General features: G+C 35.0%; 1 protein-coding gene across 1 annotated transcript; it reads right to left on the bottom strand.

Annotated features, from left to right (window-relative positions):
* Positions 1-8,967: 8,967 nt before the first annotated feature.
* On the bottom strand, positions 8,968-36,768 carry LOC121409933 (tripartite motif-containing protein 2-like). The gene is made up of 4 exons (XM_041601724.1): positions 36,728-36,768; positions 18,868-20,958; positions 17,906-18,061; positions 8,968-9,008 (listed from the first exon to the last, which is right to left on the bottom strand). Exons 2-3 carry the CDS (start codon positions 20,905-20,907, stop codon positions 17,909-17,911), a joined length of 2,193 nt encoding a protein of 730 aa, XP_041457658.1. The 5' UTR covers positions 20,908-20,958; positions 36,728-36,768; the 3' UTR covers positions 8,968-9,008; positions 17,906-17,908.
* Positions 36,769-68,417: the final 31,649 nt, after the last annotated feature.

Raw genomic sequence — 68,417 nt, 5'->3', positions numbered from 1 at the left:
TTATTCTAATTTTCATCTTCCGTAGTAGGCCTATTGTGTGTCTAGCCCAAGAAAGGGGAGGAGCTTCTTCCTGGAAGGAATGACGTGCACAATAAATCGAGAATATAAACACTCAAATGAAGCACTTTCATCGACACGTTTTTTTTAATGCTAAAAAAATACATGTGGCCAGGGCCAGCTCCCCCACCTCCTTTGCCCTTCAACTTGCTTGTCACATATCCTATAACATGTCTTGTCTAGTGGTTCTGGCTATATATATAAATATATATATATATATATATACTCTTTCAAACAGAGGATCATAGGTTTGCATCCCAGCATGATTCTTCTCGGTTAGAAAATTCACATTGGATTAGACCAAGGCAGATTGAATGGGAGCAGGATTACGGGGTGAGGAGAGCGTTCGGTATTGAAAAAGAGATCCATTTCCATAAAAAACAGCTCTATTGTTCCAGCTCATTACATTATTTTGCATTCCCGAATTATTTTCTTTCAGGATTCTATTTTTTATTTCATCTCTCAATTCTCTTCCTTCCATCCTTTCTTTCAACTCGGAAGCAGAATACTGAAATTGTGCTCGTGTATTTAATAAGTGCGCAACAAGCGTTGTTTATCAAACTTTGTAAATTTTTTAAATTGGGAGATATTATGAACTTAATTAGTTGTCTTTGAATTATTATTATCTACTCAGCTTAATGTTTGACCATAATTATAATAGGCCTATATATGTTGTTACAAACGATAAAGAAAATATCCATGGTATGTTATTTCTATTTTGACCAAAATGATCTTCTTTGTTCTTTTCAACACAATTGGTAGCACAATGGTGTTTGGTAGGATGTCAAAATGCCCCGGAATAGGTGCATCATTTCAACTCAAGATACAAAACTACCAAACATACTTTTCTTTCTTCCCTTTCCTTTTATACTAATGCAAAAAGACTTTTAATATTAAATAAAGAATTGCAGCTTTTGATGCTCCTTTACATTTCAAATAAATCTTGTTTTCATGGTAGATAAAGTCTCTCCATTTAAGTGGAATGTTTCTCATGTTCTTATCTGGCCTGTATCAATTAGAAGTCACCCGAAACCCATAATTGTATCTTACCTTTTCAAGAAAAGTGTTAGCTGGATTGAGATGCTGATCATTCTCATTATACATCTCAATCTGTCACTTATTATTGATCGTGAAACCTACCATAATTAGGATCGATAATTGACAAAGGAAAATCATATAATCAGTGTATTCAATTATACCATTTACTTTTAACCCTCATTTTAATTTATTTTAACTGAATAACAACATACTTGTAATTTTCCCTCCCTGATCTGGTGAAAGCACTTTCTACATACCACATTCTCTTTCTCCCAATCCACTGACTCTCTCTCATCAATCTACATTCCCTTCCTCATTATTTCCTTCTTCCTCTCAATATTTTGGAATCAATCTCATACTCAATCAATAAAACATTAAGATTGGAATAAGCTTTGAACATGAAATTGAAGCCGTTTATTTTCAGGCACCACATTTACACACAGAACAGGGACAAATACAGATGACGTGAAACAAAACCCAAAATCCTTTCTTCCAAGGAAGGTGACAAATGCTCGCAGAGGATAGTTGGAACTATAACAGTCCCTTAACTGAAACAAACACTCAGAAGTTTTTTTCATCCACCCAAAAGTTGATTAAAATATGAACTGACTAACTCTTGGTTAAAATGAAGAAAAAAATTGCATGCAAGTTTGTTTAACCAACAGTTGTTCAGTTTACATTTAAACCAACTCATACATTGGTTAAAACATTCTGAGTGTATGAACATCCTCTGGTTCTAGTAACTTCCATACCCATCTTATAACATGCTCATGATTTATTATTGTTATAGGCTACAGAGCGCTTTAAATATCCTTACACTCTTAATACAAAACTAGTTAGAATGACTATTAAAGGGTCAGCTGATTGAAACCATTAATTTAGTCATATTTGACTATTGTCTTGTCAATGTGCGTGTGAATAGGCCCAAAAGCATTACCGCATTAATGAGAATGATTCCTAAACTCTTTCCACAATGCACCCCAGACATATTAGTTGTAGTTTGTAGGCCATCTAAACTTGTTTGTGTTTACATCGAGAATAATTCAGAACTCTCAAAATACTCCAAACATATCTCTAATGCCATCAGCGCATGAATCTATATTCCGTACTTAATGCAATTTAAGCATGAAATAGCAAATCAATAGGGAAGGGAGGGAGAAATGAATTTAATAAAAATTTAATAGATATATCCCAGCTTAGCTTTAACACAAGCTGCTAGGAGCATTATTTTTAAACAAGGACTACAATAATTATTGTTTGATACTTTATGAACTTTAAATCACTTTAAATATAACTAGCATTTAAATGAAATTAATGGAAGAAATATATGATTTATAACGGTTACCTTATTTCACTACAATATAAAAATGCCTGTAAATCTGCAAATTAACCCATGAGTATTTGATATCAATATAGTCCTGTAAATACTAGCGTTTGAGATGCCAGTTATCTTCATTCTTTGTTTATGCTCAAAAACATGATTGAAAACACATTTGAAAATCAACAGAAGTCAATTTCAATAATCTATTATGCAATATGCATTAAAATTGCAAATATCACATTATGTGACTTGATTTTCAAATACCCTCATTCATCATTTACTTGGTCCAATAAATATTCACCTTCAGATCATAACATTACAATTAACATTCTGTAAAATACATGATTAATAAACACTAAAATCTGCAATGACATGGCAAGTTTAATCAAACATAGATCAAGTGAGTAGAATAAGTTACATTAAATGAGATGGAATTTCACATAACAATTCATACCATTAACCATAGTTATCAATCATATTCTTAGTTTATACATGCATATTTAATTAAATAGAGCAAAATAATTACCTCAAAATGTCTGTATTTGTTATTGCAGCAAGGTTTATACTGCTATAACGCATCTCAAATGCTACGATAAAAAAATCTTTGAAAAGTTAATAAGCAGCAACAAGTACAAAGTATCTCCTCATCTCAATCAAATACATCCATAGTTTATACCAATTAAAAATCCATTATCAATGCAATGGATTTTAACACTATGTGTTCATTGAAACCAATGGTGAAATCGAGGCAAACATTTTTGGAGGGGCACAAGTGTTGTGAGCAAGCAAGTAAAAACATTTTTTTTTAATGAAGTCAAAAATTTGTTATAGCTTTTCATATTATATTCAACAAATTATATCATATTTTACCCTTTACTTATTCTATTCTTTAGATTTTTTCCTTCATTTCCTTTTCTCCTTTGTCTTGGAACTTTTCCATGGATGCCATGCATGGACCCCCCCCATTTTAATAGAAACTAACGATTTTACCACAACAAAATAAATATTACAGATTTTGCACCCCCCCCCCGTACTGGATATGGCAAATGTAGATACCTAATGATGTTGACACATGACCTGTAATCAAATTTCCATGTTAACTCTCACCCTCTTCCTTTTATCATACAATTTCCCATGCAGACAGACATTCATGCCATGATATACAAGGAGACACAAAATAAGGAATGAATAAATGATTTAGTGGAATATTTATCAATGAAGTCATTAAGAAAAGGACTCATGAAGTGTCTTGTCATCGGTTGCCAAATTTACTCTCAACCATATTATTTTTCGCAAGGATTTCATTACCATATAACAATTGACAGTGTTCATTCCCCGATACTCATGGATTGTAAGGTATCCACAAACATTCCATCAAAGTGTCAGGAGTCACTCACAGGAGAGCATATTTACTGGTTGAAGATGATTTATGATAGAGCCACACTGGATTTTGATTGCAATTTCCTCAGCAGTCACCTATCCAACTCAGCCCATCTATTCTGACACTTAATAATGAGAAATCTAAGGACTGTTCACATCCAAACAAATTATAAAAGAAATCTTGATACATGATGAAGAACACTTCATTTCAGAACATGATATTAAATAAAGATGGCAATCACATATACTTAAATTTGTATTCACTGCATTTTGTTTCTTCCTTCTTCGACTGAGCAATATTGCAATTTGAGTTAATGTAATGTATGCAGAAGTTACATTTTACCTCATTTTTTTAATCAAGATCATTTATTCAATGGTACCTAGGGGGTGTTTCAAAAAAGCTGTTCGTAAATTAAGAGTGACTGGTGAACCTTTCTTATGTTCTAAATAATCACCAATGAACATTTAATGGTGTGTATAATTCTTAAAGGAGAATGAAACCTTTGGAACAAGATACCTTGTGTGAAAACAGAAAAATCAAAGAAACAGATCAACAAAAGTTTGAGAAAAAAATCAGACAAATAATGAGAAAGTTATGAGCATTTGAATATTGCGATCACTAATGCTATGGAGATCCTCAGATTGGGAATGCGACAAAAATGTGTGATGTCACTTGTGAACAACTCTCCCCATTACTTTAGTATATATTTCACTAAAATGACCTCTTTTATCACATCTATCAGTAGATCATGTGTTCTTTCTATAGGAGGGCATGTAATACAGATTTTTAAAGAATACATCAGGGATAAAGAGTTTGTATCACCACAAGAAAAAGCAGAAAGAGACATTTTGAGGGTATTTCATAGTCCATCAAAGGGAAAGTTATTCACATGTGACATCACACATCCTTGTCGCATTGCCAATTGGAGGATCTCCATAGCATTAGTGATTGCAATACTCATAACTTTCTCATTATTTGTCTGATTTTTCTCAAACTTTCTTTGTTCTTATTCTTTGATTTTTCTGTTCCGACACAAGCCTACTTATTCCAAAGGTTTCATTCCCCTTTAACTTGTGAACAGCTCTATGAAACGACCCCAGGTCGCTTTGACAAAAAGCAAGGTAACAAATCTGTAATTATTTCCCTGTAAAACAGAAAAATGAGTCTTTAACATACACAGACGCACTGCCAATGCATTAGCATGATATTTAACTTTTTATCAGAGTATTCATACTTATTGTCCAATACAATGAAAAATGATATGGACCAAAATTTGTTCTTGAATTGAAGTTCAGAGTAACAATCATATCTCAATGTTACAATGAAATATTTCATTACAATAAAAGAAATGGGTTACACTGTTACATTTTGGTATGTATTCACACACACACAAATCAATGTATAGTTATTACTGTTGTATGAACATAGGGCAAGACAATTACTCAATAACACATTAGAAGCAATGAAAAAATAACTTTGGAAAGGTGAATAACATTAAACACCATTTTCAGTAATGATGAATCTACAATAATGTTTTTTTTTCTTTATTCCAAAGGAAAAAGTCAAATATTAACAATATTTATTTTTATATTTACATTGTTTAAAATTTGCCTCAGGACTTTCAAAAGTATATTTTTGTTAATATAATACAAATGTTGCTGATAAAAATCCTTTTCTTTCCCCTTCATTTAAAAATTCAAAAAGATGGAATAACAAATGGTTCTTGAAGAAGCCATCATAAAAATTTCTACTCAAACCCTTTTCTTTAGCTCTTGTTAAAAAAAGAATGATTTGGGTATTAGAAGATAGCAAAGTAAGAATGCATTATTGTGATTAAACATGGCTGGAGATAGGTGAATGACTAATCCCCCAAAACAAAACAAAACAAAGTCCAATCCCCAAAATATGCAGACATTACGAATGGGGCTCCAATGACCAATTCTTACAATTCCCTTGGAACATGAAAAGTCATCATTAATCATAGCTTGCATATTGTTACGCAGGAAGTCATCAAAATATCACAGAAATCTTACTTGTAGAAGCATGGTTTCTCTTACTGCTGTGACGAAATCTTCTGATGTAACAAAAGATACATCAGTCATGGAACGCACATAGTTACAAGTAAAAAACAATAAAACGATACATCTTTTATAGAACATTCTCTATGAAATAAACACATAGTTTGAAAAAAAAATCTTTGCATACCAGTACTATGGTAATAATAAATAATATCTCAAATTGCAACAATCGTAGCATTTGTACAATTTCACATGGCAATAACATAATTATTGTATTTGGTACATCTTTTAACAGCTTGGATGCGAAGATCAAGGATTAGCATGATATTGAAGAAAGTGAAGTACACTATGTACAAATAGAAAAAAAAGTTGATGTATTGCTTAAAATGTACAGTCAGTATTTCAGCATGAGAGTTTCTTTTCCCGAACTCTTCTTCTGTTTTCTTAAAAGGAATCACTAACATAGGAAACATTACAGATAAATTGGGAAATAAAGACTAAACTTTTATTATCATTTGTAGGATTTTTTTTTATACTTTACCATCTTATTCATGTTCCTATAATTTGTGTTTTATCACATAGATAGAATTTGACATATTCATAAGTTTTAAGGAATCATAATCACAAGATTGTAATAATTTATTTAATCATCACTTTTTATATACTATCACTATTGCACAAAGCTGTTTATATCTGCAAGACAAATTGCTGTATGTAATATAGTTGTTAAGGGGGGTACAGTAATTATTCACTCATTATTCTCTTTTTTTCCCCCATGTGAGTTGCTTTGCCTCTGTTCCTTCTGCATTTGCCTATATTGCCTCTATATCCAAATCTAAAAGTATTGTTAAGAATTATTTGGACAATAATTATAGACAACCCTCAAATAATATGCTGTGTATTAGAATTTGGAAAGGAATTCAGTGAGAAAGGTTTACTTCAAAGTATGCAGATCAATTTTATGAGAGTTTTTTTTTTTTTTTTTGGGGGGGGGTGGGTCATTCAGGAAGGGGGGGAGGGGGGGGGGTGATCCAATCTCCATGGGTTGCTGTACATATTGCAAATTTCAGGGGGTGTTTGGTGTTATATTCAAATGCCAGGGAGGGAATCCAACACCCAAAGGTGTATTACTTTTACAACACAAATTACTAACAGTGCCATGTAATAAATTCAATATAACCCCTTCCAATAATGCAACAAGCTGCAGATAAATCATGCTTTTTCTGAAATACATGTCAAAAATAAAAAGTTTCAAATATGATACACTTTTTTTTCTTAATTTGCTGCAATCTCACATACTTTATCTGAATAATACTGATGCTCCAGACATTTACTGAAAATTTGATTACTAATTTACTGGCCAATTTAAAGATTAAAAATGCAGAGGTCAAAGAAACAGATCACTCAATCATAACAGCTGATTCAAACTGCATTACCATGATGTGAACCAAATCTCCAAATTTTCTAAAACATTTTTGGGAATAATCATGGTAAATGTATACCAGTAATGGAATGAAAAGGCTGGTTTTTATTTGGTAAAAACTTTTACCTAAATTTACAGAATCAAAGTTTATCATTATACAATAAAAATTGCACATTCAATAAGGAATCTTAACTGCAAATCTGTAGCATTCAGCACTAGACAATAATTAACAAATAAAGTAATTGAAACAAATCTGACAGGACCACTTCTCAGATTAAATTTTGCTCCTTTTTAACTATGGAAATATTATATTAATACATCATTTTTATTTAGTAATCTAAGGTTGTTACATTCTAGATATAGGGTTGCACAAAAAAAGAATAGGATTTTTTTCAAGTATTTTGCTAGTTTCACACACTACATGTATATTATAAGGATTTAGAATTAACCCTTGGCAGATTTTAATGACCAGCCAAACACTGGATTTAGAGTGAAATCTCTACAGATTTGAATAAATATGCTTGGATATTTGAATCTAAATCCTTGAAGTAAAGGTAAACCTTGGATACCTCTTCAACAGGGGAAGCAGAACGGATTTCAAAGGGGGAGGGTGACTGTGCATATTATACCACACTCAGATGGTCATTGATATGTTTTTGCACACAGTTTGGGAAAAAGTGGGGCAAAGCCCTCCCCCCCCGTGGCGGACCGTGACCCCGAGGAGACAAAGCATTGGGGGGGGGGGCACGGCATTGTTCACAAACAATGCAGTGCCCCCCATGCTTTGTCTCCTCCAGGTCACGGTCCGCTACTGCCCCCCCCCCCCCCCCCCCCCCGATCCATGGCCCCTGTCCAAAGGTGGGAGAGGGCCCATACAACCCTGACTGAGATATCCATTGATATTCAATCAACTTAAAACATCCGTGGAACTGTAGAATTGCCTTTCAGTGTTTCATGTTTGGATTTCAATATACACTTATTTGATAGAACACATCTGTGTTTAAATAAAATGTCTTGAAAACAAAGTTTCTCAGGAAAAAAATATCATTTACCTTTTTACATTAAGATCATTTCTTTACATCATTTTTATAAAATAACATTTCACAGCTCAATGAATATGAAATAAGAAAAAAAATCAGGCCATTCTATTGCAAGAAATTAATGGATTTGAGTTGGAAACAGAAAGTTGTATCCTGAAACTTAGTAGTTGTAGTTATATTCAGTAACACTGTATAAGAGGGTATAGTCAACCTACTATAGAAATTAATCCTGAGATTTAAGTTATAACATTGATACAAATTACAAAAGCAGCATAACATAAATACATTATACCATCATTGGTGTTTATGCAAAATAATCCAGACATTGATCAAAATTTGATTTCATCCATAATATGGAAATTATATCATTATTCATTCTCATTGTAATTCCTTAAATTCTTACATTTAAGTCATAAAGCACAAATATTTTGCTCTGATTTCCAATATTACTATGAACAATATTGTGAATTAGTTGTAGCTACAGCGCAGATGACATGATATATTGTTACCATAAAATAGAAAAACAATATACAAGTTACAAACAGTGGGTAGGTTTACAGATATGTCCCCATCTGGAGCTTGCTCAGTTCACTCGACCTGGTGTGACCTCTCACCCTTGACCTTCATCCCATAACCTTTGACCTTGCGACCTATCTATGCTGGGGCGCTGTCTCTTGGCTTGGATTGCCTTGGTAGGGATCATTTTGTCAGGGTCTCAGAACTTTTGTGCCTGTTTTGAGCAAAAAATATAAGAAATAAAGAATAAGATTGCAGTTAGGGTGTGTCTTATTAGCTTAGCTCTTGCTTCTAATCTGTAAAGGATCATTTTGTTTTGCATGCCATGCATGTTGCTTTCCCCTATGAGAAATACAACTAAAAAAGTGTCATGTTGATGGATGACAGGACTTTGCCATGACAGTTGTTAGTTGCAACCACTTAAAGAAATTTAGGACTGGTTGCTTACTATATAAGAATTCACAATTTGAAAATATCCAAACACAAAAAGGGAATTTCAGGGTTCTAGGAAAGTTAAAGTGTTAAAATCTGAAAATCTATAAGCAGGCATTTGCTAGATTTTGCATGTTAGCACATTTAATTCCCCAAACTGAACCCAACTAAATATTTGAATTGGATCTATTTCTAAATGGATGTTATAGAAAAAAAAACAGTTAGTTATATTACGATCGTGGAAAGTGGGGTTTTGGCAATTAATTCTGTGATGAGATGACAAAAAAAAAACCCACCAAGAGGCATAATTTCACCACATGCAAGTTATTAGTATTCCCATCACCAGCATTGCCAGGTCAAAGGTCAAAGGTTAGCATAAGCAATGCAAGAAGGAACTTATTAGTAAAAGCACCAATACCATTTAAGCCCTATAAAAGTATAGAAAATACCACCTTCACGATGATCCATTACAAATAACACTCTAAAAAATGAAATGTTGAATCAACATTTAAAAGGTTGGAGGAGTACCAACCCAATACATCCAACCTTGCATAAAGCTGAATCCAACCATTTTAAGAGTTTGGTCAAAACATTTTAAGTGGTAAATGCAACACTAAGAAAAGGTTATCAATCGAGCAACCTTTTAAATGTTGATTAAACATTTCAATTTTTCAAGTGAACTAGAATACAGTTTAATCACCTCTTGAAAATACAATTTAATCCTAAATCATGTTAGGAATAGAATTTGAATATTATATATGTTTGTGCTGAGAGGATATTTTATCATAGCCAACACTGAAAATTTACATTAAGGACCTTCTTGCTCCAATACTGCAATTTACGTTAAGTTGGCAAAAGTTTTGTAGTATATGAACAAGTCACAAATCATATTCTACATTACCTTCTTCACTTAACATAATGGCTTTACAGTAAATACAAAAAGTAAACAGCGAGAAATCACACCACCAATCCCATAATGCAACAGTCCGTACATTCAAGAGTGACAGAGTGAACCAGAGCGATAAAGCCCAGACGTGATTGGATGAATATAAAATAAACTGCAATATTCATGGCAAATATCTCATTTCCCCCCTGACGCCCTTCAGTTCTCCATATATGCACGATTTGGTTAGATATTCACTGAGCAAAATAGAGGCCCGTTCAAGGTCATTATTCAAGATTTAATAGAGCGCCTGCATGGCAATCACGATAAATTTATCATTTCAACCTATGTCTCAATCTAATGCTTAGTGCTCTAATCTGGGAGAGACCCATTAGGGACTGCAAACTTGATGATTTTTACTTCTTTTTTTTTTTGCTTGTCAAATCCCCCCCCCCCCCCCGCATGGTTTTCCAGGCACATCACTGAGGAACATTATTGTTGTCGGTTCCAAAAGGAGAGATTATTTTTGTTATAGATATCCTAAGCCTACAATGAATAATCATGGGTTCATCCGGAGATAATAAAGGAAGCAGTTTGTGCATCTCGATCAGAATAGTTTATTCCCTCTCAGAGATATCTATTCGCTCTCTCAATCCCTCTGGAGAAATGAACCAATTGATATTCTGTGCACTTCCTCCCTCTAAACATAGAATGCAATTACATGTACATCCAACCTATTCCATAGCCCCACATATAAATCCCCCTATCATTATTAAACTGTATGACCATTATAAATATTGGTGCCTTCATAACGTCCGGTATGTTCAGATATGACTTAAGGAGGGTACCTTTAGATATGAAAAATTTAGTGCCAATAGCAATGTTTGCATTGGACTCAGTAGCGAGTAGGGATGACTTTTATTTCCATATAAAAGAGATGGTTTAGATTCTTGAATTTTAAATCAACTAGTCTAACAATGCAGAAGAGCATGAACGATAGAGTTCTGTAAATGTATCATATATATTTTTTCATTTTGTTTTACTTTATGAAATTTTTAAATCAATCTAAATGTTTGTTTTCAGGATCATAATTCACTAGGAAAAGTGATTTAATGCTCTGTAAGGATTATCCTAAGGTGTTAAACATACACCACGGAGGTTGAACACAATATCATATAGTGTTACAAACAGAATGTGTCACAATTATAACACCTGCGTGTGTTAAACTTAACACCATGAATGAACACTGGTATAAATGCTTGGTGTCAGGCCTGCTTGGTGTATAAATCCTCTATCTCAAAACACCGTCTGGTACAGTGTTAACACCATTGTTTTTGTAGTAATGTAAACCATGTATCTAGGATGGGATAATAAAAGCCTCATTGACTTTGCACAGAATGGAAAACTTATTGGAAACACCAGGGGATGATGAGACATCTAACATGAATACTGCAGTTTATTTTCCAATCAAATGTTCATGAAATGGTGAACCCCTTGACGAAATGAAATGGCTATTATGGCATAATTGACTTGTCATGACCAAAATGAAAATGTTCTGAATGAGATTTCCTTACACCACTATGTGAAATATACTCTTTGTAATACATGAATTTTATAATTAATAATATTTCTGAATGATATGATATATATTTGTATTACAAGTACTAATCATATCATCTGATAAAATAAAATAATGTGAATTATAACAAAATGAAAGTGAATATGTAAAAAAAACTAAATATGATATATTGAATGAAATGCTTGTTGATATAATGTAAATGATGAATATGTGTAATGATAAATATTATGATATATCCATATTAAAAAATAATTAAGTCAATCACAGTATCAGAGAGACACAACTAGGAATCAAACATTGCAATTCCAAGTAATTAAAGGTAAACTTAACAACCTAAATTTCAAAAACAAGAAAAAATCACTCATAAAAGACAATATAATGTACCATAAAATTAGATAACACTCTCATTTTAAATTCCTGTACTTAATCTTTCTATCTTCACACACTAATATACTCTACATAGCAAAATAACATAAAATTTCTATAACATAAATTTATGTTTCAATATTAACACTTCGCACACACACAAAACACATATGTTCATTAAAGCATGGTGGTAATATATAATAGTACATATATGCAATGCAATAGGACTGACAATTTTGTATATTTGGTAAATAAATCACAGTACTGCTATAAAAAATAAATATTTGCCATGCGACAAACAAAAACCTATATAAATTTGTCAAATAATCATGAATTCCAAATATCAAGTATGTACTGAAAATTGAAATAAGAAACTGAAATGAAAACATTTTTTTTTAGAAATCAAAGCACTTTATAATAGAATGAAATTCATGATGAAAGAGATATTGAGACAAAGAACATAAAATACATGTAGATTGGCGTAAAATATTTGTAAATGGTGGTCGTAGAATTTGTGGAAGAAATTCTGATGGGATCCATTAAGCACCACAAATGCACAAACAGAAATTTTGACATTCCTGTCTACTTATTGATGCTAAAGAAATATGTCCTATCTCAATCTAATCAAATGAATCATTAAGTTATCTATGACTCAAACTTTAAAAAGGGTGGCAATTTGGATTAAATCTTTGATACTTTTTCAAACAATATTAAAATATTAAATGTTATCTTCATAAGATGCATACACATTGTATGCGGGGCAATTAATAATGACGAGAAATTCCAATCTGATAAGCATTATATTAAGGCAGGATGTTATAATTATCTAATATTGACTGGCCTTGAGGGGAACATCAAATATATTGCCAGCAAAAGAATCATATTGGCCCGAGTCTTTAGACGAGGGCAATATGGGTCTTTTAAGGGCAATATATTTGATGTTTCCCGAAAGAAGAGCCAGTCAATATTGTTATTATCATCAAAATCAGATATCTAGAGCAAAAATCATAATAATGAGGATATTTCTTTTAAAAATAGAGTTCTATTGTGTCATGTTAATATCGGTCTAGGCTCTGCACTTTACCATTATGACGTACTTGCAAGCGCTCGGATCCAGCGCTGTCTTTATTATGACGTATATTGTGTGCGCAGATCCTCATGAAGCGTATCTCTTTATACCCGGGCTTTATACGCATCCACAAATGCCTGGATGTGAGACCAGGGAAAATACAAAGGTATATTTTGCGTCGTCTCTACATGCAAAGTAAATACGCGCATTGAGACCGAGGAAAATACAAACAATATAACCCTTCCCGATATTCAGAAAAATGTAGGGCAATACGGTTTTGTAAATGACCAGCTCAGATGTCTGATACGGGTGATAATTTTTATTATTATTAAAGTTTTTTTCTGTCATACCCCAAAACCATTCATTATTCACAATATAACATCTATTTATAATTCAGAAAGGTTAAGAGAACTACTCCATCATTTATTTACTTGGTCTGTTGAAGTCAATTAATTTTGAATTTCTCCCCTCACAAGATTTGTTCCTTTCACTACCATCATACATTTCTGGGTAAGACAACTTTCATGTGCTATATTAAAAGCGTTTTTGTTTATCCTTGTAAATACTGAATGATAAAATGAATTATTTACAGAAATTCACGTTTTCCAAAATATATTCCGAGGTCACAGTAACAAATAAGCACCTTATTTCCATACTCTTTCCATAAAGATAGACATTTTCATGTGTCTCACAGAATAAGTTATTAATGAATAGGTTGTCCATAATTTCATTGACAGTGGAGTGTTACCGATTGGCTCTTTTTTTATATTCATTATTTCTTGGTGGTGAATCCTCTTTCAAATTCAAATAAGACATGAATACATTGCTGCGACAGTATCCTATAATAAATACAGATTGTTTTTCTCCCTAAGATAACCATTTTAAAGTTAGAAATGAAAAATAAATTTTATTTAAAAAGTAAACTATCTACAGCATTTAACTTTTTGAAGTCAATTTTTAGCATACGTACATATGATTCTGGACATAATGTACACAGCAAGTTTTAAAGAGTTATTGTTTTGATTTTTTGTTTATATTTACATGCAGAAATGGCCATAAAATATTTTGGCTGTATATAGCAAAAACAGACAAGCATAATTTTTTTAATGGTTTGTATTCAGTTGTGGGTTGAATGCCACTGTCTGATACTGAAGTAAACAGAATGGTGTATAATTCTGATTGTTCTTAAAAATTTGTATTTCATTTTATTTGTCGTTTCTAAAAACAAATATAAGACAAATATTGATTTTGTGTTGGTAATTTGGTAGAGTGCATCTAAAAGTAAGCTCATTCTGAGTCTAATATCATTGACAAAAGGCCTTCTTCATAATGATTAACGTGTAAAAAGGGTTGTTTTCTTTCTTTTCAATTAATACTTGAGTATAGGTAAAAAGATCTACAATAGATTAAAGTGAATACATGTATGTATGCTTACTTTAGAAGCTGGATTAAACTCTTACAACACATTAAGAAGTAGTATAACATGGTAGTTGTTTTGTTGTGGCATTTTTTTGGCAATAATAATTGGTACAAAGAATAAGAAAGTACTGAAAACCAGCATGAAAGTTATACAAACTAAAAACAAAAGCATTGATTATCCACAAGGAAATCTATAATGCACATATATTTCAGCTATTCACAGAGATACAATTAATACTATGCAGCCATACACATGTACAAATAGGCCTATAATGTTCATGAATTTGATATGACAGCATGAAATAGCAGGTCAATCACAAAGCTGCACTAATAATTGCACAATTTCACTACATATATATACTATATATAGGTAATTTGATAAACACAGGCAGTGCACTTTATAAAGACTATATAATTGATAAATTCAAGTCTCACAATAAATATAATAATCAGACCAGACATCCCCCCAGGCCATGTTGTCACGACTCACCATACACACAAGAGCAAGCTGAGCAACAAGATGGCAGTTTGTCAAATGGATTATTTAAACATTTTAGGAGTTTAAAGCATTTTAGGACAGATTAAAAAGAAGCTGTATTTTAGAATTATTGCCATGCTAACCAAACCAGATATTGTCTGAAAACCGTATGTGGAACACACTCTTTCTACGCAAAAGAAGGTTGCCACTGAATGTATGTCATCATAACATTAAAACAGAATTTTTTATGAACTGTACTAAAAACTGTGAGAGTTGAGATACAAGATTCTTAATTATTTTCTACACATTTTGTTTTGAAATTTAAACAGTTTGTTTACTCAAGTAAGCGTTTAAATGTGATTTTCACACTGAATATTTAAAGCATACATGACTTAATCACAAAACAGATTAAAAAGATGTTTCCATATATTGAAGATTTGTGTCAATAATTCCTCAAACCTACATTGTTTCCGCTTATGCACCAACTGATTAAAAAGACGTTTCCAGAAGATTTTTTTCAATGATTCCTCAAACCTACATTCAGTTATGCACAACAGGCTAAATAGAAGTTTTTTTAACTTTGCATCTAGTAATAAGCAATATGGCAGGTATATAATGCTTGCTATATCTTTCAAGGCATGTTTTTATTTACAGTCATAAGTATATAAAGCCTATTTAGTCACTACATAGTCGGTTAATCAGCAACAATCACCACAGACAACAGACAATTCACATATGTTACAGTCACACCGCTGAAACTGACTCAAGATTGGCAAATGCTAATCCATCATAACCAATGACCTTACATTGGTAGATTTGGAGTCGGTGTGACTGAACCCCAGGCTGCTGAACCCTAATCTTGTACAGGGTCCTATCGCATGAAAACACACTTCAGTAATAACTTTGGTAGTATTATAGGTAACTACCAGGGAAACCTTCCATTTGATTGGCTGCTGAGCCCTGTTACCATAGCAGTTACGATTGATGGCAAAGTTACTATAATACAACAGGGTCCTGTAGGGACTTTTCAGTTGAACATAACTGATACCCCTTTCACAAACCCATCCTCCAATTATCCGCCTAAGAGTAATGTGGATAATTCAATAAAAATTGCATTCACAAACTCCCAAAATAATCCGCACTATTTTTTTACGAGCGCCCGACCTGAAAAAGGCGGATAATTGTCATGGCAACTGCACACGCCCCCTCCGATGGGGTTGTGTTGGAAAAGGGTGACCTTGTGACCGCACCATGGCAATTATTCGCATTAAATTTGGAAATGCGTTCATAAAGTCAAAATATGGTCCTGATGCTGTTATTATGCGGATAACTCTGGTCCTGCTCCGATTTTACGACCAAATTATGCGGATATTATCCGCATAATTGGGTTTATGAAAGGGGTATAAGATGTGGTGAACAAGGTGATCACCTTGTCCTATAACGGTGTCTTGTCGTCAGCTGCTCATAAATGATGATGAAGCAGCTGAAAGAAAATCTATATCATCCTCAGTATTAGTGCAGTGTTTGGTCTTTGATGTTATTAAGAGCAACTATCCATCAACCAGTAGGCCTACGCACCGAGTCAGCAATATCTTTAAGAATCACCAAACTTAAATTAGCCAGTTACCTGAAGAATAAAGAGAATCCTTGAAGTGCAACTGAAAAGTCCCTTCAGCAGCAAAATCAGTGGTGTCAATTGGTGTCCAGATGACACTCTAGACATCTTACTCTGGGGTTAAATTTTTAGTGTTCGATAACACCTATGGGTGTTATTACACACTCCTTGGGTGGTCACTCCACTCTTTGGTGCTATGTTCAAACTAATACTATAGGATATAATTTTGACACCTAAGGCTGTTGTCCTCGAGGGAAATTGACTGGTGCAATTCTTCACACCCAAGTTTTTACCATGTAACACCTCACATCATTCAATCTCACATAGTCAAATATAGTTACACTGGTGTAAGCACAAACACCACAATCATTCCTAATCACACCGATGATTGACCTCACATCTCACTCAATGACCTCCTGAGATTGTGGATTAAGACACCGAGTGATAGTGATTCTAAAAATGATGTCAACTTATTTCAAATCATGTGATCTTCTAAGAAGCTATCAAATTGATGATGTAATCATTGATCTACCAATCAATTTACTGATCCAATCACATGGCAATCTACATTCAATCAACTTTTCGTTTTTTACTATTTCAAGGTTATAACTGTACTTCTCACACCAACTACATATCACTTACACACATGGTAACATTTAACACAAATTTCTGTCTACTAATTTCTATGATTTTTCTATACATTGCACATAAAACTATTTAGGCAAGGTGGTACCACTACTTGATAATAGACAGCAAATATTGCAATTGTGGGTATAATGCAGCATGCAATGATAGAAGCATATTAAGATTGCTTGATTAGGTGGGATGATTTGATTACACAATAACTTCATGCGTGGCTCGCAGATATAATAAGCATGCAAGAGTGCAACATGAATCACGAATGCAACAATAATACAATTTATCAGCAGACATGTCATATAACAAGAGCTATTTCATACCCTATTAAACACTAAACCTTCAACTATCTCCTGCTTAGCTGTTTCAACATATTCTTCTCCTCAACCTACCCTAAACTCCTGATCAAATTCCCTCTGAACAATGTCACGGTGAATTTATTTGATTTATCCTATAAAATGTACTGCTTTCATGCGCAGATGCATGATTAATGAAGAACTAACAACCTAACACCACCCCTCAGTCCCACCTATTAACTTTCCTAGTATTTCCAGCTGTGTCTCTCTGACCCTGGGGCCACATTAAACAATTCGTCAAGAAGCCCACGGCATTCAACATAAGGACATTCCTTTACCTCCTACTGTAAGTACTTGTAGACTTTGACGCAGTGATTGCCCGAGTCGGCCACAGCTACGTGCCCATCGCTGGTGATGCAGATGTCTTGAGGACCGTACAGCGGATCCCCCATGGTGTTGATGTATGACACGAAGGAACCACTGGAATCAAAAACCTAGATGAGGGAAGAATGTGGGTGTTGTTTAAAAATTAAAAATGCATAAACTCAAGAGATCAAGAAAGCAGATGCATAAGGACAGGAAGGGGGGATGAAAAGGTAATCAAAGGGTTAACGCTCATAACTCCGAAGGTTTACCATTCTCAAGGTTGACTACTCCGAACATACATTATTCCAAAAAAACACAAATCGTGTTTATATCAAGATGTTCTTTCATCTGAATTTGAAAAAGAAGATTCTATTCATTCAAAAAATTTACAAAGATTTGTTAGTGACTGGTTTGAAAATGAAACAAGGTTCATATTGCCACAGGTTTGGTAGTTCAGAAATAAAATAAGATTCATCAGTATTAAAATAGCAAATGAAGTATAAAATCCTTCCTTGATTTTCAGACTTTCTATCCTTCCGAATGAATATTTTTTGCTTTCTGATTAATGAACCTTTGGAATAACTAACCTTTCAGATGAATGAACCTTTTTATAAAGTATTCAAACCTTCAAGCTCTAACTGATCAAATGAGATGGACAGGCAGTTAAGGTACAAGAAATGAAAGAAGACTGAAGGAAAGAATAAATATAGGAAGATTGAGTATGTACATAGATCATAGTAACATACCAAACCTTGTAAACCAAAACTCCAAAAGACAGTAAAAGGATAATAAAGAAAAGTACATCTCAGAATTCCCAATATTTAAAGCTCCTTGCTAGTATTTAAAGTTTGTGAACAATAACAAATTTGTGCATGCAGCTACTTCATAATGATCTGTCACAAGGTGTTTGTTTTGGATATTAGTTTACACTAACCTGTAATCTACTGTTGCCCCAGTCAGCCACTATGATGTTTCCAAGATTGTCCACAGCGACCCCCGTTGGAGCGTTGAACTGACCATTACCCTCCCCTCTGGAACCAAAAGATGTAATCAGCTGACCATCAATACCAAAGACCTTGATGCAATGGTTGTGGAAGTCTGAGACTACTATGTGGTTGTCTTTATTAACAGCCACAAAGTGAGGGCCACATAGCTGTTGATCCTGTGCTCCTCTTGATCCAATCTTATTCAGAACTTTCCCAGATGGAGAGAAGATGAAGATGGTACTTGCTCTGTTGTCAACAACAATGATGTTATTATTATTGTCCACTGCAACTCCTTTTGGAGCCACTAGTTTGCCGGTGCCGATCTTGCTAATGAATTTCCCGTCAGGACTGAAGATGCTTATCCATTTGTTTTCATAGTCAGCAACGATGTAGTTGCCATTGTGACTGACGGCTATTCCAGTTGGACGTTGGAGTTGTCCATTACTACGACCCCTGACACCAAATCGCTGTTTGACTTCCCCACTGGAGTTGAATCCTTGAATACACTGATTGTTACTGTCGGTCACCAGAATACGTCCTGATGCAGTTGAAGTTATACCTTGAGGGTTGGTGAATTCACCTTTGTTGCGCCCATGTGTTCCAATAGTCATAATCAACTCATCCTCAATGGGATTATTGCTTCGGAATGTTCTGATATTTCCGCTGGCACTCTGAGGCCTGCGGGTGGCTTTCTGCCTAACACTAGTCCTGACTGGAATCTTACCCGAAGGTGACTTTGGAGTAGTTGAACCATCATCTTTACAACCTTTGAGCTTGAATGGACTTCCTCTTATATGCTCATCAAAGAGCTTTATGACAAGACTATGGCTACCCTCCTTTTGCACAGTGAAGATTACATCATAGGTACCATTGCGGTTGTCCAGAATTGGCAGATCATCTACTTTTGAATCAGGAGTTCTTAGTTGTGCTGAAAGAGGAGCATTGCCAGTTTTGACCAGAATACCTCGGCTGTTCTTAGTGGTGATGGTGACAGCTGTTTGATCACCAATCACTGCACGCTTCAGGCCCTCACCACTGGCCACAGACTCATGTGGAACGGCACTGTTTGACTGCACAAGCCCAATATTAGCAATGCTTTTCTGAATGGAATCAATGTCGCACGACACGTTGATGTAGTCATTCTCCTCTGGTTTGAGTTGCATAGTAAGGTGTGACAATTCCTGTAATCTACTCAGCATCTGCTTCTTAACTAACAGTACATGTGTTTCATTGTCACTAGCAAGAGCTTGCTTAGTAAAGTCACAGTTATTCTCTATACTATTCAAGCTCTCCTGCAGAAGACTACGTTGTCTTTGTAGCACACTTTGTTTTGCACTATGAACGGTATCAAGTTCCTTGATCATCTCTGTCTTTCTTTCTCGAACTTCCTCTTCAAGGTTCTCAAAGGATTCAGTGATCTGGGATTCTGCTTTCACCTTCTTCTCTGACAACCTTGATGATATTGAGGTCACCTTCGCTATTGCATCTTTGAGTTGGGGTATCTGCGTTTTGGCTTCCTCAAGGATCTTGCGTAGTGTCTCTTTGTGTTCTTCTATGACATTAGCTAGTAATACTGTACTGTGATCGCAATGTTCCGTCACTGTGCACTCCTCACATATAGCCGTCTCACAGTTATCACAATAGTATGTCAAGGGCTCCCCTTCATGGCTAGCACAAGAGAGCATCTGATCTCCAATAGGTGAGTCTCCTCCCCCATTGCTCTCTGGTCTCTCCAGAACTTCCATCAGGTTCGTGATGAAGAAATTGGACTGTAAACCTGCAACACCTCTCTCTGGTACGATGGACTGCTGCCTACAGAGTGGACAGGTCAGGGTCAGAGATTCCGAAGGGACGTAATTCTCCAGACAATTCTGGCAGAAGGTGTGAAGGCATGGAAGGACTTTGGGTATCTTGTAGCGATCCAGGCAGATACCACACACCAGGAACTGCTTGTCTATCTGCTTGACGACAGGGCTCTGAGATGCCATTTTGATGGCAGTGTCTTCAGAACCTTGCAGAAAGCACCTCCCTCTCGTGATCTGTATAGGAAGAACATAGAAGAAGGATATATGAATATCAGAATACATCATACCTTCTATTCTCTAATCGTAACAGTTTCTGGTTAGAAATTTTTGACGATTTCATTTTTGCATTATTCATGCAAAAAGCAAAATGAAAATCTCCACAAATGTATATAGCTCTTGCCATACATAGAAGCATAGTAAAATAATGAATTTTAATAACTTTTGAATAAACCAAACTTTTCAAGTATAACCAAAATACAAGTATCTTATCTTAAAGTTTGGCTTAAATGGCAGTTCTTGAGAACTTATCATAAAGAATATGTTAAGATGGTGAACCTTTTACAAAACAGGATACATCATTTTGAAATGCACGCTAAAGAGAACTGTTCAGCCTGAACTCTCTTAAGTAGAAGCTGATCATTGCAACTTCTTGCAATGTGACTTTAGGTCCTGTTTATAATCCTTAAACATACATAAAGGTTTGACCTACATAGTTTGAATTCCCATAATGACTTTCATTCACATGATCATTGGCTATCAATGCATAAGGGACATTACAATCCAGGTCTCAACTATGTTCTGACAAATGTTGCAACTATCCGTGAAAAGACTTCAAGGTTCTCTCCTCTCATGAGGTTTGACCCAGGGTCTGAACCCCTTTTTCATGTTTCTTTCTTTTAAATGGAGGAAACCAGACTAATCTATTGTACCCACATGGTCAGTTTGCTTAGTCCCTGTAATTCAAATATGTGCTGAGCTTAAAGGCTACACTTTGCCACCTTCTACATCGGTAACTGTCTGATACTCCACTTCACCAATTTTCACCAAAGTTTCACAGAGGTGGGGGAAGCACGAAGTGCCTATTGATTCTGGCCAAACGTGTGCATATAACAAAAATGAAAATATAATTCTATAGAAAGAATCACAGATAGAATACAAACAAGGGAATAAAATCTGTTTATCAAAGATTTTTTAAAAGTAAATTTTGATTGTTCTCAACTTCTCATTGTCTTGAAAGTAAACAGCCACTTGGTCCAAACAGCTGCTGCCTTATCAATTTTTCTCTCAAAAAGTATGAACACAATAGCCAAACATATATTATTGAAAAAAAGAACTATCTGCCAATTTATGCATATCTTTTCATTTTGCATTTGGTCATTTTCAAACGTGAGTGACACGACAATCGGAGAGGTTTAAGGGCTCATATCTTCAAACTTTACGGTTATGAATCAATCATGACTACTATATTATATACAATGTAGGACTGGCATGGGCCACTGCGAGTTTGACTTGAATTCAACAATTCGTTTAGTAGATATGATTAAAAAACGGTGCGTGAGTGACACGACAAATTTTGGACATGGGTTTCTGACCACTAACACATATGGTTGGATTCGTGCCCAAGTAGTTGTCATGGAGTACTGTGAGTACCAGTAAATGGACATAAATAGTGTACCTATCTAACACATATAGTCAAAATCAATCAAACCTTCTCTATGGAAAATGGTACCCTCCTATATACCGTGAGTGACACGACATCCAAAACGTGAGTGACACGACAAGTGCAAAAATACAACATTTATCTCAACATTGAAAGTATTTTTTGCATGATCTAGAAGAGTAAAATACCATTAACCAAAAAACAAGCTTAATTACATAATAACTGCTTTCTTTAAAGTTCATAATATGTCATCCTGATGTTTTATTCTTGGTTTATGGTCATATTTGCCCATCAACTCACATTCTCTATACCATACCACATTGTCACACTAGGGCACTACCACTCTCCTCTTTAGAGGAAGAGGGGGCACTTGAAGGAGGTGTTATGAGGTCTTGGCATTGACATCAACTCAAACATTCTTTTTGTGGCCTGATATCATTCAAAACTTTAACTCTTTCTCCCTATCTGTACATGAAAGTTTACAGGTTCACACAATTCAGCATCCACAACGGATGGAATAATTTTTCCTTGTAAGAAAGGTATTCTCAATAGTCACCAACATCATCTGGCATGGTCTGGTAGCCAATGATGTCATGTATGACTCCTTTTTCTTGAAATACTGGATTACAATATTATCCTCCTTTAATATTTTAGGCATTGTCCAAATAGGACATGGCAGTTTCAATGTCTTTTTTGGTACCAAACCCCAATCACGTTGCTGCACACTTCAGATGGACTATCAGCAAATCCTTGAGAAACTTGGGAATTCATCTCAACAAGCATAGGTTTTCTCCTGAACACTGCTTGTATGTGGACCCTCCCAAGGCAGTACATGTAGGCACTGTACCAAAATTCAAATGCAAATGCAAATCTGCTCTGAACACACATTGGCCCGCTTACGGTAGTTTGCTGTTCAGACCCTACATGTAGTTAATCACTAGCCGTATGAATGGTGGCCGAACAAATAATGATTTTGAACTTGGCATGTAGCTGCTTCAAGCAATATCCAAAATGTTCTATCAAATCTCAGTACATTCTCACCTGAAATGTTTATGTTTTCTTGCAAATTTGTTTATTTCATGTCCTGGAATACAAGCTTTATGGCAAATGAAAAGGTTGATTTAATCAATCAGAAGGAAAAGAAAAATATTTTCTTTTCCGAATTTGAAAAAAATGTTTGGTGGTCATGGTGATCTCTTATATCCCATGTACACTACTTTACCACTAAATTTCTGCAAATTTAAAAAAAGGATCCCTGACTTTTCTAAAGCTCTATGAGTATAACAAAGAAATAACATTGCTCAAAAGAAAGGTGAACTTTCTGCTCATTTCTGTAAATGGAGACAGAGAATGTTCGAGTAATACCTAGGTACATGTATGACTTGAAACATCACCATCACCAACCCTTTATGCATTGTAAATATGTCCATTGCTAAAGTATAGTGGTTTTTCTCTTGATACATTCATAATTTTGTGTTGATTGATTATTCTTAATCACAGTACATTCACCAAAATATGAATTAGGATCCGAGTCTTCACACCAATGGAAAATTGTCAGGATTTTTTAAACCAAGGCAACCACGGAGAGGAGAGAAAATAGATGAACTCAATGTCAAATTCAATATTTCCATAAAAAGGAGTAAAATTAGGAAGATGGAGGAAATTATTAGCCTAAAATAGGCCTAAATGATGTCAGGAACAACATTTTGACTGTATCTCTGGTAAAACGCTTCAAACATTACTGGATGTCCTTTTTTATACACAATATAATACCGTGAGTGACACGACATTTTGTGAGTGACACGACACAACTTTAACAGTTAATGTTAGCTTTACCTTAACACAGTGGACCAAGTTACTTTATATACAATAAGGTACAGATAAACTGTATTTGCTCCAGTACTGGGATAAATTAATTTTCAGAATACACAGCTCTAGAAAACTTTTTGCATTTAAAACGTGAGTGACACGACAACCAGTTTTGAAAACTTTGAAACCCAATTTTTTTCAGAAAAACACTTCACAGAATTTTTTTTTGCTATTTAGGAGTTAGATACAATACACAGCTTGTATCTTGCCAACAAATGTGCTTCTAATACAAATTTTATATTGTGATAGGCAATATGTGAATTTTAATGCAAAAATCAACATTTGTAACATTTAATTTCCCTTGCATAAAATTCACTGTATCTCAAGACATAATTAATACTTTTATGTAAATGAAATGGAAAAATATACTTTAAGATGTCTAGTTTCAAAAAACATTGATGCCTAATGATTTCTAGCAAGTTTTAATTTTCACCCCCATGTCCACTTTTGTTTGAAAATGACCAGTTGTAAGATGAAAAAAAAAACACAACCTCAGTCCTATAAACGCAAAACTTATTTCAGGTCTGGCTGCTATGCTTGAATACACATATGCAATCAACCATACAATAATTCAATTCTGTAACAATCAATCACGAAAGCATCACTTCATCAAAAGAGAATGAGCCCGTATACGTATAGTACCCATGAATGAAGTCTAAGAATGATCAATCACCTTGTCATGAAGGTAAATAAGACATGACATCTCAGTAGACAAACAATTTTACAGACTCCCAGTCTCCTCCATGTACATGATTCTGTATCTCCTATTGGGTGTTTTCAAGTAATAATAGCCAGTTTTCATATATATGTATAGCGCTTTTCCCAGAATGGCTCAAAGCACTTCACAGCATATTATTACCCCTGTCATTGAATTCATTTCAATCCTGCATGAAAAGTACACAATTTCCACTCCTTGGGGAGCATTCCTTGCATGTATCGCAGCCTCATAATGGCACAGGCGAATTCAAACATACAATAACTCTCACATCCTACCAGGTATCCATTTAGAGCCTGGGTCGAGAGTGGCAAAGTGTGGATTATAATGCCTTGCCGAAGGACACTAGACCGCAGTGGGATTCGAAAACACAAAGCTACATATAGAATCACAAATCATAATATCGACATAATAAAAATTAAAATAGGATTATCAAGGGAGAGCATTCAAGCATTTTTCATAAAAATGACATGAAAATCCATATAATTCTCCCTTATTTCAAGGGACATGCCACTGCGCAGTTTGTACCATGAAGCAGTGGTCAGTTAGAATGTACATGTATGATTTTATCCAAAATCAGGACCCAGCTGTATCAGAGTATAGTAACTTTGCCATAAATATGGTCTGACTTCCATGAAATTCTTTATTTTCATTGGCTGTTGAGCACGACGATAGTAACATAATCATGACATTAATGCAACAGAGACCAAAAGGTCTACTTTTACTGACGTCAGATTCATCATCAAGATTTTGGATGCATTCAATAGAGTTTTGACAGCCACTGATTTTGCAAGTTTGTCTTTCAAATCATTTCTTCTTTTTATTCAATGCAAGGTCTGAGTTTGTAGGACATTTACTGGGTATTTCCAGTACCAACAAAACTTTCCTGAACCAAATTTGAGTAGAAATTAGACCTTGATACAGTTAGTTTTGGTTCCTTAGTCAATTTTCAAGGAACAGACATCAATATGGAAATCTTACAATCTACAATGACAAGCCAAGAAAAAAAGAAATATATGAAGTAAATGAACTAAAAGCAGGTGAAAGTGTATACATTATGTTGTGTTAGTATTGATTCATATGACATTTTCAGGTAAAACAAAAAACAAGATCTTCAAGAAAAAGTTCATTTTTGCAGAGATCAGCAACAGGTTCATTAACATCCTTTAAACTTGATAAAAGTCATCATTCTTGAAGCAGTCAAGATTCAATCAAGTTACAAGCTCATACATTTCTATCTCAGTGTAAAAGTTAAGAATAGCCACTTGTTTGTCTGTACAGGTTGTACATTCATTCAAGACAATGTTATGCAAAAGTTCACAAGCAACTCACAGAAATACTCTTGATTTTATTCATAAAACAGACAAAACTTGAACAAACTCGCAAAGCACAAAATTCATATTTCTATGGTCAAGATGATGACTAAAGCTGAGAAGGATGGTGCTGAGTTTATTGGGTGTCAAGACTTATGAATACTTATCAAATGAGAAGAAAATATGAGACTAGTGCCACAGGAAATTTGAAAAAATACTAGACATACCTGTCAATGTTATCCACAAAAGTCTCCATTTTAACTCAAATATAAGATACAATAATTATGATTAAGAATCAACTCTTCAAGAATCAAATCTCCTTTAGAATCAAGGAATATCAAATATAGAATGAGTTTTTGAACAAGTGATCCTGCACTCAGTAAGACCTAGTATTGGACTGGTGTCTCAAGCAAATCACTCTGCAAATATATACCTTTCTAATATTACATGTCACACGTTCTATTGAGGATACAATTTCAGAAGGTATGTTCACACTCGAAAAGTTTTTATTTCTGTCAGAACTTCTTAGCTGCCCCCAAAAAATAACAAATAAAAATATTTCTATAGGAATTCAAAAAAGAAAGATGCAGTGTGTACAATATAAACTTGAAACTGATATCTTACCAAAATTTAACAGAATTACTGAAACCATATATTGAATAGCATATAGTCATCATTCATAAGATTAGGCTGAGTTATCAAAATATAATGAAAGATGAATAAAATATGTTAAAACTTATCAGAATCATTTAATTTGAGTAGAAACTCAAATCTTTAAAAAATGACACAAAGGATCAGGTTTTAGGCTGGTTTGTAAAATATCAATTGTATGGATTTTTTATGCTTATATTAACAACTTTTAGAAAGATATGATTGTAACAAAAACTTTCAGGAAATCATGCTTGAACCGAAAACTTTCAGGAAATCATAATTACTTCCAGGAAATAATGTTTGCAACAAAACTTTCCTGAAATTAATCTTCTTGATGATAATTTACTTTTTCTGAACATGGTTGGATGTGTGAACTCCACTCTTTTATATTTTCCTTTCTAGAAGACAATTGTTGTGACCTTGTATGCTGTTTGATTTGATTGTTGACCTGGTCATGTGACAACACACTCATCATTTACACAAGAGAATTTCAGAAAATACATTTGACAGGAAGAAAGGAAAGGAGTGGAGGGTTTGTCTACTTTGTTTGGGATTGTGGCGGAGCAAGGATTTAAGAAAAACGGGTGTGGGGTTGGGGCTAAATTTTCTAAAATTCTCAAGAAAATAGTTTTTTTTTTTTGATTTTTTTTTAATTCTCAAACATACTTTTTTTTTTAAATATAACTTCCATTTATAGAGGGAGATTTAAAAAAAAGTGAGGGAAAACAGACGGAGCCAGGATTTTAGAAAAGTGGGGAAAGGGAGGGATTTCCTGACATTCTACAAAATGTGGGTTGATTCTTAAGAATTTTCTCTTGAAAAACAATTTAATTTTCAATGTCACTTCCAAAAGAGAAATGCTTTCACAGCAAAGTGAGGACCAAGGGGCAAAGTCATGACTAGAAAGTTGGGAAGGGAGCACTGAATATCTGAAGATGAGGTGACTTTTCTTAAATATTTTAGGGCAGCGATACAAATTAGTGGCAATATTAAGTGAAAGGCACTTGCCCCTTGTGCTCCCATGTACATGTAGATCCAAACATGACAAGAACTAAACTCTGGCCAACTTCAGTTAAACATATTTGGTAAGTAAACCTAACTGTGAGGAGTGGATATAACAGGTTGTTGATTTATATGGAATCGAGACAGAAAAACTTAAAGATTTATCAATTTTTGTATTCATTTTTAATACTCAACTCAACGGTATTAATTGAAAGAGGAATTCAAATAGAAAATGAAATATGAAAAAATATATTTAAAAAAACATGACAAAATTAAACTCTATGAATGGCAAGTGTTGGTATCATTATTGGTATGGTGGGTGAGAGAATTTGTGACATTTTCCCCTCCAATTTCCAGATACAATTTTTTCAAAAAGTCAAAAGATAGAAACTCTTAAACCAATGAGTAACTTAAGCTGCTAAAGCCAAATATATTTATTTGGATTCAATTTGTCAAAATAATCACACAAAAATCCATATCATTGTTTATATTGCAATGGATTTCTCTTCTCAAGAAGCCATGCATGTATCTTATCATATTCCAAGGAATCTGATCTGCAAAGTGCAGTTTAGGAGAAAGATTGCCCTCTTCTCTATAATCATGTGGGCGTATTGTATTGATTTGAATTAGTTCCCAAGAAAGAATCACCAGTCGCTCGAAAAAGTCACTAGCTCATAAGTTATGAACAGCTATAGGAAACCCCCACCTACATGTAGTATCTATCGATGGAGGTGGAAGATGGTGCCATTCCAAAATACACTATTTTACAAGACCATGAATGCCGTAGGATGGAGATGTACAGTGTATATTTCAAGAATGTATGCTGGTATGTGAATGTTGAATGACGGTATCAACCAAGTGAGCATTAGAATAACACATTCATGTCTGCAAACATCAAAACATGCTCATCACATACTGTCGTTGCTACGAACACATTCCCGATGACGTAACAGCGAGATTTGCATAGGAACTAGTGTGTGGGGCTGCACAAAATTATATTATATGTGTAAAAAAATTAGCATCACTTTGAAGTAACACATTCATGTCAGCAAACCTGAAAAAATGCTATCACACACTGTCAATGTACATGTAGCTAGTACATTCCCAATAAAACAGCGACAAATTTGATTGGTGGAACTGGGCTAAATATTTGCACCAAATATTGAGTTTTATTGCAAAATTGAGTCATGGATCAATCGTTAGGTGTGCAGTGGTCTTTAGACAGCCCCAAATACATTTGGGGAAAATTTTAATTGTAAAATTTAATTGTACTATTTGCATTTTCATACACTGCATAACAACTATCAATAAGACACTGATATGAGAGGAGTTTATAGAGGATGATTTTTTTTTCATATGGAAAGGGAAATCAACTCTTTATACTGGTTAATCATTTAAGTATTTGGAATGGGAACCCCCCCCACACACACACATACAGATAGAAGGTGCCTTTAATGAATACACATGTCCAGGCATGATCCAAGGAAACATTTAAGTAATAGTGAACAGTTGTACACTGTACCGACAACTAATACATGTACACCTTAATCTTCAGTAGATAGCAGGATACAGAAGACACCTAATTTTCATTTTTTACTTTAAAATCAGAGAGGAATCATAAACTATAATATAATGAATAGCAAACTGTCTTTGCCTGATCTGGCAACAACAATTCCCAATGTAACCATTGAGCTACACAATATCTACTAAGTGATTGTAAGCAAGTTTCCATAATAAGGGGAAACATCTTGTATGCTGAAAACTGCACGCATAACAATGGAAAATTCCAAACAACAAATGTTCACAATATTAAAGAACTACTTGACCGACATAAAAAAGTATCTTGAACGGTTTGAACCTTAATATTGAACAGAAAGCCATTTGCAAACACATGTATGTGGTGGTGGAGGACCTAATAAAGGAGTAACAAAAATTTCCACAAGTTCATGTATTTAAAGCCCAAGGATATCCGCTCACTTTGGTAGACCCAAGAAAATCACATTTTTGTCAAAGAATATCAAGTCCAAGGAGATGTCACCAAAGAAGGATATGTGGAAAGAAAAACATCTGGTTATAGCTTTCTTTGCTATTTTTGGTACAGCATGCCATTCCATTCCTTGATTTGACTACAACTCTTTAAGAATGATATTCAGAAAGAGACTACAAATAGCTGTCTCGTAAATGGATTCTTCCTGGTTTATCTCTTGACCAGCGGAATGTCTGTTTGTTCCGTGTGCACAGTAGATGGCATGCACAGGTTAATGGATGTATCCTGGCTAGAAAGCTCTTTGCATACAGACACACAGCATGGTTAGTGGGCTGCTAAAACCTCTTATCTCAAAATTTAACAATTTTGAAGACAGCCCCAGCTCAGAGAAAGCTGTAATATAGAAATGTGGCAACCTCATATTGTCGAAAACAGCCTTCGAATTCTTATCAAGAAGTCTTTCAAAGAAAAAGAAGGTTGCTAATTAAGCCATAACTCTAAAAAAGAGCTCATTCTGGGTGGTTCTCAATTTATTATATTTTTGAAATACGAGGTTTTAACAGCTCACTGATAACATGTCCCTATCTAGAGTAGATGACAAGATCAATACATTGTATACAACCAGCTGGCTAGCACAGCTTAGGACCGGGTTTTATGCAAACTGTCCTTGATGGTGAGACTTTACAAGCTTCTGTTATAAGCTACTGAAATCTGCACTTTGATTGGTTAAGAGCAATACTGAATATGAAATGGGCAGCTTCTAAGATCCTGGCTGATAATCACAATCGATTTGTAATTTTTACATACTTTTTCATAGACTATTAAACAGAATTATGAAATTGATTGTACCTCATACAGGCATTAAATGACTTGATTTCTTTGTTTGTTAATAAAGAGTCCATAATTAAAAATAAAAGTAAATGTTTAAGAGGTGCGAAGCAATGTAGATAAAAGAATACATAGGCCTATTTTTTTCTTCTTTACTCCTTTCACCCTTTTCCATTGAACTTTTTTTTCTATTTGCTACTGGATGCGATTTCATCTATGAAAAATCAAATTAGAAATAGACAGAGTTTAACATACTGCTTGATATGTCACATGAAAACAATGGTTGTTATTTCATTTGATTGTCTAGCCAAATGAATACACCAATGTCTCCATTGAATCAACACTTATTAGCCGTAACAATTCCTTCCACAATGTACTCTTTTCTGTCCTAACTGCATTCTAGACATCAAGAAAATTGACTATAAAATGCTAATGCATGCAATTAGATTGGAATATTCCCCAAGGAGTAGATGATGTGCATCAATGTCAAAATCCCAAGACCAGGTAAAAAGCGATACTAGAAATTATTGAAAGTCATTATTATTATTACCATTAAAATTTGAATCAATACTGATCAAACCTTACTGCCATTTGGGGGTTGTTTCTTGAGCATTTCTGCTTGTTACATTCCAAAAAGAATTTCACCAGATTAATTTTGAATTTTTATGCTATTACATAAATTTGATCACTGCTTTTTATCTGCTTTTTTATAATCCAGATGTTTTAAGGACATAGTCCAGTTCTAATTCTACATTTAATTCTACAAGTCTGTCTTCAGCATCTGATTCTAACTTTATTAATTCATTGTTTTCAATAAATGGTGTTAAATCCCCAAGCACCTATAGAATTCATTCAAAATGTTTATTTGAAGAATACATTCTTATATTTACCACTACATCAAGCAATAATTCCGCTCATTTTTTTCTCTATCTATGGATCTTTATATGACATCATCTCCATTCTTTTTGGTTGGAGGCGGATGAGTCATTGGTCATGTTACCATGGAAACAGGGAAGTCAGAGTCCATGACACATGCATCTTCATTGATTAAACCACCTGCATCCTACCCTTCTTCTCTATGCCATCAAGTAAAGGCCATTATACAGACTGCGATAAATGCAATAAATGAACTTCAGTAATTCTCCTTGAATTCATTCATTGTTATTTCAGTCACCTTGCAAAACAGAATGATTTGAAGATATTGCAGTAAAACTGTACTTTATGAAACTTTTTTTTAATTATTTTTTTACTTAATTGAGCATTTTCTTAGACAAAGTAGTATAAGACAAAATATAGTGTCAAACATTTTGCTTGAATACAAATCAATTTTCTGAGAAATGTTAGAATGTGCAGCTGTGATAATTGAGCCAGGCACAAAAATTCAATTGCATAAAAACTTTAATAAAAAAGACTGTGAAGAAACCAAATTCTTGAAAATATATATGAAAACAGCATTTACTTGACACTTCCAGGTAGCATAATCCCTCCATGTAACTACATACAGGAAACAATATACAAAGCAATACATTAATTTAAATCTTTTCTGATTTAAAAGTTAATCCTTAGAATTGAAAATAAATCCAATATACTGCTCATAACTATTCACAGCCAATATGGATTTATTTTAAATCCTTGAAATTTAGAGAGTGAAAATTAACTACGTGTAAGTACATACAAAAGAATGCCTGACTTTTGTGTTGGTGTAAATGAGGCGAGCGAAGGAATGAAATGCTTCCTCGATCATTCCACCCTGTTATATTGACGTCATAGGGGATGTATGTGATTGCAGTAAATAATGTGGAGATGAGAAAAGGGATTGTGGTATGGACTGAGGAGACCATGTTTGTATTCAAGACAAAAATGTGTTTGTCTTTAATCGCATTATAGCTCCCACTATCACCCATGCCTTCTTCATCACGTAAGCCTGCCTACCTAACAATACTCTTGTCAACATATTTTCTGCAATTTTTTTTTTAAATAAATGATAAGTATGACTACTCTATCTAGATATTGCATGATAATAAAAAGAGCAATTCTATTGTGCTACTTCATCACTTTTCATTCATTTTTCTATCTGTTCAACGTTTAATACCATAGTATTATATTCAAATTTTAAAGGAAATAATTTGTTACTGAAATAATCCAAATCAATCACATTCACATTCCTAACCCTATCAATGTGAACTAATAATAATCAACGCATATGTTGGGATATTGATGACTCACAGATCTTAAGATAGTATCATGTATCTCCCAACCTATTGACACAGCTAATTAAAGGAACAAGGCAAGCATACAGAGTTTATGAATACAAATTATCATTATCATACAAATATGCAGAACACATGTAATTTGAGAGCATGGCTTGGGGTTTATATATATAGGGCAACGGGGAAGGTGGAATCATCATATAGTCATGGCAACAATTGTCATGCAGATAGTGATATAGTATATGTGGCCATTTTAATTTATTCCATAGCACGCCGGATGAGTCATTGTGGATCGTTGATCCAGCACACGCTGAATGGTGTTGGCTTGGTTGATCACACGTGTTGCTCTAGGCATGGGTCGGTACAATGAAAGCATAGCATGTACGTACAGTATACTAATATGAAATTTGACCAAGTAGGCCAAATTTTTCATACGAAATACCTCCAAATTCTACTGTATTTCAACAGTATACATGTACACATACACTGTAAAAAATACTATATTTTCAGAAGTTGAAAGAATGTTTGGTTTTTATGGAGACTCTTGTGATTCATTAATTTTTCTAACAATGAATACTAAATATTAGCCCTACATTTGCAAGTATCAAAATAGGATCCATGACTTTGTAACCTTTCCTGAAGAATAACATAGAAACAGACAAATTTACAGAATATAACCTCCAATAATATTGCAATTATTGTTTTACTCCATGCAGTGTGCTGAGCATGTGACATGTATATTTAATTGATGATGATGATGCACAGCATTTGTATAGAGCCATATATATCTGTCGAAGACATTCAAAGGCGCATTGGAGGAGCCAGCCAATCTGGGTCGCCAAGAAGGGCGAACACAGAACTGTGACCCGCAGGTCTCTCCTCCCAATAACTGGTTGGGGAATGCAGGTGGATCATTACAACAGGGTTCAAAGAAAGAATACTGGTGGAAATGGGAAATTCTATTGTATTGATAGTAAAGTCTATATTCACTTGAATACTAGTCATCATACCAAATTTTAGTTAAAATAGACATTAAATATAATTTAATGTACAGGTAAATGTAGAATGATAAAAACAACGATTGCCAATGGACTATGAAACCTGTATTGGTCTAAACTCTTCCCACAACACTTTTCAGCATTTGGCTTTATGGTAGTCAACAATGAACAACAAATATCATGAGATGATCATTTGCAAACTTATGCTTCAATGTGGTGTCTAATAAACATGAAATGAGCTTTTCTTATACAATAAAGTTTGCATTTATTAATCTAACGTTCACCAAAATGTTGATTTAATTTTCAAATAAAAATTCCTGGGCTAAAGATACCAATGAACTTATACATTTTACAATTAAGATGCATCAATCATTAGTAAATATTGCTGTTTGAAATTTTTGTTCACTTGTCTCAATAAAATCTTAATCTTAATGGCATAGTTTCCTTCAGCAAGAAATTGATCCATATTGTGCTGCACTCAACCCAGGTGAGGTGAATGGGCAGGAATTTATTCCTTGAAATGCAGAGCGAGTAAAAGCTGCTTGAGCTACAGCCAGGGTAATAATATCCAAGTCCTTTGGAAGTGCATAGAGACATTATTCATGTGTTATGCGCTACACAAGAACTGACTATTATTATTATCATTATCATTAATAACTGGTGTAAATGAGAGCGATAAAAATATTCATGACATGAAGGAATTATGGCATCTCTTTCTAAACTTCCTACAATGTATCTATACGCATATACATTCGTAATTCCGAAGCTTCGTTATTCAAAAGGTTCGGATGTTCCGAAGAATCCGAAGGTTCGTTAATCCGAAAGCGAAATAAGGTTTGTTGTTCCAAAGGTTCGACAATCCGAAAACGATATGAGTTTCGTTGTTCCGAAGGTTCGTTAATCCGAAAACGAAATAAGTTTCATTGTTTCGAAGGTTCATTTATCCGAAAACAAAATGAGGTTCGTTGTTCATTTCGTTTTTTGGACTAACGAACCTTCAGAATCACGAATCTCATTTCATTTTCGGATTAACGAACCTTCCGAATTACGAACCTCATTTCGTTTTCGGAATTACGACTCTCATTCCTTTTCGGATTAACGAACCTTCGGAATTACGCCACAAACATTCGGATTAATGAACCCTTTTTCGTTTTCGGATTAACGAACATCGAGGTATAGGCAATTTCCGTGTTTCGGAATTACGAACCTTCGGAATTACGAAGTGTAACCATCTATATGTGCCATGTATGAAGAACAAAGCAATAACTTCACTTCCAATATACCTATATATTAATCTCAATATGCCTTCCATGGATGTTTTATTAAGGGTGTACCCATAGGCAAGAAAACAATAGACAATCAACATCTAAATTGATTGAATTCAACAGGGAGACCTTGAAATTAAACAAAGCAGTTGTGTATTTGAGCTGTGAAAGCGAATGTAGGCTATATATTGGCAATAGATATCAATCGGTTAGAATTCAACATCATATCAATGTCCATTTGATTTTGATGCGGCTTATTTTTGCAGGCATAAAGATAATGCTTGTGATTTCATAATAAATTTAGAAAGCAGATGTGATGTCTTGTCTCTGCGATCCTAGAAAAATCTGAAGGGGTTTCAGACAAATTTTCCACTTAAAAAAAGAGAAAAGAAAATCACCAACCTGTTATTATAAAACAATTAATGCATTTTTTTTTTATTTGTGATGTTGGTGGAATACAGGCATCTTAGTTATTCATATCATTATGCAGTAGTACTCAGTGCAAGAGCCTTGTGCTTGTCACATATTGTAAATACCCTCAAGCGCGCCGTATCGCCAAAACATACTCACAATGTGCATTATTTGTATTTAAAAAAGTTACAAATATTCATATACATGTATAATTTATAAACACAAAGAGGCACATTTACACTATAATTACATTGCAGAAAGCTTTGTATTCATACTTTATTTCATTTTCTGAAAATTGACATACAAAACCTAATGGGGTAAAAACTTTCAGCTATCTTATGAAGATATGGAGCTCCTATGAAACAAGATACCATATTCATAAAGCTAAGTTATATAAAAAAAAAATCCCAAACCAATGCCTAAAATCTGAATACCACAGGAGCATTCATGACAGGAATTATAATCTGTTCTTGGTTTTTATTTATCAATTTCTAACATTAGGCGATCATCCCCAAGGGAATCAATATCACAGGTAGTCAGGGAATAACCTATTGGTTAGACACTGAGACTGAATCACCCAGAATAACCCATTTCCTGCATGAAAAAAAAGGTTTCTGTTGGCAGAAAATATGTTGAAAAAAAGACTGACTCCAAACATTACTCTGCAAAAAGGGCACCCTTGTGAAAAATTCTCCCAAGCATTGCACAATTTAAATATATCGTTTTGATTTTTGTTTGTATTTAATATATCATTAAATACAAATTTAATATATCATTTTGATTTTTGTTTGTATGAATATGTTAATTGAAATTGTGAGCGCTTTGGGCCATTTGGGAAAAGCGTGTTAAAAATATAGAGTATTATTATTATTGAGTATTATTAATTTACTGTAAAAAAAAACAACCATGGTGGCAATACAGCAATCTCTCCAGCTTGTAACTTACATATGTCATGTTTATTATACACAACCAATAAAATAAGCAACCACAGAAATTGGTATAGCAAAAAACATACTGACCACATTTTCACCTGAAATTCATAAATTCCTCTCTGACACTACAACGTATTATCATTCAAATATTACAACACATACCTGGACACCATGGCTAAAATGTGATCATAAATGAATCGCTATTTCTGGCTTTCCTCCTCCAGACACAATCTGGCATACCTCACAAACTGATCTGTACGTACCACCGGCATCACTCCCTTATGGATGGATGGATGCATGTGATTTTAAATTCATAAGATGCAGGAAGCAGATGAGGGTTTACTATGGGAGAAACAACATCAGATGGTCTTGTGTTCTTACTCTCCCTACTACACCGCTCTCTCTAATTATGTGGGAATAATTCGACTGGAATCTACCACTCTTTCATAGGGGGGTTGTGTCATGTGAGGGATGTGAGGGATGTGGTGGGCTAGATTGGTGAAGAAAATCTAAACTTGAGAGAATAGGCATCAGGCATGATATCAAATGATCAACTCTCTTTTGTTCTGTCAAAATGAAGTTTAGAAATAAGACTTTACACCTCTGAATTTATCATAAAAAGAGAAGTAAGATAAACCATTAAAGAGTTGAAAAAGTAATAGATCTTGTTGCATCTACCAAGTACCCCAAAAAATTAGTCAAACGCTAAATAACAAATCCTGGAATATACATATAGCAGCAAAAGTGATTTTAAAATTAGTCAAATGCTTGATAATAAATCCTGAAATATCGTCAGCATTCATCTGAACCGTCGTATCAGTCAATTTTGGTCAAAAAATCTATTTTGAGATTTTTGAAAAAATGAAAGTACATGTCCTATTCTATTCAATACTAAATTTCTAGGCAGCAATTTATTTATTTTCTGAGATATGAGGGGATTTTCACAGCGACGCCGTACAAATTTTTGATAAAATGTGCAAATCCCATTGGAAACGTACTGCAGCAGAGCGATACAACGTTTTGACTGACCGCGATTTCAATGCGTGCGGTGAGCCAAACTGTCGTATCAGCCATCTGCACTGCATTGACTTTGCACGTGAAAAGCAATACAACGTTTTGATTGACTGCGCGCATTGAAATTGCAGTCAGAGTTGTTGTATCCCCTATGGCGTTTTTGTACAGGTGAAATCTAAACCGCTCAAACCGAAATTACAAGCATGTAGCTCTTTTGCGATGATTTCTACAATCCCTAGTTTTGTGTAAAAATAAGGATACTAATGTCAAGTAATTGTCTTGTTCTTTCCAACCATGTATTTTTCTAGAAATGAATATATTGTAAGGATCTGGAACAAAGTGAGAAAATTAAAGTAATCTTTGAAGGCGATTTTCTCTGGAATGAATTTGCACCGTCGAATGTGCGATATGACGGTACTGATGACCGCCGACAATACATTTATACAGTCTCATTGATAAATAAATGATATCAGTCTTGCTTTATAATCCAATGATTTTCTTGCCATATACAATGTTTGAGTTTGATCAATGAGAACATCAGTTCAGTGGGATGTAATTAACTTCCCGGTAATCAACCCTAATTAGTTCAATTTGTTACCTCATAATTTCACTTCCAATCACGTGGGCTCCCTTGTATCATCATTACAGTTTACGTTACATAAATGCAAAGGAAAGTAAAGCCTTGTTTATAGACCAATGTTTATTCCTTGTTTTTGCATGTGAAAATGTTCATCACATATTAAGCAAAGTTTGAAGAAAGGAATGCAATGCAGACTTGAATATAGAATGAATAATGGTGGTTTTCCTCAATTTGAATTTAGGGAAGTGTACTACATGCATGGCTAGTATTACGGGAGAGATACCACATACAAACTGCCCATACAAGATGCACATTCCCTTGTCTGTGCATGACTCTACATGTAGGCAATTTTGAAACTAAATGTAGTTTTGGCAATACTCTCTCTCAGTCCCAATCAATAAGTATGTATTGCAATAACCAGATAGCAGAAAACAAGGACAAACAGCACAAGAGACACATGTGCCTAGAAAGACACACAAAATAAAGAGACAAACAAACAGAAAGAGACAAAAAAAGAGCAGGAGAGAAGATATCAATTACTGATTTTCATTAAAAACTACTAGGAAGCATGGGAGAATGAATATATTGATTACTTTGTTTCAGGGACAAAGACGTCCAAGCAGTCTAGAGATTATTGATCTGTTATCACTGTTAATCATAACCTCAATGACCAGATGTATGCCCTGTTCACACAAGCTGGGTTATCAATGGTACATTTATAAAAAAGTATACATGTAGTTTAATTTGTACATTTCACAGTACATACATGTGCACAAGTTGTGCCCTTGTTTTCACATCATCACTCAGTTCACAGGAATCCATCAACCACAGTATACTCAATACCATGCATTACATGTCCTCTTTCAATGTAAATGCAAACCTCATTTACAACTTTCCTAGGATCTGTCCTATACTATTCTATTTATAATATATCTTTCTATCTGGCGCTTGCATGAGATTCATTGTTCAGTTAAAAAAAAAAAATCAATTTTCGCTTTAATAAGACGTTGCTATTTTGTGTGTCTTAGGAAAAAGTGGCTGACCTACGATTAGCCTCTTCGGCTTAGCCTCTTTTGATATTAAATGAACATGAGATTAAGAGATTCAAACCTATGATTTGGTTAAAATTTTGATCATTTGGGGGGATCGGCACATGATATTATGCAACATCCATTATTTTGACCCATGCCTGTTTGGAATGTTGAATTCAAAATAATTAAGGATGATATTCAGAAAACAGACAATTGTTATTATACTCAAAATGAAAACTCACATGGCGGTACATTCACATCTGCATAAGATTGCTATCATTGCCTTACAAGACAGATATCAGGTCCCTTCTTACAAAGAGTCAAGATTGATCCAATCAACCTCAGATATAAAAAGCCATCAATGTCATAAATTATCATGCAGGAAATTGGCACAGTGTCTCTTTGGAAATAAAGATATTATTATCAAGACAATGATGCAATCAAGAATATACATTAGAAAAAAAATGAACAGATATACTAGCATGTTCTAGTATGCATTTTTGATGTTGGGGTTGCTGGCTTTCGATACTTCTGGCTGATCAGATTAATCTATCTTGTTGTAAGTCAGAGCCCAGTTCTTACTGTACCTTTATTTTGGTATTAAAAAAGTATATTAAACTTTTATCAAAAAGCATTATATATGCATGTTAACAAGCTGGTTATAGTGTAATGAAGAGAAGGATCGACTTTTTTTTACTTCAAAAGTCATTTTCATTTCATTCATTTGAATGTGACAAGAATACTGTAGGTAATTTCTTTTATTATTCTTCCCTTCATGTTTATTTTATACAATGCAATCGCCCATCATAATACATGACTTATTGTTAATCCACAGTCAATTATTTTTATCCCTTTCTAATTCTTCTCCCAAATGCTGTCTTCTTCAAGGTACATGAAGATTATTGATGATTGAAAGCTAGACTAATCGAGGAGGACGAAGAAGCTATGACCACCCCATAGCCAATTTATTTCACTTTATTATAATCCTTACCAACTATGAGTGACTGACAGTGTTCAGCTTTTGAAGCATGCAGAAAAAAAATCAAATAACCCCTCAATATGACAATGGAATGTACCAGGCAGAGCTAATGAATTCTATGTATGACGTAGCAAACCTCTCATCTCATCTCCATCTCCCCCTACTTTAGGACTGACGTTAATGATGAGTGCCGGGTTCTCGCACACCACCATGCATAACGATGCTTGGAGAGGGTCCCCCATACTATAGCTGATGAATTCATAATCAAAATGAGTCCACAGTGACACATGATGTGTGAGGGCTATGTTTACACAAATCAAATTTGATGATGATTCCGTAGAAGTGCAGCCAAAGTGTGATCATATTAAAGGAAGTGGAGAATTTGTATTGTACTGATGTTAGTACGAAGCAAGATTGGAATTTATTGAAGGCATCTTCAATTGGAATGTTTTAGTGAGTTTTTTTTTTACATATTATTGGGGGGAAAGAAATTGAGAACAAAAATATTTGTTAAAAATGATTTTTCAATCAAAAATAATTTATTTCAGTAATCCGTTTATACCCAGTTAGTGTTAATCTTAAAATTTTTTTGAATTTTTCCACTCAATTCATATAAATCATATTTCAACTTTCAAATACAGTATCACTTTGATTACAATATTTATACTTCGACTTTATCATTCACATTATTTACAAGTCATGTTCATATTACATCTAAATTCAATCTCAAAATCAATAAATGAAATTGAAAGAAAGAAAGAAAAAAAAATGATGTAGGCGTATATGATGTCCAAAATGACTTCAATTTAGTAACTGCTAGACTAAACGAAATCTAATATGCATACATGTACTTGGCATATATTTTGATAACATAGCTCAACAATAAACCGTAATCCACAACCAGATTGTTTCGAATTCAGATTTTTTTTCTCAATACAAATTGTATGGTAAGAAGGTTTCAACATTTTTAGCAATGCCACATTGAAGGAAAAATTTACAGGTGTAATTTGTGAAATCTCTGTGGTCCATGACCAGTCTGGTGGAAATATTTTTTTTTTTAATTTTCTTTCAATATATATTTTGAACCTTTTAAACCCCAAAAGGAAAGTAAAAGTTCTTCATAAATAATTTCAAAGTAAGAGTAAAGTAGATGAAATTAAACAATCATAAAATTCATTTATAAAGAAATTTTGATCCATTGATAAAAAAAAAATTGAAAAACATGATTTTTTTCTTTTTTTGCATACATCGTACCAAAAAACCCCCCACAGAATTCAAATGAAAAATCACTGCTATATAGTTTCAAGCCCAATCACTTATAATATACTACAAAACATACAGGGTGCTGTTATGGGTGTTTCTAAGAGCACTGTTTTCTGTTTTCCTGGGAACAAAATGAAATATGCATGTGAAACCTTTTTTTTATGTTCTAAGAAATGACAGCAGTACTAATGATTTCCTTCAGAAAACATCTAAATTAGAAATAATGTGTTATTATTGTCTCAACTGAAGATCTGCTTTGCATTGACTCATTTGTGGAGTGATAGATTTAAGATTTGAAACTAAATTTGTCTTTAAAATAAGAATGAGAACTTCACACTAACAAATAAGTGAGGGTTTAGTAAAAGAGAGTGTTGTACATGAAATGAATACTGGGTTAAATAACACAAAGGTTAACGATTGATCGCTAATTTCAAAGAACAATTTTGATTGGTTCCTAGTCACTATACTGAGCAAAACGTGCATACAATGATGGTCTTGATTGGCCTTTATTATTTAGCAATCAATTACTAACCTGGGCTCAACAAAGTCTTACAGTCAGTCACTAAATAACAAAGGCCAATCAAAATTAAATTTGTATGAGCATTTGGATCAAATCACTGATCCATAACCAACCATAATTGTCCCTTTGTTTGCAACCCAAGGCAAACCTTTGTGTTTTAAAGTTTTGAGAGGTTGATCTTCCTGTGACAAGCAGTATGTTGAATGCTGCCCTCTTGTGGGAAAGTTTATGTTCCGTTAAAGGATTGCAATTGTGAGATTTCCTAAACAATCACTTTTAAAACGCATTTTATTGGATAATGGGGGTTGGCCCTCAAATATATTACACACTAAACAGATGACCAGGAAAAGGTGTAAGAAGTGAAACTTCATCAGCTATTAAAGACCTGACACAATGCATGCCGTTTTAAGGATAAAAATGCAAAAAAAAAAAATTAGACAGACACAAAGCAAAGGCAAGAGAAAAATAAAAAGGCATGCTTTTTCATTTCATATTCACTCACACTTTAAGGAATCTCTTAAATATATAAATTGTTCTGATTTGGACTGATCTAAATTCTTACATCACTTATACATGAAGGCATCATTTAATTATTACAAGAAAATAATTACAGATTTGTTATTGCTGTTTGTCAAAGTGACCTGGGGTCATTTCATAGAGCTGTTCACAAGTTATTAAAGGACAAATCCACCCCAACAAAAAGTTGATTAGAAAAAAGGAGAAAAATCCAACGAGCAAAACACTGAAAATTTCATCAAAATCGGATGTAAAATAAAAAAGTTATATTTTAAAATTTTGCTTAATTTCACAAAATAATTATATGCACATCCTGGTCGGTATGCAAATTTACAGACTGATGACGTCACCCACTCATTATTTCTAATTTTCTCCTCCTTGTCAAGTGAATCAAAGTTTTATTTCTCCCTGAACATGTAGAATTACCATTATCATAACAGTTTATGGTTAAGTTAAGTTTGTCTTTATTGTCAAATTTGTAAAAATTGAAATATTGTATTATTCAAACAATAAAAAACAAAAGAAATAGTGAGTGATGGACATCATCGACTCTCTCTTTGCATATCACTGATGGGTCAAAAAAATGTCATAACTTTCTTATTTTACATCCGATTTCGATGAAATTTGCAGCGTTATGTTTGTTTGATTTTTCTCTATCGATTCAAATCAAGAATTTTCTGGGGTGGACTTGACCTTTAAGGGGTATATACACTTATTTGGGGATGAAGTGTACACAAGAATCACAAAGAAAGTAGAAATTTTATATTCTGAAAGATAAGCATTTCGGGGTGCATTTGAAAATCTGCGACCGTGCTACAGTACCCCCCTCCCTCCCAACAAAACAGTCTCTCCATGATAGAAAACATCTTGGAGATATGAATATGCTAGCCTAGAAATAGCAAACCCGGAAGGAAAAGAACTCATCAGCCCACATCCAGACGGTAAAAGCTGAGAACATAGTAGTCTGCCTTAGGTTGTGTGCTTGTTGCCGGGATTGGATAAAAGCACTTAAGGCCCATTTACACTGTAAAGAATAATCTTGACATCAGAATAAAATTTGAGATGTCACATGCTAGATTGTGAAATTTTTCATACATGGGCCCTTAACATTAAACTTAGTGATTGATTGTAAGGTTGATTTCTATGATTGACTGAATTGATATATTGTATATGATCAATAGTAAAAATCAGCACCAAGATCGATCGCGAAGCTTTATGTTACAGGGCCTAGATAGGTATTATTTTGATATTGACTTTTTGTGTTTAAAACGCATTGCTTAAAGCTATACACATCTTTGCTACAGGCAGAAAAATTTCAAGTTTTTTTTTTATTTTGGGGGGCTACTTTTTACAACTTACTGCCTAAATCTGTAACATTGGATATACTTTAATATTGAGATGTATGGGGATTTCAAGGGCTCCTTTTTTAGGTTTCCATATGTGCTCTTTTGAGCATTTCAGGGGCTAAATCACTCGAAGACCCCGTGTAATTCCCCCTGTTTTGTTTACATGTTTCTTTTAAAAACAAATTTAGACAAAGAGTGATAGAGGCCGTTCTCATTACGCTTTCTAAAACTAGTTTACTGGAAACCGATTCATGAAACCACTTTGGAAGATCGCTTTGCTAGCGTTCTCACTAGATCACACGAAAGTGGTTTTCAAAATCACTTCACGTAAAGCACTCTTGTTGCTATGGAAACGCTTTCAGTTGGGTGAGACGTTTCGCACGAAATTAGAAACAGCAGCATAGGCATTCTACACCTGTTGTGTGGAGTAGCATGCTCAAAATGTGCGAAGATCGCTTCCCGAAGAATGGTTGTGTCCTCACTTACTTACGGTAAAACCAGTTTAAAGAGGCAAAGCGATCTTGAAAACTACATCGCGAGGTGGTTTTCCAAACTGGTTTGGAAGATCGCTTCCAAGACCGCTTTGACCATCCTCACTACACGTTAAACTAGTTTCCACTAAACTAGTTTCCAGTAAACTAGTTTTAGGGACGTAGTGAGAACAGCCTTATAGACCCGTGCAGTTACACGAGTTGTGGTATAGTTTGAAAGCAGTGTAAACGGCACCAATCATCAAGACGTCAGACTAGACGTCAGACTAGATATGTCAACTCCTCTATCCTAAATTGATGGGTGAAGTTATGAGAAGATAGACGGTCTGAGATTTATAGGAGAGTTCCCCTAACATAACATCATCATCACACACAGCATGTATCAGTACTGTCATGTACTACAAATTTACATGAAAAAAAGGTTATAAAAAACATGAACATTCTCATTTTTCATAATAAATAATTGAGAGACCTTTTTTATCAACACTACTAAAATGTTAGAGGAGGGAGGAAAGAGGAGAAGGGTGATTAAGAAGAGAACGATAAAGGTGAAGAGGAAAAAGGAGATGGTAAAGGGGAAAGAGTGTGAGAAGAAGATAATAAGAAGCAAAAGGAACATGAGGAGAGGAAGAAAGAATAGCAGGAAAACGATTTGAAGAAGCAACAGAATAAGAAAGAAAACAAAGAAGAACGTAATTGATATAAAGAAGAACAATAGGACAACACAAAATCAATACAACAAAATATAAAGATCAAGAAAATGAAGAACTAGATGTGGAATAAACAAGAGGAAAAGGAACAAGAATAACAAGAAAAGGGGAGATAAAAGAAGAAAAAAAAAAAGATTAAAGAAGGAAACATGAAAGTGGAAGGATATTACCTTTGTTCAATCATGGACCTAGTAGGTCCATGGTTCAATGTACTCATGAACTCATTCTATAAAGAGCAATCTGTCTGCACTACTCTCTAACTCATTTTGATTGGATATGTGATGTAAAGATGAGCCATGATTGAATATGGGTGAGAAAGGAGGGTACTTTGATCATGATTCATATAGCAACCTGATGAGAGTTGTGATGGGGAGGCCTTGTAAAGTGTGATGGCATCCATTTGATTTGATGGTCTATATCATACCTGGCAGCATCAAAGGGGTATCGCATGTATTCACAAAATAATGATTTTCACTGACAATTGTTATAAGCTACTGTAATCCTTGCAATCTGATTGGCTCAAGGGTAATTTAGTCAGTGAAAAAACACTGACAAGATGTTTCGTGAAAAACTCCTTCAGAAATGGAGCGTTGTGGCCCAGTGGATTTGTCTCCGGACTTTGAAACAGAGGGTTGTAAGTTCAAATCCCAGAAAAGGCTACTTTGGCAAGAAATTTATCCACATTGTGCTGCACTCAACCCAGGTTTTGTAGCTGGAAGGGAATTTCTTCCTTGCAATGCACTGAGCGCTGGAAGGCTGCTTGAGCTACAGCCGGGGTAATGATATCCAAGACGTTATTCATAAAGTGTTATGTGCTATACAAGAAATGTCTATTATTATCATTATTGAATAATCCATGGAAGACAGAAGATTGTACCCTTAACGCAATAGTGCATTAACTTCAAACCAACCCTCAAATTTTGAACACTCTATTCAAACTGTTTTTTAAATTGTTCTCTAATCACTACCATACCCCATGATTACTCACAACCCTTCCAACAAAAAAGTAATATATTATAGTGTTCACTCAATAGGCTTTATGCTGCAATCGATTGCCTGCTTCTTCCTAACTGCCCAATGTTCAAGAAAAATGTACAACTCCTAAAAAATAAAATAATCTCCCTTAACATCTGTTAATGGCTACAACACCAGAAAGTAAATCGCATTTTTATTCTTAATTTGTCCCCTAGACAGTCTCAAGCTCAGATGATCTAGATTAATACCCACAATCACCACCTATACCACCTATACCAGTGATCACGAATTTCCTAGAAAGCCAGTGAACACTTTTTGCGAGAGTGATCACGAATTTCCTTGTTGACCATAGTAGATTGCGAGACAAATGAATACCCTCTAGCGATTATACCAATGTTGTTTTGCAAAATTATTTGAATACTTCAAACTGATCTTTGGTTTGATTTTTTAATTTACCTTATATTACAATTATACATGTAGGCCTACACAGTACAAATATGAATAATTTTAGAAGAGAATCTTAATACAATATAGGCCTAATGGATCTTCGAGGTCCATTCGAGACAGTGTTTATTTCTTACAAAATGTTTTACTAGTATTGGCCTACTACTGAAATACATGAAGGCCTATACCTACAAGAGGATTATCATCAATAGGTCTGATGCCAATCCGTCTAATCACCAACTCCTCTACTATCATTTGGTCTACCATCAGTTCGTCCACATGCCGTCTAATAACCAGTTGGTCCAACCGCCATTTGGTCCATATACCATTTGGTCTATTTGGATTAAGTATTAATTGGGCGAAATGATACGAAATAAACTGGGTATCAGACCAACTGGTTATGAGATGAAATGGTCAGATAAACCGGTGATTACACAAAGTGAAGACAGGGCCAAATGGTTATTGGACCAAATGGTTGATAGGATGAAATGTTGATCGACAGAATGTCATCAGGACATTAGACTAAACGAAGGTAGACCATGTGATTAGTGGAAGAGTTGGTAATAGACGAATTGGCAATTTACCCCTACAAGATAGGGTCTTCGCCTAGATAGCTACCCCCCCCCCCACAAAAAAAATATATGTATATACAAACAACAAACTAAAGACAAAGGAAGGAGAAAGATGGAAAGAGAGAGAGAGGGGTAGAAAGAGAGGATTCATAACAGCAAAACCCCCACTTCCCTGATAAAAGAATGGGAGAGAAAGATAAAGTGAAACAGAAATATCTAGGGTGAGAAAGGAGTGAGATAGGTTGTGTAATTGGATTCCTGTGAGAATCAGAGATCAGTTTCACTTGACCTCTGACCTCACATGACCTCTGATGTCATCCTGGTTTATAAATGACAATGTCAGTACAGGGTATTCAAACAGGAAACAGATAGGGAGGATGGGTGTAAAAAGCTTCATACCAGGTGAATACTCTTGATATCTCCTGTAAAAGTTAGCCAAAGTACTTTAATATCAACATTCTTTTCATTTTTACTGCTCATTTTTTTTTAGTTCCCACAAGACAATATTCATTTTACAGACTAATTTTCTGGCAATGCATCAACCAGATACTCTGCTGGGCAAACCCTTCACTCCAGTTTATGGGTCTGAATGTGCAGCCTACTCATGCCTTGTGTACTGAAGGCCCTCTCTCTCAGGCAAGTTTTGTATGTGCTAGTCTTTGCGTGGAGACACACTTGTTGATCAAAGTTTCAATCAGGGTCTGTTCCAGCAGACTATCAACCAGACATATTAAACATTAACATAATTCAACCCTAGAACTACCTGAGTGAATCTCTGCAAGTACTGGCTGCATTTGAAAGAAAATAGTATTTCCAAATCTTGATGAGAAGGGAACAATTCTCAAGATCATATTATTTTTCAATGCTGGGTGCATTTGACTGGAAATCTTACATTAATTTTTCTATATGTACATGTATAGTTCTCTAGATCGGAATTTATGAGGGAAGAAATTCATTTTTTTTAACGATCCCCACGCTGCTAAACTGACTTGTTATGCCACATCACAGCAGGCAATATAAATCTTCTTCACACCTGTGACAGTTTGAATTCTCAGGTTTCATATCAAACAACCTTGTCTGTCTGATAACATCATTACCCTCCCAGCTTATTCAACGACTATTGTTTAAATCCACTGTTCAAGATCAAGTTGATTTTTTTTATTTGTATGTGTTTATATCATAAAGTCATAATCAAGGTAAAATTACATTGAAAATTCAATCTACTACACAGTAATAATGCTGTTTAAAATTGTTATACAGCGCTGTTAAACAAGTGCTTAAAACCTCAAACAGCATAAATTTTAAGCTATAATTTTTAATATCAATTCTCAATAAACGAGGTTGTTTAAACTATTACACATAATGCAAGGTTCTTATTGTAAACAACGTTGCATAGAATTTTAAACAGTGTTTTACTGTGATTGGGAGGAGGCAGTATAGTTTGTTGCACAAACCCTTTCACTTTTCACAGGAAACTGGTCTGAGTTTGCAGCCTAATGGCCATGATTTTGACTTGTGTATTGACAAGTTGTATTTATGATAGACCTGTCTCAAGATCAAATGAAAGGGGAAGTTTACCGACAGAAATTTGGTTTAATAAAAGCAGAATTATTATAGAAAAGTTTGGAGGTTTTGACAAAAATCTGTTCAAGCTGAAAATCTCTTAAGATGAGTTATGAAAAAAATGAGGGGGATTGAATTTTTGTGCAGGGGGATAATCATCAGGCACAACATGATTTATATAGCTCAGCCTCACATAATTGTCACAAATTAAAATCTTTGAAAATATTAACAAAACTTGTTCTTTGATGAATTTCAATCAATCCTTTGCCATTAATTTTCTCTTATCTAGTTTTATAAAAACCAACTAATTGTCTGGGTGAACTTCCTCTTCAATCAAACACTGTAAAAACTGTAGTGTTAAAACTGACACCAATTGGTGTTAATAGAGGACCACATCCTGAGGTGTTAAAATAACACTCTAGAAATTGAACATAACACCAAAGAGTGTAAATGTAACAACCATAGGTGTAAAACTAACACCACCAATTTAACACCGGTGTAAAATAACTGATGTGGTCCTCTATGTACACCGGTTAACACCACAGTTTTTGCTGTGAAGTTTCAATCAGGGTCTGTATCAGCAGACTAAACAGCCCTGACATATATCTACACATAAACACAGTATTTCCTTCAAATTAATTATTTTCAAAAGTGACTTTTCTTGGATGGTCACTCTCGGTTCAGTCTCGTTAATTTCTGTGTCTTACTTTCCACTCTCAGTTTCAAGCAAAGGACTGCTTTAAAATAACTTAGAAGTAATTAACAGATTACTAATTGACAGTAAATCATGAAAAATTGGTCTGTGTATTAAAGAGAAATGCCAGTAGTTGCGGTAAACACTGATCTCATGAGAAAGTCTGTAAAATCAGGCTTAATTGTCAGAATATCATCGAGGATCTAGATCTGGTACAGTTACATAAACTGAACTTTGTGAAATCTTGAAATCTACGCTGAAAAACGTTCACACTGAAGATCACCAACACAGATAGGCACACGTGGGACAGTGTATTAATATTGCTGGAATAAAGACCCGACGGAAGTGACCGAATCCGCGCTTATTTTGCTTATTTCTCAGCAATTACACAATTTCTTCCAGAATCCTTTGGCACATATTTTTTATTCATAAAAACAGACACTTGGGTGGTCATTATATTAGATTCTGTAAAAAGTCATTTTGAGATCGTTACCAAAACTGGAATTTATCTTTAAAGCATGAGGAATATTATGATAGGATGTAACAAAGAAGAAAGCTTGTTGAATCATAATTGAGATCTCTCCTGCACTCGATCGACTTTGAACATCCGTGATTATGCAGAATCAAATCAAAACCCCTTTCTTCAGAATTTCCATTTCATGATCTCGCAAAAAATTACTTGAATTCTTTGGAATACATATCTTTGAAACATTGTTCTGGGATCGGGGAATTCTACGTCCTACTTTTTTTCAGCAAACATACACAAATAGGCCTATGTGAAAATGACCAACATATTAGGTGGTTTCAGACCGCTTCGAAGTTCGCCAGTTCCAGGTATTCTCTGATCGGGAAATTTACCCCGATCAGAAAATACCAGGGGCGGTATTCTGAAAACGTTCTTATCTTAATTTTGTTCTTATCTACGTCACTTTCTTAAATTGGTATTCTGAAAACGTTCTTATCTTTTTCTTATCTTTTGTTCTTATCTTTGTTCTTATCTTGCTCTCCACCCCCAATGCTGAGCGCGTAAATTTACCACTCGCGCATATAATACAAAAGTGCGCTAAAAAGATAAGAACAAAATCAAGATAAGTGGTATTCTGAAAACGTTCTTATCTTTTTTCTTTCTTATCTTTCACGGTATTTAAGATAATATTTAAGATAGCTAGAGGGTTATCACATCTCACGATGTCTGCGTTTTTTTCTTGCTCAAAATCGATGGCCACTAGTAGTAATAAGTACCCACAAGTATTACTCCCACCATTTCTTTCATTCACCCTTTATTTTGCCCGTCTATTTTTTCTATCCCTTTTTCTTTTTTCTTCCTTTCTATTTGTCTGTCTTTCTTCCTTTCTATCTACATGTCTTTCTTCTTTTATTTCATTCTTCATTTATATCTTTTCTTTTGTTCTGTTTAAATCTTTTAATTTTTTTTCTTTTGCTTTGTTTCATTTATACTTCATCTTTCTTCCATTTTTATTTTCCCTTTTCGTTTTATCCCTTTCTTATTTCTTTATAGCTACTGAGTATTTATTTCTTATTTTCCCCCTTTTCTCTTCCTTTTCTTTCTTTCTTCCTTCACTTTTTTTGTCATCTTTCTATTTTTCTTCCTTATTTTTTCGTCCATTCTTTCGTTTTTATATATGCTTTTCCTTTTTGTTTCTTTCTTCCTTCACTTTTTTGTAATCTTTTTATTTTTCTTCCTTATTTTTTCTTCAATTCTTTCGTTTTTATATATGCTTTTCCTTTTTTTAATCATTCATTTTATTTTCCCCCTTTTGCTTCCTTCCCTTTAATAATTCTTAATTTTTCTTTCTAAATTTATTTTATTTCTGCTTTCTGAAATTTTTGTGTCTTTTTTACTTTCTTTTTTTTCTTTATTTCGTCGCTCATTCTTTTTTCGTTCATTCTTTATTTACCCTTTTTCTTTACTTTGTTTCTTCTCTCTGTCTTTCTTCTCTTAACTCTTTATTTTCCCTTTTCGTTCTTTCTTTCTTTGAATTTACCTTTCTTTCCTTTATCTTTTTGTAGTCTTCATGTTTGCGTTAATTTTCCTTTCATTTTTTCTCTCTCAATTTTATTTCTTTGTTTCATTTCCCTTTTTTCTCTTCCTTCACTTTTTACATTTTATTCCCTTTTTCTCCTTCTTTTTTTTCTTTCTAACTTTCTTTTATTCGTTTTTAGACTTTTTGCTTTTTCGGTTCCATGTTACTTTTTTTAATCTTTTTAGTTTGACCTTTTTCTTTGTGCGTGTGTGTTCCTTTTAGTTTATTTCTTTTCTTTTTCTTTTTGTTCCTTCACTTTATCATTGATAATTGTTTTATTTCTTTCATCCTTTTCCTTCTTTTATTTATTCTATTTTTCGTTCTTTTTTATTTTTAAGTCCTTTTTGCTTGCTTTCTTTCGTTTACTCTTTATTTTTCATTATTTTCTGCTTTGTTCCTTTCATCTTTTTTCTGCTTCATTCTGACCCTTTTCTGTCTTCTTACTTTAATACCTACTTACTTTCTTTCTTCATTTTTTATTCTTTATTCGTACCTGCTTTATTTACTTTTTTCTTTATTTTGTGCACGTGGACGTCTCGAAATAATAAAATCAGTCATTGCGTATAAAATGCCTATTTCGCGCGATGCGCCAGAAACAGTGTACGCGCAGCGCCCATGATATTCTCTTCACATAAGGTACGCTTCTATTGGTTAAACTGCCAATATAACGCGCATTTTGATTGGTAATATCCTATAAATGGGCGTGTTGAAGATAAGAAGAAGGCAGTCCTTACAAAGATAAGAACGCGTTAAGAAGATTTTCAGAATACCGATTTGCAATGATTTTAGCGTCTTCTTATCTCAGTGAGATAAGAACAAAGATAAGAACGTTTTCAGAATACCACCCCAGGTATTTTGGTAGTGTGAAAGCAAACTACGCGTAATTTCCCCGAAAGAAAATACCTGCTACCTGCTAAATAGTAGGTACTTGGGGAAATTACGAGAACTTTTGCGGGGATTTTTCCAAGGTCGCGGGTATTTTGGCAATGTGAAAGCAATTTACAGGAACTTTTAGCCCAGCGTGACGTTGGGCGCGGGTGCTGTGGGTGGCTGCTGGGCTAGTGATTTTGAATCTCGCGCCTTGCCTGCTTATCAGACCATATTGCGCATGCTCGTAACTTCAGGAACTTATCCCAAAGGGTACGTTTCGGGGCGGTGTGAATGCAGGAATAATTAATGGGTATTTTTTAGCCTAAAAAGTTCTCGTAATTTAACAGGGATTCTTATGATCGAGGCGGTTTGAAACCACCTATTGTGATTTTTTGCATGGTCAGCACCATTCTCCCTCCCCCTTCAAAATCTTTCCATCTTTTCCTGGGTAACGATGATCGACAGCCAATCAAAATCAAGGATTCCATGCAAGTTACCATTGCCTGGAAAAAATACCATAATGGTAAATTAAAGGACAAGTCCACTCCAACAAAAAGTTGATTTGAATAAAAAGAGAAAAATCCAACAAGCACAACACTGAAAATTTCATCAAAATTGGATGTAAAATAAGAAAGTAATGACATTTTAAGTTTTCCTTAATTCCACAAACCAATTATCAGGGGCAGTGGAACGGTTTTCGAAGTGCAAAAAATCACTATCATATGGTCATTTTTACGTTTTTGTACACGGTTTAGGAAAAAAGTGGGGGGTTTCCGCCCCCCCCCGCATCCGTGGCCCCTGATTATATGCATCCTGGACTGTATGCAAATGAAGAGACCGATGACTTCATCCACTTGCTATTTCTATTGTATTTTATTATAATAATAATAATATTAGGCATTTATATAGCGCCATCTATCTAGAAATATTCTATTTTCTTAGTTTAATTATCTCCTCATTGCCAAATGAAACAACGATTGATTCCTCCCTGAACATGTGGAATTATCATTGTTTAATTCTATGTATACGGTTAAGTCAAGTTGGTCATTATTGTCAAATCTGTCAAAAATGAAATATTGTTTAATTCAAACAATAAACAACAAAAGAAATAGTGAGTGAGGGACATCGACTGTGTCATTTGCATGTCACTGAGTTGAGCATATCACTGTTTTGTGAAAAATTAGCGAAACTTTAAAATGTCATAACTTTCTTATTTTACATAAAATTTGTCAGCATATAATATGTTAAGTTTTATTTTTTCTCAAGTTATTCAAATCAACTTTTTTTCTGGCATGGACTTGACCTTTAAATTATGTAATGGGGCCTAGGTATTTAGATGTGCTGAATGAACACAGCCATTTATATTTCAGATGTAGTCCCGAAACACAGGAAACCATGTCTTTCCCAGAGACCTTGGTTTTGTCCTCACCATAGGGGGTCAAGATCAGGTCACAGCCTCTCTTGATAATTTCTATTCTTAGAGCTGTAGTTGAATTCACGTGGTGCCTCGAAGGTGCTATAATCTGCATTCCTTCCATCATAAAGGATTGCAAAAAAGACTATTTTTTGCGAATGAAAGCCCTATAATTCTTGGAAAACTTGACTTCTTCTTTTGAGCCTACCTTTAGTAGTTGCTGAGCCTACCTTTAGTGTTGCTGGGTGATATCACCAAACATAAGCTGCTTTTTATTCATTTAGATGTCCTGGCCCATTATTTTGTTAATCATTTAAGTAGACCTACATCGTGCGTGAGAACGGTTGCTGACCTAGTGCCATGAGCTTCTATGGACGGTGTGTGCTTTCTACAAATCATTATCGACAGCGTCATCATCGTAGTCATCGTAGTCATCACTGTCATTACTATCACCATCACCAACTTTATTATTTTGATGTTGATTTTAATGTTACAAGTAAAGTCCATACAATTCAATTCAATGTACATCTGAAACATGCATTCAGCCACAACTATAAAAGTTGGCCTACTGCATTGTACCTGCTTCTGGATGTTATCAATACAAGAGAGAAGGCAAACCTGATACCCATGCCCTAGTTATAGCTGTCTGATGGAGAGCTTTGATTTCTCCTTCTCTTGTTCCTTTCTCCTATTTCTTCCACATTTTCATCTCATTTTACACATCTTCCCCATGGCATTCTTAATTCAGATCACTTTCAGGCCACATGTGTCACACTCTTTCATTTTATCAAGGAAGTGATCTTATCCTTCAAGGAAAATGCAATAATTGTTCATTTTCTTCTGTTAATTTTTTTAATCAATTTCCAAATCATTTTTACGACACGTAATCCATTAGGGCCTACTTGTTGGCACTAGTATACATGTAACCATTTTCATCTTCACTTGAGAATATTTTTGTTTAAATCCCAACTAAAACCTCTCATCATCATCATACATGAAAGTACAGTCCACCAGGTTGGTGTATCATCGTACTTGTGCAGGAGTATGTACAGTGCTGTGGAAGATCTATCAGCGCATATAGCATTTGTTATGGGATCCCTTTCCTTCAGAATATAGTAATGATTGAAAATTTATCTAATCATAAAATGTATCTGTTTGTAAAGGTATCATTTCATCACATTTCACTTCTCCACAATACTGCATGTTGCACATGTGGCCCTTTAATGTTAATTACAGTATGAATGTGCATGAGAATCACTCTGACTCAGATTTCAGTTTTGCCGTTTTTCTTTCCTTTTCACTTTTCAGAATACCATGCGAATGTGATAATGATGAAGACGTGACAAAACTTACTCCGGAAAGGCATATAGTTTTGAGAGTAAAACATATTGACAGCATGTTCTATTTGATTTCCACATTAAACCCTTTTCAAACATGAGTCTATTCAGTGCCTTCCGTTGAGCAGAAGATATGAGAATATCGTCTTCCTGAACAAATAGACAATCTTCTGCCATGGGACATTTTAAAAGCCTTCCTTTGGTTCCCACAATCACAACGTGGCTTAATAATGCTGAGAAGTACACTTGACTCTTCCAACAATGAAAAAACCAATAGGGGGTTCACACATAGAGAAATCAGCATGACTTGAAAACCAACTACAAGCAAATATCAAAATTTTGCGAAGGCTACTGCCTGAAATGTATAATTAAGCAAAACCGATTGAGAAAACTAACATACAAAAATTCATTGCACTTGTTTTTTTTCACACAAATTGTTAAAAACACAAGGCATATGGTCGCTATCAATTTAAAAATCAATCATATTCACAACACATTGCAGGTATGAAAATGTGTTCCACATTCTTCTACATGAAGTATGGTTTTCAAGGGTATCATGATAAAAACAAAGATCACATTCAAATGTGACTTTTCCTGCGAGGGGGTGTCAGCTGCACCCCCCCTCCCTGTCTAGTCTCTACCTTGTATTGAAATTTACCTTGGTAAAAGGAAGCCTCGTTTAGAAGGTATTTAAGAAGGCTTATCCCAAAGATGATTGTCTCCAAGTCTCAAAGTAAAAAATAAAAATAAAATTCCTAGAACTCAAGTCATTAAAATTTCAATCCTTTCATACTGAGGAGAGAACATGAATTATGTACATTGTACAAATCAACATTTATATGACCATGTATTATTTCCCCAGGTACCGGTAGTATGTATTCTAGGAAATAAATGTACAGGTAGTAGTATTATTCAATACAATCCCTTCAATCATATAATGCAGACAATGTGTATGTAAACCAGCAAACAATAACACAAAGCTTGCATGAAGCCAGAATCCAGGAAACTGTAAATACCAGACTGGATGAAAAGATCCAAACCTTGTAACAGGAAATGATACTCAGAGATCAATGGAGAAAAGCAGAAATAATCAAATAAGATGGCATAATACTGATAGTCTGCAGGCCAAACATTATGTTCATATTGGAGATGAATTTCTGGGTGTTTGGACATCATGAGGAGTCAAATGTAGAGATTAACAATTTCTATTTTAGAAATTATGGAATTCTATTACACTGATGCAACTTTTTATGATACTTATCAAATACATGTATATGTAATTCAGCCTCATGGCCACAAACAATGTCCATTTGTCAAAAAGCCATTTTATAAATGGAGTCCCAAGTAATGTAATCTAATAGTTAAAAACAAGGCTGTGTCCATCCTTACTTAAATTTTAATGCCAAGGGTAAACAATGATCATAAACTCACAAGTACATGTAGATGATTAAGATCTGTGGTTGTCAAAAAGATGGATTCTGAGGACGTGTTTTCACACTAATTCTTCCTTCACAGTGGAGCATCAATGCATCCTTTGAACAACAGGGTCCAGGGTTCAAACCCCACTGTGGTATTAATGAAATTCTATTTATAGGTGGTGCTGCACTATCCCGAGTTTGCGCAATCTCAAGATTTTAGCCCGATCGGCCCTTTTCGCGATTAATCTCGAGATTCAAGAAACCCCATCTCCACAATCGCAAGAAGAGCAATCCCTGCTCGAGCGAGGCATCGATGTATTATGGTCTGACGCCGTGAATAATAATCCTGAGTGCGTCTGCACCTATGAATTAGCGCGCTATTTTGCAACTTGGGATTGCAATCTCGAGATTAATCCTACGAACTAGTGCGATAATTGCGTCTCCATTGCAAATAATCTCGAGATTGTTCAGATCGGGATAATTTGCCGGATCAGATAAAGCGCGATAATTTGAAAACTTGGGATGTTCCTCTGATCAAAGGGCAGAGTAATTAGTAAGTACACATCCTTCACACATCCAAGCAGAAAACCCAGAAAAAATTAACTTATATGAGCAAACACAAATCTGAGCCCCCCCCCTTCATCTTCTGATGCCAGGAATGAAATGGAATCAGGCCCCTCCCCCCAAACCAATTTTTTCAAAATATTTCCTTGTTAATTTTCTTTCAATTTTGTTTGATAATCCCTTGCACCCGCGATATAAAACTGTACATAATAAAAGGGAATAAAGTTCATCTTAATGGACAATAAATTTAATATTGGCCTGAAAACTTTAACCAACCTAAAGTTGGTTTCAAACTTTCAATATGAACCTACTGACTGTTGGGTAAAACAAATTGCATTCAAATTGACTTGCAATTGTTTTTACCAACAGTTGGTAGATGTACATTTTAAACAACTTTCGGATTGGATAAAAAATTCTGAGAATGTGTATTCTTACCTCCTCAGTGTATTGCATTTGAACGTCTTATTACACGATTCATTCTCCTCTAACCTCACTGCATCTTGAGTAGGACTTCAATCAAAGCCCTGTTTGAAAAAAAAATAGTACAAAATTATAAGTTATATGAATTGTAAATATTTTCCTAACTTTCTACACGTATGATGTTTGCAAAAAAAATCTTGCCCCTCTGCATACTGAACATTGAACAATAAGAATGACAACAAATTGGGTAATCCTAAAATTGGTGACTTTCATGGAAAAGCCTTGCATTTAATTTTACACATGGACCTTTCATTGTAAATGCGTACGATCTTATCTTATGTTGCAAAACAAATTGAATTTAATGATTATTTTTAATCATACAGCTATAATGTTTCAAATTGTAGACAATTAGATTGCCAAAAAACCTACATGAATGATAGTTCTGCCACAGACACATCAATCGTAAACACAGATCATTCAATGTCACATACAATCATTTAGCTTATTATTAAAGCCATATAATCCCTCTTCAGGTCCATGAATGGATCAAGGTTTATTTTCTAATTAACACTCTAATTACCAATGGGTACTGGTACCAGTATCTGTATTGACTGAACATCAGATAAACTTTTTTTCATTTTCATTTCATTTATTTCCATATTCACATAAAAACAAACATAATCATCAAATCACAAACAAGAATATATACATATACATCACATACAGAAAAAAACACGTATAGAAATGGAAAAAAAGTGAGAAAAGGCTATTTTACATGCATATTAAAATCACTACATACAAGTAACAAATTGAAATATGGTGGAAACACCAAAAGCCATGAGAGCTTATCGAGGGTATTTCCATACAATTGAGAAAAATTAAATTATTTTAATGAAGAGATGTTAAAGCCAAGATAGAAAGAGAAAGAGAAGAGAGAGAAAAGACTGATTTAAAAAAGGAAATGAAAATGAGATTGCATAGTAGAGAGAGAGAAGGAGAGATTGAAATACTGTAGCATGTTTCTACAACAAGTGGAATGCCTCTGGCCTATGGAAGCAGGAGACCGTCAAAAACACGGATATACGTCGTGTCGTAATTCAATTTACTACACGACGTAAATAATTACGTAGTGTAGCAATTCGAATTACCACACGACGTAAATAATTACGTAGTGTAGTAATTCGAATTACTACACGACGCAATTCCGAATTACTGCCCAACGATTTAATGTCATGACGTTAAATGAATTAGTGTCGCTACATCAAATAATTAAGGTCGTGTAGTAATTCGAATTACTACACTACCTAAATAATTACGTAGTGTAGTAATTCCAATTACTACACTACCTAAATAATTACGTCGTGTAGTAAATAATTACTACACGACGTAATTCCGAATTACTGCTCAACGATTTAACGTCATGACGTTAAATGAATTAGTGTAGTGACGTTAAATCAACCAATGAGACCGTTCGTTATATGAGCGCAATGCGAAGAGCTGAGACTACAGAGTATTGTACAGGAACGTACCGGCAGGAAGTTAGTTGGATGTTCGACATTTGATATTCAAACTGTGAAGTTGGTTTGATATTCAGGTTCGATATTCAAACTCCTGTGAAGCTTGACCAATATTCGAGTCCGTCATTGCCACGGACCCGATCCGCATAGTACTGCCCCCCCCAAAAAAAAATGTTCTACAACTGAGAACAATAGGAAATGATAAAAGGAAAGAAAGGAACGAAGGAACGTTATTTTATGCATACCATGTCAAAATCAATCTCAAAGTTAAAGGTGTGTTTTTTCTCGCTGGCTCGAGACTTATTACGAAGCAAATTTTTGCTGCATGCGCCATTGTGTGCCCCCTCTTTTTGTTCTTATCACGCATTGAGCTTCGCCCTATAATGCTCGGGCACAATCATAAAACATCCTGTTCATACAATGATATGACCCCTCCGTTCTCCCTTCTCTTTCTCTCCCGTTCCCCTTCCTTTTCTTTCCAATCTCCCCCTTTCGCTTCTCTCTCTCCTATTATGTATTCTCTCTTTCCTTGTTTTTTTTTTTACTCTATCCACTGGCGGCACCAAGAGATTAGTCAGGAACGTGGTTCCCGATGCTTGAAATATTCCGTTTTGTTAATTTTAGCCCCCCGTTAATGTGCATGCGCCGGGTAACCGAGTCAAGTTCTACAAGTTAGGGTAGGTGGTTACCCCGGATAGGCCGTCGGGATATTCCAGGGGGCCCCTTGGAAAAAAAATAAACAAAATGCGATAAATAGACCTTTATTCCTTTAATTTTGTTAATTTCAGCCCCCTAAATGTGCATGCACCGGGTCAAACTAGTGTTTATATGGTTGCCCGAGTCAAGTTCTACAAGTTAGGATACTCGTTACCCCGGCTAGGCCGTCGGGGTATCCCTGGGGGCCCCTCGAAAAAAAAATTCTTGCCCTTTTATTCACTGACGTTTGTCCCCTAAATGTCCTCGTACTTGGGCACGCCAGTGTTGTTATGGTTGCCCGAGACGTGTTGCACCTGTAAAACCCCTCAGCTTTCAAAACCCCTGAATATATCTGAATATCAAATGTTGGTCCAGCTTCACAGGCGTTTGAATATCGAACCTGAATATCAAACCAACTTCACAGTTTGAATATCAAATGTCGAACATCCAACTAACTTCCTGCCGGTACGTTCCTGTACAATACTCTGTAGTCTCAGCTCTTCGCATTGCGCTCATATAACGAACGGTCTCATTGGTTGATTTAACGTCACTACACTAATTCATTTAACGTCATGACGTTAAATCGTTGAGCAGTAATTCGGAATTACGTCGTGTAGTAATTATTTACTACACGACGTAATTATTTAGGTAGTGTAGTAATTGGAATTACTACACTACGTAATTATTTAGGTAGTGTAGTAATTCGAATTACTACACGACCTTAATTATTTGATGTAGCGACACTAATTCATTTAACGTCATGACATTAAATCGTTGGGCAGTAATTCGGAATTGCGTCGTGTAGTAATTCGAATTACTACACTACGTAATTATTTACGTCGTGTGGTAATTCGAATTGCTACACTACGTAATTATTTACGTCGTGTAGTAAATTGAATTACGACACGACGTATATCCGTGTTTTTGACGGTCTCCTGCTTCCATACTGGCCGTCTCACCTGCATCACGCGGTTCAATATAGCAGCAGTGCTGACTTTGAATACTACTCTAACTCGCACAAGATGTTCAGTGATACATGGTTACTCTTATGTCCACTTTTTATGAACTAGACCAATAAACTTACAGAGATATGATGGTTATTCAACAGAAAACCCCAACATGGCCAAAGTTCATTGACCTTACATGACCTTTGACCTTGATCATGTGACCTGAAACTCGAACAGGATGTTCAGTGATACTTGATTACTCTTATGTACAAGTTTCATGAATCAGATTCATAATAAATTTTCAAAGTTATGATGGTAATTCAACAGATACACCCAATTCGGCCAAAGTTCATTGACCTTTGACCTTGGTCATGTGACCTGAAACGCGCACAGGATGTTTAGTGATACTTGATTACTCTAATGTCCAAGTTTAATGAACTAGACCAATAAACTTTCAAAGTTATGATGGTAATTCATTAGATACCCCCGATTCGGCCAAAGTTCATTGACCCTAAATGACCTTTGACCTTAATCATGAGACCTGAAACTTGCACAAAATTTTCAGTGATGCTTGATTACTATTATGTCCAAGTTTCATGAATCAGATCCATAAACTTTCAAAGTTATGATGGGAATTCAACAGATATCCCCAATTCGGCCAAAGTTCATTGACCCTAAATGACCTTTGACCTTGGTCATGTGACATGAAACTCATGCAGGATGTTCAGTGATACTTGATTAACCTTATGTCCAAGTTTCATGAACTAGGTCCATATATTTTCTAAGTTATGATGACATTTCAAAAACTTAACCTCAGGTTAAGATTTTGATGTTGATTCCTCCAACATGGTCTAAGTTCATTGACCCTAAATGACCTTTGACCTTGGTCATGTGACATGAAACTCTAATAGGATGTTTAGTAATACTTGATTAACCTTATGGCCAAGTTTTATTAACTAGGTCCATATACTTTCTAAGTTATGACATCATTTCAAAAACTTAACCTCAGGTTAAGATTTGATGTTGACGCCGCCGCCGCCGGAAAAGCGGCGCCTATAGTCTCACTTTGCTTCGCAGGTGAGACAAAAATGTATTAATGATCATTTTGCAGTATATATGTCAGTATTTGTATTTTCTTTTAAATGATGACAAAGTAGGACTTAATTGTAGGACAAAATATCAAACAAGATCGTCATTAGCATTGCAAGCAAAACTTCTTTGTTTTCTCATATGTACATCTACTAGATGGAATGAAGAAATTCGTCCACAGGTGGTCAACAGCAAAGGATGTCCATTAATTTTTAATGAAACAAATTCACAACTTTTTATACTAGTTTCAAATATCTTAAAGGAGACGAAGCAATTCACAACTTCAAAATGCTCGGAACTTTCATATCATTATTTTCTATTGTTCTTTTTACATTAACTCACACAATTTTCTGTTTGTTTTTCTTTTCTGAATTGATGCATTAGAAATACAGCTGGAGAATTCTTCCCAAGGGAGTAAAGAAAATGTATAATTGTCAGTGTGAATAGGCAAGCCAGAATGTGATGTCCAGGGAAATAATAGTTCTGTAACACCATCCAAGACATTCACATATTCCCTACATGAAGCGCTATTGAAAGTGGCATATTGATGATATCATCATTATATTATTCATTTAAACTCATTTTGAGGTGGACTTGGCCTTTAATCTATCCAATCCGTTCAACCATAGCTCCCTAGATTGACTACTTCTTCATCATACCCATATCATCCCAGGAAGAAAGAGATAACCTTTTGATCTTACACTCATCAATTCAGACATACTGTTCACACTGCTACTGACATTATGCTCCAACCCTTCGTTATGTAAAGACAACTGAATATGCAGAAAATATATATAGGTTCTTCTGATCACAACCAGTTATCACAACTAGAAAGTACATTTGAAGGCAGTACAACTTACAAGCACCTGTCTCCTGTCCAAGGTACCCATCCACAATTAAGTGTGCTACTATAAAGGAAGCATAAGACACAGCTCTACACTAAATTGATATCATGTGCCTGTCAAAATGATGAAGTGATGAAATAATCAAAGGTCATCAAGCCCCAGTTTTATCTGGCTTTCTTTTTGCTGTACAATTTCTTCTGGCAATGCAAAGTATCTACTCTGAAGAATCAAGAAGTTATCTTTAGTGTATTCTATTTACTGCCAAGGGGAAGTACACACAATCTATATCCTGCTGGTAATCATCACGGAATCTCCATACTGACATGTATGTTTACTGAAATCATCTATATGTAGACTTCAACTTGATTTTACCTCTAACCCTAGTCTGAAGGTACATGTACAAACCCTTATGGGCTCTTTCCACAAAGAAGTGGGTGTGGAGACAAGTCTAGCACAAGTTACAATTTGCTAAACAAATTAGTCTACATGTATAAATAGACCCTGATAAACTACACACATGTTCAATGTATTTTCAAATTTCAACAGCAACATGAATCATGATTGAAAACTCTACAAACTTTGAGCACTGTTCAGTGTCGAAAATATAAAGCCCACAGCCTTTTTTAGTGCAATAGAGGTAGGAGTTCTGAATTCTGAGATCCAAGTTTTGAAGTTCTGAACCAAGGACGACCCTCAACAATTCTATTTCTTCTGATAACGTGAAGCATCTCTATTAAAGAATCACGCATTCAGCTTGAGTGTATATTCTATTAAATTGTAGGGGGAGCACACACACGCTCTGTTGATTTCCTGACCGGAAACGCTGACATGTGTGTGAATGAAACCAAGATGTTCAACTTTTGAATTCCTTCTTAACACCAAACAATGGTTTGTAATACTCTTACTCAAACTTACATGCATACCTCGATCAGATGCTCAAGCATTCTAGGAACCCTTTCCTACTCATTACCCCTTTTCTTCACCTGGGTGGATGGTGGCAATCTGGCCATATATACACATACATGTACATGTACCTCCATGGTTCCAAGCCCTGAATCAAATCTTTCAAATAGTCACATTCAATGAAGTCGGTCCCGGATGAAAAGTCATGTGACCATTAAAATGTTTTTTAAAATCCTGATTACACAAATTGAATATTACGTGTATTTCAGAAAGACTGCAGAGAAAATAGATCAATAAAATTAAGTGAAACAAAGAAGTGTATTCATCCCAGGACCAAAATTGTTTATTAATTTCGCATAGCTGTACAAACTGTTGCCATCGATCGTAAATTTTATTTTGGAATCAATTGTAAATATTAATGGTATTCTTTAAGACTTATATGTTAAACCCCTGGTATACCATCCTAATAAGAACAAGATCAAGACTATCTGCGATCTAGACAAAAGTTGGGGAGCTTTTTTGTGTAATCTATCAAAAAATCTGAACTAAATTTAAAAGAGTTCATCAACATATATTGTGCAAAATATGATCATCATAGCAGAAATATCCCCTTAAAGCCTGTCTGTTCTATCATTCCCCCTATTGCTACAGTCACACACCAACAAACCAATTGCAAATAGACCATTGCTAATAAATGATAGCCTCAGTTCATCTGGGGCCTGTTTCATAAAGGACTTACAACTGTTGTAACTGTGCCATTAAGGCAACTACCATATTAACCTTGATTTTGATTGGCTGCTGAGCCCTGTTGCCATGGTAGCTGCCATAATGGCAAATTACAACAGTTGTAACTCTTCATAAAACGGGAGTCAGTTTTGCTGGTGTGACTGTGTCCGAAGGAATATTTTAACAGAATGAGTCATTCATGTTACATCTATATACCTGGAGTAATAAACAAAGTTTGGATGTGAATGAACTTCGAACATACTTAACAATCATGATGATAGAAAATTAGAGATATCATTCTCTTCTTGTTTGCACAATTTACATTGATAATCAATTCAATTGCCAGGAACCCAAGCATCTGCGTTTGTATTAATTTGTTTAAAGGCCAAGATCACCCCTAACAAAACAAGTATTTGAATAAATGAAACAAAAGTGACAAATACATAACAATCTTCCATTAAAATTGGATGCAAAATAAAAGAAACTTACAGAATTTGTAAGTCGTGTTTATTTCACAGAACGAGATCCTTGTCGGTGATGGAGTTTATTCATACTTCTATAAGAAATATCTCTGTAGTCATCATGACCCATTACAAAAAAATGAACTAATGGAAATATGGGACTTATTGCAAAGCAGTTTGGATGTGATGTCACAAGTAAACTTCTGTTAATATTCTTGGATGGATTTTTGTGGAAAATTGATCTTTAATATTTCTTTTTTAATATTCTTCTTCATACCAGGGTAGACTTACCCTTTATGTGAGAAATATTTGCAATCAACGTATGCAGTGCAGGTATCTATGATCCTGTCTATTGTGCGATACACCTCATTATCAGTGTCTATTCTATTGATTTATGTGCGAAGAGGGGTTAAGTGGATTGTGGGTAATTAAAGCATTTCCTGATTCTTGGGGTTAAAAGCCTGTACAAGATGGTTGTGGTTGGTTGGTTCATTTCAGATCTGTTACACCGTATTTCCTAAGTTGCCTCGGGGCACCCTGAGACCAGTCTCAGACAGGTTTCTAATCTGGTGTAAATGCACAAACCGACCTGAGAGTAGACCACTTCTGAGCAAACAGATCTCAGACCATAGGGTCTAGGTCTCGGGCCACCCCGAGACTGCCTTGGATTCGGTGTAAACGCAAACCACAAAGTGGAACGATTACCCAAACAACACACACAGCACCCGCTTGACCCCCTGCCAAACCTATTTCGGACAGCTTTGGTAATTCGTTGTAAATGCATACAAAGCTGTCTCGGAGCGCCCGAGACTTGTAACGATTCTGGTATAGGGGGTCAAAAATTTAAGTCAACATTTTGGAAACCAATCTCGGGGGGCCCCGAGATTGGTCTCAGGTAGGAAATCTGGTGTAATAGTCGATTTGACAGTCTCATAGGCTCAATACACCAACCTAGAAATGTTCTTTCCGATGAAGTTTTTTTCTTGATTCGTGTTCCTAAGGGGTCCTAGAACAAATTCAGCTTGGTTGCCAAAAGTTGCCGTTTGGGCAATTTTGCTAATTTGCATAAATCCAAAATGGCTGCCAGATGCCATCTTGAAAACCTAACTTTTGAACCCCTGTCCACAAAATGATGAGTAATGACTCGTTTTAGGGGTTTAGAGATGTGTAGAACTGATTTCTGTAATCATTTTTGCAATATAAGGTCATCTTCAGGTCAAATCCAAGATGGCCGCCATATGCAATCTTGAAAAATTGACTTTTGTTCCCCTTGCCCAAGAATGACGAGTAATACCTCTACTTAGGGGTTTTGGGGTGTGCAGAATCCATTTCTGCTTTCTATTTTGCAATATAATGTCATCTTCAGGTCAAATCCAAGATGGCCGCCATATGACACCATCTTGAAATATCAATTTTTGAACCCTTTGCCCAGAATCATGCATAATAACTCTATTCATGAGTCATTAGGTATTTGATTCAATTCATGTAGTTATTTTGCACAAAGGATAATCTTCAGATAAAATCCAAGATGGCCGCCAACCGCCATCTTGAAAAATTACTGTCTGAGGCTTATACGTGTTAGAATTAATGTAAAGGGATTTCAGTAAGATACTCATTTCTTTTATTCATTCTCAAGTTCTTGTCCCAGAATCATGAATAATATCCCTCTTTTCGTGAGTTATTTGGTATGTTTATTCAATTTCTGTTCATAATTTTGCAATGTAGGATCATCTCCAGGTCAAAATAATCCAACATCATACCTGCCAAGTTTTGAGAATGAAAAATAGGAATCCAAAATACGAGGACGCGAAGCGTCCTCGTCCGAGGGTGCGAAGCACCCGAGCGGGGGGAGGGTGTGGGAGGGGGGTGTCCCCCCTCCCACGGTAGGGACTTTTTGCATTTTCAAACATGGAAAAGTGGCATTTCCTTGCATTGTTTAAAGTAAATTCACCTTCAATACTATGCCAGGAATTGATCTAATTTTATTAAAATTCAAAATCATTAATCCATTATTTTGTCAGTTTTTGCATTATTTTGCGTACAATTTTCATTATTTTGCAAATGTGCATTCATGTACAATCTAGTGCATAAGTTCAAGCAGTATTAACCCAAAATATTGAGGCTGCATTCACTGTACATTTGCAAATGAAATTTAACTAATGTTCCGTTATGGGAGGAATTGTTTCAACAAAATAAACACTGGATTTTCTGTTTTTGTGAGACTGGGAGATTGAGGCGCAGCTGCAACTCGGGCGCGCGCCGGGAGTTTAGGCAAGCGTTCGGCAGATTCACCAATGATATTACCAACACACTCTAGATATGTACCGGTACACTACACATTCACTTACTCCGCAATACAAAATTATCCGGCGACATGGGCAAAACCTCGAATAAAAAGTGAAATTTTCTTACCTAAATCACCATATTTCGCGTCAAATATATCACCATCGTTAATTCTTTACATCGTAGTTAGAAAAAAAGGGGTCTAAAAAAGTGAATTTTTCACGGTTTTTCCGATGTTCGTGGATTGTGAAAACATGTCCTCACTAAAAACTGGCACTTTCGCGAGCCAATGTCAGCCGCCATTTTGTTCCGGAAGTCAACGCTAATATCGGCTGTTGCGTGTACGCTCGTAATTTTCACATGTATTTGCAATGGAACTGTGCACTTAGCAATGTTTGCGCGCCGTTTTAAGTTGCTCTCTGTTTGCATAGCCGTGCGCTCCAGTTGTGTATGCGTTAGTCGTATCTTACAGCCGTTTATGCGTTAGTCGCATTGTACAGCCGTTTCAATAATTTCAACACTATATTGATTGACCCAAAAATCGGAATTTTGGTTTAAAAATTAGGAATTCGGAATGGAGGTTAAAAAATCGGTATAATTCCGCCAAAATCGGAATGGTTGGCAGGTATGCAACATGACCACTAAACGCCATATTAAGAAAAAAAAACTACTTCCGAGACTATTGAACCTTGAAGAAGTGCTGTCCCTAATAAGGTTGTTGTTATGTATTGGAGCTCATGTAAGGGGATTTCAGTGAGAATGATTCATTTCTTTTAATCACTCCATTTTTAGTTCGAGGTCAAGTCATGTCTAAGATGGTCAGATGGTTGATAGATTTCGTCGTTAACCGCTTACTTTAGAATTAAACCATTCAAAGTTTGGGCTGTGATTTCAGGAGTTTTGATCCCTTTTTTATTTCTGTGCAACCATACTTTTCCAGTGAAATGACTTAAAAGTATTATTTGAATCAAAAAATGATTTCTCCGTACTTTTTTTTCAAAAAAATTGATTTGATAATTAACTTCCTTTATAATTATTATTGGACTTTTCCTCCTGACAAGAGCCATTGACTTGGTCAGCAGGAGTGCACTCTTTAGCCTCCTGCAGAAGATAGGCTCCCCAAGACTGTTCCACGGTCAGGATTGTTCTCATTCGTGAAATGTTTTACGGAAACGATGTCGCCCCTGCCTCTCAAGAAGTGGGAGTACAAGACCTAGTCATACATAACAGCTGCCTGTCTTGTGCATGTAAGGGGTTTGGACCATCCATCAGACTTTGAGACAGTCAGAAATCCTGATAGACTCAAGACACCGACTGTCCTCCAGATATGTATATCAACAGCACACACTCGTCTGGTTATGGTGGACTCCTCACCTACCTTGGACCGACTATATGTCTCTTGTCCCCTTTCACAGGACAAGCATATAAGCATCAGGATTGTAAAATCTGTCACAGTCATGGCCAAGCTCCTGCACGGAAGTAAGTCCTGGAAAACGTACGCCGACCAAGAAAAGTGGCTAAACACCTTCCATGTCAGCTGCCTCGGACGTATCATGCACGTTAAATGGCAGGACAAAGTGAAAAATACAGAGGCCCTTCAGCGTACGTGCTGGCATCAA

This window comes from Lytechinus variegatus, chromosome 1, assembly GCF_018143015.1.
Source record: "Lytechinus variegatus isolate NC3 chromosome 1, Lvar_3.0, whole genome shotgun sequence".
Lineage (NCBI taxonomy): Eukaryota > Metazoa > Echinodermata > Echinoidea > Temnopleuroida > Toxopneustidae > Lytechinus > Lytechinus variegatus.
Note: the sequence above shows the minus strand (reverse complement) of the source record. Positions and strands in the feature narration are given on the sequence as shown.

Excerpts from the sequence above, each read along its gene's own strand:
- LOC121409933 (XM_041601724.1), bottom strand. The coding sequence starts at position 20,907 with ATGGCATCTCAGAGCCCTGTCGTCAAGCAGATAGACAAGCAGTTCCTG. Across the intron at positions 18,062-18,867 it reads GGGGCAACAGTAGATTACAG|GTTTTTGATTCCAGTGGTTC; the intron begins GTTAGTGTAAAC and ends TCCCTCATCTAG.